The sequence below is a fragment of the Phaseolus vulgaris genome, chromosome 10 (assembly GCF_051622355.1).
Source record: "Phaseolus vulgaris cultivar YP4 chromosome 10, ASM5162235v1, whole genome shotgun sequence".
Lineage (NCBI taxonomy): Eukaryota > Viridiplantae > Streptophyta > Magnoliopsida > Fabales > Fabaceae > Phaseolus > Phaseolus vulgaris.
In genome coordinates, this window is record NC_143507.1 from 39372704 (window position 1) to 39429042 (window position 56339).

At 30.3% G+C, this 56339-nt stretch overlaps 5 protein-coding genes and 1 pseudogene across 14 annotated transcripts; 5 read left to right on the forward strand and 1 right to left on the reverse strand.

Annotated features, from left to right (window-relative positions):
• Window positions 1-14460: 14460 nt before the first annotated feature.
• LOC137819108 (common plant regulatory factor 1) lies at window positions 14461-19205 on the forward strand. 4 transcript variants are annotated; one of them, XM_068622852.1, is made up of 13 exons: window positions 14461-14811; window positions 15701-15818; window positions 15912-15968; window positions 16265-16357; window positions 16481-16561; window positions 16820-16861; window positions 16967-17127; window positions 17272-17320; window positions 17424-17472; window positions 17778-18013; window positions 18167-18244; window positions 18401-18526; window positions 18608-19205. In XM_068622852.1, the coding sequence occupies exons 2-13, from the start codon at window positions 15756-15758 to the stop codon at window positions 18845-18847; spliced, it is 1275 nt and encodes a 424-aa protein (XP_068478953.1). In that variant the 5' UTR covers window positions 14461-14811; window positions 15701-15755; the 3' UTR covers window positions 18848-19205. The 4 variants fall into 4 exon arrangements, with proteins under 4 accessions (XP_068478953.1, XP_068478951.1, XP_068478952.1 ...); XM_068622850.1 differs by having other exon boundaries at window positions 14462-14811; window positions 15906-15968; XM_068622851.1 differs by having other exon boundaries at window positions 14543-14811; window positions 15686-15818; window positions 15906-15968.
• Window positions 19206-21630: 2425 nt separating this feature from the next.
• LOC137819109 (4-hydroxy-tetrahydrodipicolinate reductase 2, chloroplastic) lies at window positions 21631-26043 on the reverse strand. Of its 2 annotated transcripts, none has more exons than XR_016516412.1 (8): window positions 25702-26006; window positions 25052-25289; window positions 24257-24390; window positions 24085-24159; window positions 23318-23426; window positions 22886-22995; window positions 22692-22779; window positions 21631-21933 (listed from the first exon to the last, which is right to left on the reverse strand). XR_016516412.1 is itself a non-coding variant. In XM_068622854.1 (8 exons), the coding sequence occupies exons 1-8, from the start codon at window positions 25918-25920 to the stop codon at window positions 21865-21867; spliced, it is 1035 nt and encodes a 344-aa protein (XP_068478955.1). In that variant the 5' UTR covers window positions 25921-26043; the 3' UTR covers window positions 21631-21864. The 2 variants fall into 2 exon arrangements, 1 of the variants encoding a protein (XP_068478955.1); XM_068622854.1 differs by having other exon boundaries at window positions 23318-23419; window positions 25702-26043.
• A 638-nt stretch (window positions 26044-26681) lies between these two features.
• LOC137817423 (uncharacterized) lies at window positions 26682-29923 on the forward strand (annotated as a pseudogene). The gene is made up of 4 exons (XR_016516413.1): window positions 26682-26822; window positions 27218-28868; window positions 28963-29359; window positions 29445-29923. The product of XR_016516413.1 is annotated as an uncharacterized LOC137817423 (transcript).
• Window positions 26683-34648, forward strand: LOC137819110 (uncharacterized). Of its 5 annotated transcripts, XM_068622860.2 has the most exons (5): window positions 26683-26822; window positions 31684-31897; window positions 33353-33420; window positions 33558-33654; window positions 34097-34648. In XM_068622860.2, exons 3-5 carry the CDS (start codon window positions 33412-33414, stop codon window positions 34219-34221), a joined length of 231 nt encoding a protein of 76 aa, XP_068478961.1. In that variant the 5' UTR covers window positions 26683-26822; window positions 31684-31897; window positions 33353-33411; the 3' UTR covers window positions 34222-34648. The 5 variants fall into 5 exon arrangements, with proteins under 5 accessions (XP_068478961.1, XP_090152859.1, XP_090152861.1 ...); XM_090296733.1 differs by lacking the exon at window positions 33353-33420; XM_090296735.1 differs by lacking the exon at window positions 33353-33420 and having other exon boundaries at window positions 31684-31847.
• Window positions 34649-41613: 6965 nt separating this feature from the next.
• On the forward strand, window positions 41614-43939 carry LOC137817429 (large ribosomal subunit protein uL18). The gene is made up of 9 exons (XM_068620718.2): window positions 41614-41730; window positions 42043-42112; window positions 42199-42290; window positions 42451-42577; window positions 42666-42745; window positions 42819-42935; window positions 43016-43150; window positions 43247-43416; window positions 43694-43939. Exons 1-9 carry the CDS (start codon window positions 41728-41730, stop codon window positions 43803-43805), a joined length of 906 nt encoding a protein of 301 aa, XP_068476819.1. The 5' UTR covers window positions 41614-41727; the 3' UTR covers window positions 43806-43939.
• A 1193-nt stretch (window positions 43940-45132) lies between these two features.
• Window positions 45133-48199, forward strand: LOC137817430 (cytochrome B5-like protein). Its single transcript, XM_068620719.1, has 6 exons — window positions 45133-45624; window positions 45744-45860; window positions 45949-45989; window positions 46703-46780; window positions 47027-47118; window positions 47931-48199. The coding sequence occupies exons 2-6, from the start codon at window positions 45779-45781 to the stop codon at window positions 47995-47997; spliced, it is 360 nt and encodes a 119-aa protein (XP_068476820.1). The 5' UTR covers window positions 45133-45624; window positions 45744-45778; the 3' UTR covers window positions 47998-48199.
• Window positions 48200-56339: the final 8140 nt, after the last annotated feature.

The window sequence follows — 56339 nt, forward strand, 5'->3', positions numbered from 1 at the left end:
TTGGAGGTTACTTTTGGACTTCTAGTGGTGAGTTGAGTAAAATTGTTCAATCAAATTTTTTATCATAGTAAGTTTAATTCTTCTCATTTTTCTTTTGAGTCAGTTTTTAGTTTTCGTGTTTACCTAGATTGATGCTCTTTACATATGGTACTTGAGATTTCAGAATTAGTCTCTATTAGTTCAGAGTTCTAATGGTATGTTTTTATCATTGATAAGGACTTTATGGTTCATGTTAGAATATTTTTGTTATCTTTAATCAAGTAAGGGAAGTTAGTTTTTAACTTCAATAGAATCCTATATTAGAATATCTAGATGTGAAGATGATGTAGTCACAAGTTTCAAAATGCTCTTGCAAGGTTTGTTGTTGAGTGAATTATAATGGTTTGATTGAGATTGATTGTGAAAGTATAGAGATAGTAGATTTTGAGAATTTGGTAATTTGTATGATGACCATGACGTTGAAGAAATTATTGAATGTGATTGAATTGTGTTATGAATTATTTGAAGTTCAAACAATAATAAATGTTGGTTGTTTGAAATGGAATTTGAATGAATCTTCTTTAGAAATCTTGAATATATATATATATATATATATATATATATATATATATATTTGAGTAAGGTAATCTACATGTTTTATAAAAATACAAATTTGCTTTTTGAGTTTGGGTGAAATTTAGTTAACAAGAAAAATTTACCTTACTTTTGGATCCATTTTTGTTCAAGTGAAAATGGAGTAAAATTTTTTGACCTATTCTCAAATCTATTTTTGCTAGACGAAAATATTTTTGTCCAAAAAATTAGTAATAGATGGACGATGAATAAGAATTATTCAAAATAAATGTATCCAATATTTTTCAAAATATCATAATATTATAAAATTGAGCATTTTATTATTACCCGTGCAAATATATACTATTTGTATTCACATATGGTGATGGATCAAATACATGATTATTTTAGTTATAACATCTATAAAATATAAAGATTAACTAATAAAAATCATATTAGAAATTTAAAACTTAGATGTGTTAAAATAGATATCAAAATTATTTTGTCATTATTTATAATTACACAACCAATAACAAGTTACAAATAAGTCTATCAATAGCACAATCAACTCCAATAATGACCCCTAGGAAGTTAACCTAACAACTTCATGACGACACATAATAAGCCCTTACAGGATAGTTTACAATTAGTAAGGTAGTTTCATGCATGTACATAATTAATATTCATGTAAGAACTAAATTACCAACTTCATCAAATTAATTTAAAAGTTAGTGAAACTTGGATATTCCTTTCATAAATGGTTTCAATACTCAATACACACTACTTCAATTGAGTTCATATATTTAGTTATATTTTAGAAATCTATTAAGCAAAATTTAATAAATTGGTACACATTTTTTCCATATCTTATTTGTTGAGCAATTTTTCATAATTACTTTTCTTGTGTTACTGAAATGATTTCAGTGAGTGAAACCTCGATATTCCTACGTGTTTTTCTCTTCTCTTTGTTGGTTGTCGCAAGGAATGACGTTGTAGCTCCGACAGAAGTAATAACAATCAAAGTCGTAGGTGAGTATTCAAATAAAGGGGAGCACCTCGCTATCATGAAAATGACATTTGTGGTCATAGTAGTTGCATGAATCAAAGCGGACATCGTTAAACGAACTATACAAAAAATATTATACCTATGTAAAACTCTAAAATCACTTGACACCTCAACTTTGCACACCTAACTGCTTTGACAAGTCACAAATCATATATACACTAATTTCAATAACTAGATTTCATGCAAAAACATATATAACTCAAAGTCACTATCTCAAATCTCATTAATAATATCAATTTCATATAATTTTTCAACGTTCGACTTAATCAAATTTAAAAACATATATAACTCAAATTGAGTATCTCAAACCTCATTAATAATATAAATTTCATATAAGTTTTTATCGTTCAACTTAATCAAAATTATTTTTAAAACATTTTAATTTCAATATGTTAAGTGTTTAGGATTTAGGGTTTAAGGTTGCATACATAAGTTTTCAATTCAACATCAACCATACAAATTAAATATATATTTCATGCATAATCGATTAAGCACTGTAACAAATCTTGAAAATATCTAACTTGAGCGTGAATGAGTATATTTATTGATGTATTTATGATATTAACCTAGTAGTCAATGCATTCAACACACACTTGGTCAGTGAGATTTTCTGAAAAATAAGGAATCTCTCCATGCATGAATAAAGAAGGTTAGTAGCTATGCATGGCAATGACATTAGCATTTACTAGGAGTGAGTGATCAATTCACTAAAAAAAATGCATATATTAAAAGGGCCCCTAAGTAAAATCACATATCCTATGTGTTTTTCTCTTCTCTTCGTTGGTTGCCGCAAGGAATGATATTGAAGCTCTTGCAAAAGTAATAACACTCAAAGGCGTAGGTGGGTATTTAAATAAAGGGGAGCACCTTGCTATCATGAAAATGGCAGTTGTGGCCATAGTAGTTGCATGAATCAAAGCGAACATTGTTAAATGAACTATACAAAAAATAAATATACATACGTAAAACTCTAAAATCACTCAACACCTCAACTTTGCACACCTAACTATTTTGACATGTCACAAATCATATATACATTAATTTCAATTTTGACTATCTCAAATGTCATTAATAACATCAATTTCATATAAATTTTCAACGCTAACTTAATCAAATTCAAAAGCATATATAACTCAAATTGAGTATCTCAAACCTCATTAATAATATTAATTTCATATAAGTTTTCATCGTTCAACTTAATCAAAATTATTTTTAAAACATTTTAATTTGAATATGTTAAGTGTTCTTAAATTTCATGCATACATAAGTTTTCAATTCAACATCAACCATACAAATTAAATATCTATTTTATGCATAACCGATTAGCGATTAGGTACGGTGACAAATCTTGAAAATGTCTAACTTGAGCATGAATGAGTGTATTTATTGATGTATTTATGATATTAACTTATTAGTCAATGCATTCAACACACACTTTGGTCGATGATATTTTTTGAAAAATAATGAATCTCTCCATGAATGAATAAAGAAGGTTTTTAGCTATGAAAAAAAATATATATCCTTAAACATGAGCTAACACAAATAGGAAGGTGCACCCTCACATCCATCTGCGTGAAAAGTACACCCCTATATCCAAACACATTGTTAAACAAACCATTTGCCTTTAATAAAAATCTAAATCTCACCTTCATACTTATCATATTTAAAATGATTGCAAATCAAAATTTCACCTTTCTAATTTCTACTTCACCTAATTCAAAACAATTATAAATATAATTTTTCAAAAACTCAAAATGCTCAAAACCAATTTATAAAGCATATAACATACATTCTTAAATAACAATCTAGCTTTCTCTACCCAAAACCTTTGCGTTTCTAGAAAATGACCAAAATAGCTATGCAGAGTTTTAAAAAAAAGTCTTAGTTTATTCCTCAAAAGTATGATTCAAAAGCCAAAATAATCACTGAATGCCTAAACTAATAAATCTTACATGCAGGCAGTAACAAATTCTATAAATGCAACTTCACTAAAAAAAGAAATCGAGACTTGAGATAAAAGAAAAATTGTATTAAATTTTGGTGCATTATAACTTGAAGACCATAACAAGATTTATAAAAAAAATTACGGAATAATTAAAGTTCTAATTTATATATTAAATATACTTTAAAATTTTAATTTTAATTATTTTTAAAATCACTCTCTAAAATAAATAAAAACTGGATGTTACTGGTTTCATTAAAAAAAATTAAAATCTTCTACAGCTAAGAAAATTATCTATATCTTGTTATCGTCATATTAAAGTGTTGTAAAAAGCTTTAATATAATCCAGTTATCATTATTTATTCTGAACTAAAAAAACATGTTTATATTTTCATTTTCACCTTCTTCACCACAAACATATGAATACCAAAACTACTCTGTATTTTTTTATTACCGTAGATAAGTTTAAAATTTCATATAGGTTATTCAGTATTTATTAGAAAATAAATTTTAATTTAATTTAATCTTATAAAAATAGTTTATAAAATAATATTTACACTTATTATATATTATAAAATGTTTTAATCATGTAAAAAAAATTGTTATTTTTTATTTTGATATATTCAATATAATTTCACATTATTTATTTAAAAGTGATCAGTACACTCCCTGATGCAAATAAATGCTTAGAAATTAACATATAAAGATTTGAGAAAAAGGGTTAAAATGATTTTGACATATTGATATAGGTGGGGTAGAAGCAGATTTGGTGTGAAAAGAAGGTTTATGAAGAAAAAACGCGTTGAGTTGGGTACGCAACAAACACCCTCTATCGTATCAATCATTCATTCACACCGCACTTAGACACACGTCACCACTCTCTTTTCCACTGGACCACATTCACCGACATCACCTATGAGGGACCCACCTATATATTCATTATTTAACAATTTTACTTTTTATTTTTAAATTTCCTCAAATTAGTTTTTCTAAATTTAATTTTAAATCCTTTTCTGTCTTATTCCAATACGTGTTTAACTCTGCTACTCCTTTACCAAATCAAAGCTTCATCATTATTCCATCTCTTTGACCATTTTCAATATAAGGTAGTAATAGTGTTTATGAAAAAATTCCGAAATTATATTGATTAAATATACACATAGTTTTAAACCGTTGAGGTGTATTTTGTTTGCGTATATCATATGCTAAATAGAAATTTATGAGATATTATTACATCCGTAATGAATGAAAAAAATTGCAACAAAGGATGAGAAAATGTCTCCCACTCTTCCTATCAAAAAATAAACATCAAAGTCTCATAAAAGAAATTTAGTGATTATGTTTAAAAAAAAATTATAAGTACGATTGTTGTTTATATAATTGTAACATTCCTTTCTTATATTTATATCATCTAACATTCATTCATAATATTTATTATACTCAAATTTATATATATTTATATTTATCTTCAAAATAAATTCATTCATAATACTTATCTCCAAAATAATTTTTTTCTCTTTATTAGGAAATCAAAATACATATATACATAAATAATATTCGAAGACCAATAAACAAAGTAAGTTAGAATTTTAAAACAAAAAATCATATACACACATTTCAATTACATATCATCCATACACTCTAATGATATAATTTTAATTCAAACATTAACATTTATCCCAACCAAGTATTTAAATCGTGGTCAAAGTAGCTACATCAGAACAATCTCAACTTTAACCAAATTTATCACATATACAATATTCTAACATAAAACGATACATGGACTCAACATTTTAAAACATTCAAAGGAAGATAGAGTTTCATTTCAATCACAATTCAATCAAGACACAAATTAATTCTTGCATAATTTTCAAAACAATGTGATCAAGTTCCCTTCACATTCAGATCGTCTACCTTAAGGTACTATTAAAAAATAAACTAGATTCCTTACTTGTTTAGCTTGATCAACACAAAACCAAGTTCCAACTCTACAAAACTCATATGTAGGGATAAATTTGTACACAAAAAGTTATGATCAATTATATGAATATACTCATATAATCCTAGACTAACATAGACTTCATGGCCATATGAACACCACATGCAAAGGATCCCCCAAGCATAGAAAACTTCTCAAAACTTATTCAAGAAAAAAGGGATGAAGAGAAACTTACTCTGAGGAAGATTATGATTGGATAAACTTGTTCTATTATTCATCAGGATTCCTAAGACAGACTCCAATCTTCAAAAAGATGAACAAATGTTTCAAAAATTTATAGAAAAGTTAAAGAAAGTAAAGAGAAAAGAGTTTTTTTTAAAAAAATTATGATTTTTCTGAAATGAAGTTTGAATAATTAACTTTTTCCTATTTATAAGTTTTATACTAAAATAATGAAATATTTATTCATCTTAATAATACCACTTCTATTTTAAACAATTTTATAGATCTTACATCAATAATAATTCATTCACGAGAAATCAAAATTGTTGTTATGAATGTGAGTCTATGATATTAATGTTTTATTTAAACATATTGAAGAAATACCCATTTCAAAGTTTGGATGAAAGAATAATGAAAGAAGAAAGTGTAATTAACAAAGCTAGAATAAATATAACATAACTGGAATATTGTTTTCTAAGCTTAAAAGTACTATACATTAACAGGATGTTTATTCTAAGAGTTCATGTTAAAAACTCAAATGTATACAAGCATTGGGTGAACATATTTTACACATTAGCATTTAGCTTTTAAATAATTAATTTTTCCATAAATAAATATTTTTTAGAAAAAAAAATCTGTTAATTGATTTGTAAATTTTCTTTAAACATTCATTTTTAACTTATGTATAAGCTAATTTGATAAGAACTTGGTGTTTTAATATAAATACTTGAAGTAATTTAAATAATGACAATTAAATTTAATTTATATCTAAACTATGATTTATTTAAATTATGAAATTAAAATATGTATTTGATGTTATGTCTAAGATAGGTTGGAGAGTGGAAATTTGAGTATTTATGATAATAGCTTTTTTGAATTGCTATGTTGGATTGAAAATTAGTCAGAAAATTCAAAAGCAAAGAAATATGAGTGATCTTAGTATTTTACGGAGGTGTAAATAGAAATTCTCGTCATTATTTTTTTTTCCACAAAGGGAATTAATCAACTCATTCTTCTCTTCCTCCCTTTTGTTCTTCTTCAATATTTTATTCTCTTTGTTTTTAAGTTATTTTCTCTTTTAAAATTCAATTTCCAAACTAGTTAAAGTCTATGTAAAATCTTTTATAAAACCTTGTTTTGATGTAGGATCATCATTGAAGTCATAAACAAATTTTCGGATGTTCCTTAACCCCTCATCCTCTTTAATTTATATTTTCTTAAGCTACAAGAAAAACCAAAGTAAGAGAAAATATTTTAAATTTTAATGTAGGTATAAGTGGAGTTAGGATTTATACATTGAGAAACTAGTTTATAAATTTAGAAACTACTTTCTAATAATTTTTTAGTCTCTAAAATAGTGTCTAATTTTGTCAATATATTGACTAATTAGTTTTTGTCTCTAAAATTAGTTTCTATTTAATGATTTTCCTGTAGTGTTATTTTTGGGGTTGTTCACTAAAAGATATCTTGTGAGGTGTTGATAGATCAAATTTTGGAAGTTATATAATTGAATGGATGTTGTGGTTATATGAGAGGTGATTATTAAGAGATTAACCTAACCTTTAGTATTATATAAGTATTGAGTTAGAAATGGTTGGTAATGAGATATTCAAACTTTACTAATAATCTGACTCATATAGGTGAAGATATCAATGGTGAGAAGTTGATGAATGTTATTGATATCTATTCAGAGGTAAAGATCCACTAGGGCTCAATGAATGTAAGGAGATAAGTCCGACATTTGTAGATGCGTAATAGATTAAATCATGGAACAATTTGATAAACTGGTTATTTTGTGAAATTATGATAAGTGTTTAGTCTCAAATGTTTGATCTCAATATAGTATTTCGAAAGTTATATACTTATAACTATTTCAATTTCAATGCTTTTGTATGCCTTTTGCAGGAATTGAAGGTGTTTGATGTGTTAATAAAAATAATTTTTATGAATTATCCTTTTTTCAATCTCACCCTTGTATGTATGATTATTTTTTAATTATGATGATAATGTTTAAGAGAGGAGAAAATAACAAGATAGATTAAATAAATCCCATGACGAGCAATAGTAGAAAGAGAGTCCATATTTTAACTTTAAAACTTTTATTTTCACCATATATAACTGTACGTATTTATTGTTTTATTATGCATAATAAAAATGTCTATTGGGGAGTTTATTTATTTTGGACAAATGTTAGAAAGTTTACATATTATTTACAACAACTTCATTATCATGACTAAAATAAAAGAAAATAATTTAAATGCAGATAAATTAAATATTTACTTTGAATTCATACATATACATATAGATAACTACATACTTTAATATCTATACGTATGCATTTTTACAAAAACGTGTCAATGTTTCAAGTATACGTATATAATATGGAATATAGAATTTTTCAAAATATAAACAAAATTTGAAACATATATCATCATGTGGTTTAGTATTTTAATTCATTTAATAGGTTTATCACACACGTACTTGTGTGCCAAAGATATCAAAAAAATAAATAAAACACTTGATAGTATAGTTGGACTTGGAAAAGTTGTACTGAATTTGAACCAACACCTATAATATAATTTTATAATTAAACATTGAATTGATTTTCAACTGACTTACACTGGAATTTCATGCACACTTATCTAATTTCTCTTCACCCAAAATAGGTGACGAAAAATTTCATAAGTTTTTCACCACTTGATAGCATCTTTTATGTGATTTAGATCATCGATAAAATTTTCAACATATTTAATCCATACAATTCATAACTCAATAGACATTATACTCATGCAAGGATAGATTACCTCCTTTACAATCCACCTTTCACTCAAAGTATATCATTGATTTCATTAATAAAATTAATCAACAATTGGTATTATATGTTTGAAATATTATTTATATAAATATTAATCATTCAATTTAAACTTAAGTAATGCAACTTTTGAACATTCTAATTCTTTCTTAATAGCTTTTTGCATTTAATGAAATTTATTCTGCTGAGTGAATCTTACATTGTAATTCAATATGGTTAATTAAATGCTATAATAGTATCCAAAAATCATATTCAAATGAAATCATATAGAAAACCAAGGTAAACCAAAATCAATTATGAAGTATCATTATTTATCTATTATACCATTTAGTTAACAACATTTGTATCTCAAAAAAAATATACCATGTACAAAAAAATTTAGGCATTTGTATATAACTTCATATACCATTACTATTTTTTTAATTTCAATTGTTCAATGACCCATAAATTAGTAACCAAATAACACAAGCTTGCACGCTTTCTACAACCTAAATTTACTCATTTAATTATAATCTAACTTAAAATTTAGTAAAAACATTTTCTAGAACATTTAAGGAGATGATGAAACAAAACGCTATGAGAATTCTTTGATTACCTCAGTAATCAAAATCTAATCAACAATAAACTCAAAATATAAACCTATATTAACAAAAAAAATGCATCTTAAAAACCTCAAACCATGTGCAAGTATATATCTTAGAAGAGGGAGAATTTAAAGCTAAAATAGGAAAAATGATGCTTGCTTAAGAAAAAGGATTTTAATCTCTCTTTTAAGATAAGAATGGAGGAAAGAAAGGACAAGAATGAAGTGAGGAGAAAAGAAAAAAAAAATAGAAGAAATGAAACATTACCACCTTATCTTCATATTATTAAGTCTAGTAATCCTAATAAGTTAAATTTAAATTGGTTTTCAATACACTCATTTTTTTTAAAAAAAATCTCACCTCACTAATTACACATAAATCACAGTAAAATGTTTCAAATCCTCAAACATAAATTATAAGTACAATAAAAATCATATTTACCTCACAAGATCATTAAAATTTGGTCATTAACTCAACATTCCATTAAAAGAAATATCATAAACAATTCAACATGTAATATTCCATTATATTAATTCAATTTATAATTACTTTAACTAAAATATTTACTCTAACACTTTACAACATCAAACAAAACCAACTCGCATCAAGAACGACACTTAATCAAAAGTGACTACTCCAAACCCTCAAACTCTAAATAACTTTTCACTTTCTCATCTCATTCTAAAACATTAAATATCAACTCAAGATCCAAATTCATATAAACTCTAACAAAATCTAAAATAAAATAAAATTATCAATCCCCAAACTTTAATTAATATGTTTTTAAAGGATTTGTTTCAAGAACTTAAAAAATCTTGAAAAGTCTTAACTTGTTATACAGACTAAACATATTATGACTAACTTATTTTAACATATATTCCTATATTAATCTCTATTCATATATTCAATTCTATTCGAGATTACAAAACTTCCACCCTCAACCGAGAAAGAAAGAAAACTTAGATGCGAACAATGAAAAAAACTTACTTTTTATTAAAATTTTGATTAATTAGAATTGATAATCACATTACTATCCTGATTAGAATTTTTATTGACAGTATATTGCTATCCTATTATTGACATTACATGATCAAGAAAATGAAGAGAATTGGCTTCAAGAAATTAAAGAAAAATAAAGATAAAAGTTAGAAAAAAAATAATTTAGAAAGATGGTAAAATCGAGGAATATATCATTAAATAATCAAAATTTTAATTTACATACTTAACGTAACAATAAAATTTTAACCTTTAATCCCTTTTAAAAGAAACATCCTAAATAAAAATAGGATTTATAAAATTCATATCCACTTTTATATTTTAAATTATACTCTTTATTTTGTTATTCTTTTACTAGCTTGGATATTGAACATCATGTTTTCTAGTGCATCTTCCTTCCACCTTTATTAAAAAAATATGTTGACATTCTAAGAGTTTTATATAATTGTTGATGATATGGTTTTAATAAAAAATATATATAATAAAGTAAATTTATAATTAAATTTATATAAAAATTAATAAAATAATATTATTATTGATTGTTAAGTGAATTTAAAAAAAAAAGTTAATTTCATAAGTATTAAAATCCTTACTTTTTTTTTTTTTTTTTTGCAAAATGGACAACTCAACTATAAAGCTTAATTTTTTACCTCAACAATACCTATTCAACCAAATAGCTTACTGTTTATAATAAAAATATGTTGCATTAGAAATTATGAAAACCAGTCAATTCAAAATAAAAAAATGGCCAAAAGAAATATTTAAAAAATGACACTATCAAATTAACATTTAAATTATTTACTTTAAATCTAAAATGTATAATAAAAATATTTAAAATATAGACTAAAAATGATTGAAGTAGGAGGGAGAGAGATGTGAGATGGGAAATGGAAGGTGAAAGATGAAATGAAAGCTGCAGCTGCATGCATCAGACATTCAGTGCTCTCCACATCCCAAAGCAAAATGTGCCTGCCACTCCACTTTCTCTTATTACCTTCTTTGCTTCTTTACAGCAGATAAAATACTAGTAACACTTGTTTTTTAATTGAGTCATCATATATTAACACCTTATCATAGTAAAATATATTTAACGTCACGGAAACTATTTTATACTGGTTACTAAAAATCAGTAATATATATTTTTTTATATATATTTTTTATATACCGGTTAAGTCATCTAATCGATTCATATTCAGAGTTTTGTCTTCGATCTCACGGTAGGCCTTACACCAACGCTTCTAATAGTCGAATCATCAGATGGCAAAGTTCTGAGAGTTGTGTGGATCTGTTTCAATGCCGAGCAGTTTCGCGCCATCGTCCACGACAACGACCGCATGCGGTCCTTACGGTTAACGGCGGAGTTGTTTCCGGTGCGCCGTCACGTCGAGCGCGACAATGACGATCTCGACGAGGCGCTGGAGGTTCTTAACGGCATCGAGGTCGAGAGCGACGACGTTACAGACGTCAAGTGATTTGACGACGCAGTCGAGGAGCTCCGAAAGGAGCTTGTCGAGTGGCAGCTTGGCAATATGGAAGGGGTTGCGACCCATGAGAACGACACCTTTCAACTTGACCTCGTAATAGAGGAACTCGTCGAGGAGGCGACGAAGCCAGGATATGAGAGGAGCGTCACCGGAGTCCTCGATGGTGGTGGACAAGAGTTCAAAGAAGTAGTCTCTGACGTATTTATGAAAACATTATTGTTACAAAACTGTCCTCGCCACTGTTGGAGATCTCACATTGACTAGAGATTAGAGCCTTTCATTGTATATAAGTGGGTGCAAACCTCAACCCTATGAACCGGTTTTATGGGGCTGAGTTAGGCTTAAAGTCCACTCTGTAATATGGTATCAAAGCCATTTCGAGCCTATCCTAGCGAGTGTTTGTGTTGGACCTATCGTGCCACCCGCTATCGGGCCGCTATCGGACCACCCATAATATATAGTCCACTCTTTCTTAATATGGTATCAGAGCCCTTTCGAGCCTATCCTAGCGAGTATTTGTTGGGCTTATCCGGCCACCCGCTATCGGGCCGCTATTGGACCACCCAAAATATATAGTCCCACGCACGAGTTGGCAGTCTCGGCGTGAGGGGGGCTTAAAATCCACTTTGTAATAGCTACGTCATCATTTTTTGCCACGTTGACAGCGTCAAATGTTTCATGATGCAGAGGGTGTTAACAATTTTTTTTTTTAATTAACCTTTTTACTCATTCCAAATAATTACTTTTAATATTTAACTTTTTCCAAATAACATTTAATTTTAGATTAAATTGTTTATATAGTGATGTGATAAGGATGTATTTTAAATTATTATTTACATTGATTATTGGAGTTACTAATATATATTTTAAAAATAACGTGGTAACCACACAACCTAATAAATATTTAGGGTTGAACTTAGCTGACTAATTTAAAATTTGTAAAATGGTAAAAATTTAGACTACTTAAATGTTTTGTTTGAATAAATTGATTCCAAAACTTTACTTTTCAAACTATTCAGATAGAATACTTTAATTTTCTATATGACAAAAAAAAAAGGAAGATAAAACTACAGCAAACACAATCTCAATGAACAAATGAGTCATATTATGTCATTTGAGTCAGTTATTCACATTAAATAAAAAATTAGTTAGAATTTTTGGGAGAGTAAAAGATTAACAGAAGGATTCATTAAATTTTGTTTAATTATATTTTGCATTTCATATACTTTATTTTAGACGAATTAGTTTCATTTAAAAAAAAAATCAAATCAAATATAAAAACTAATTATTCAATTTAGTTTTATTTTAATTTAATATAAAATTTAATTTAATTAAATAATAATTTATAATTCAATTTGGATTTGATTTTTTAATTTTATAATTATTAAATTATTAACTTTTTTAAATTGTAAAATAAAAACAGAGTAAGTTTTTTTTTTATAATTACTTCATATTTTTTCAATTTGATAAATAAATTACTAATCTTAACATTAAAAACTATATACATATTTACATTTTTGTTAACATGTTCTCAAAATTATAGATATAATACAATTAATATAAAAAAAATATTAATAAATATATTTTTTGGTTGTTAACTAACTTTAAATATATAATATTATAATTTAATGTATAAATAATTTAATTTGGTCTGCTTAAAAAAATTAATATAAAACTTCAACTAAGAAACGAATGAAATAACAAATTCATCAAAAATTCAATTTTAATTGATTCTTGAGTATTTAAGATAGTTTTAAAATATTTATTTTTTGAATTCTTTTAATTTTGAATACTTTACTCTTTTTTTTTGCAGTTTTCAATCATAATTAAATATTTATCTTAAAAGCCTAATATAGTTTTTAAATGTCAGAGTTATTATACATATTATAAAAAATAAAATCTTTACTGAAAAAAAATACTACAAATATAAAAGGTATAAATATTTGCAAGTATTTTTTCCACTCCAAAACCATTTTATGTAACATTGTTTTTGGATTTGAACTTAAAATATCTATAATTATTTTTTATAATGATTTTTTTTACCAAAAGGCTTAATTAGATACTGATGTTAAAAATTCTCTTTCCACCTATATATTTATTTATTAAAAAACTTGAAACCTAAATAAACGCTAAATATTGTTTCACTTAAATCTATGCAAATTTTGTTAGGTTTTAGAATCTTATTCTTTAATATATTTTTTTATATTGATTAAAATTTGTAAAAATACAAACTAACTAAATATTGAAAACAAATAACATGTAACGATATCATGGTAAAAAATATTCAATCAATATAAAAGCTATAGATTTAAAAGGTGTGTTTAATGGTAAAATATTTTCTAATAATTTTTTTTTTAATTCACATTCTTGTATGTCTTAATATGTATTCAAGATTTTAAACTGCAAAACAATAGTTAAATAAGAAGAAAGAGTTATAAAAATATATTTTGGCAAATGGTAAAACATATGTTCAAAAGAATGAATTAAGAAACACTTCAAATATATAAAAAAAAAATGTATAGGATATAGATTTTAAGTGCAAACATTATCTTATTTATTAACAGTAGAATTACATCAGCATTCATTTTAATAATATTTATTCAGAGAAAGATAATTGCAACCACTTATTAAATTTATTATTTTTAGCGGTACTAAATATCTTCTGATTAATTAATTAATGAAAAAAGTGTTTATATCCAAAAGACCACGTAAGCCCCACATGACGGATAAACTGGTGTGGACCCCACAAGCGGTGACCACGTGTACGATGGCGATGACGCTGGAATAAATTAATGGCCACCTCAACAACCACCACACTCGCCCAACCCACCGTATATACGGCGTAGGCATACGCATGCTTCTGTGTACGACACGTGTATGGTGACGTGGAAATTGCCCCTTCTCTCTCCTCTCCTTCTTTTTCACCACCCCTTCCTTCTCTCTCTGAAACCCAAGCAAGCTCTTTCCCTCGTTTTTTAAGAGAGAGAAAGTAGAGAGAGAACCACCGGAATTGTTTCTCCAAACCTTAATTTCAGGATTCTTCCAACCCACCAGAACCAATTGTTGTTCCTTTTTCGCTTTTTCATTGTGGGATTTTCGTTTCCGAATTTTCTCCTTTGAAACGACGAGTTCGGTGTCTTAATCTTTCAGCTACGTGGAGTTTCGGTGCTGTGATTCTAGCTCAGAAAGAATTGATTTTGTTTTTTGGGTTCATGTAAGTTTGAAGTTTTATGATTAGGGAAAAACGGTGGTACAAATTTATAGAAACAACCGAAACTGAAGCATAGCGTGATTTTTGTTGATATATTTTGTAAATATATGTTTTAGTTAATGGAGCAAAGGGATTAGAGTTTTGAGTGCCCTGGATCTTGTGTTGTTTGAGTTAAAATATCTGAATTTGGTGCTTTATATGTTTTGATTCTTGTTTTGAAATTTTTTTCTGTGAATTTAGTTTTCCTCTATTAAGTAGCTGGAAGAAATAATAAGGGAAGAAGAGAAGGTGGTATTTTGGATCAGGGGTTAAGCCTGTAAATTGTAAAGTATGGAGGTTCTAGTGGCAAATTCCAGAGTCTCAATAATGCTCTCTCGCCATGAGAGTGGAAAAGGATTTTTGATTTGGAGGGCTTTTTTGTCATTTCGTTCTCTGATTGTCCTTTTGGGTTTGATTTGTTATGTAATGCATTGGTAGTTTGTGTTCATCGCTTTCTATCCATTGTGGGGTAGCAAAAAGACATAGTTGACCCTCTACCATTCTGTCATTGACTGAGTATTCATTTTGTCTGTGGTATTTTTTTGTAAGAAAAGTGCAATATTTGTTTGATGCTATCTGCATAATGTTTCCACCGGCATAATGTCAAACAGCAGTGGTTAATTCTGTAGTATATGTTGTCTGAATGTTAACTAAGTCATTAACTTTGTAAACCAAAATTTTCACTGTTATTGTACTGTTGCTAGATAGAACCTTTTCACACCTTTGCTGTAATGCTGTGATTCATTCCCTGAGGCTTAAGAGTAAAAGATTATGTTATAATCCTGGTTTATTATATTTTAGTCCTTCTTGCAACATTTTCTTATTGACAGCAACATAGCTTCTTTGAATGCAGCTGAATAACTTGTTGGGACATATTTGTTTGGTGCTTTTCTTTTGGTGATTGCCTCATGGGAAACAGTGAGGAAGGGAAATCTGTTAAAACTGGAAGTCCTTCTTCACCAGCTACAACTGTAAGTCGAGAACAGTTTATGTACCATGTGTTAGGACACATTTTATAAAGCTTCTTCCTAAATACTTATTTCTAACCTTGTTGACAGGAACAGACCAATCAGACAAACCAGCCTAACTTTCATGTCTATCCTGATTGGGCTGCCATGCAGGTTACCTACCTCTTGCCATCATTTCCTTTGCACCTTAATTGCATAACTCTTCGTGTCAAAGTTATTGTTTTAGCTAAATCACTTTAATTTAAATAAAATAACTGTTCTAAAAAATTTAGTAGTTTAAGAATTATCCCAATAAAAGATTGTAATATTGTAAACAGTATTCTCACTTGATCAATCAACACTTTTAGTCCATGTATTTCTATTTTTAGTTATTCTTAAACTAATGATCTGATGAAACCTATTATTTTGTTCCCACTTGTGAATTGCTGACCATTTTTGCCGTGTATTAGTATTATGGGCCGAGAGTCAACATTCCTCCATACTTCAACTCGGCTGTGGCTTCTGGTCATGCTCCACACCCATACATGTGGGGTCCACCACAGGTAGTGCCCCAAGAAACATTTATTTTGCTTTACCATTACCATTTCTGTGCTTTTTTTGGATGTTCCTGTTTTATGTTCTAGATGGAAGGGATGAATAATTTGCTAACTTATTGTTTCTTCCAGCCTATGATGCCACCTTATGGGCCACCATATGCAGCATTTTATTCTCCTGGAGGGGTTTATACTCACCCTGCAGTTGCTATTGTAAGTGTACTCTGTATGTGTGTAGTTGTAACAATTTATATTTATTAATTTTCAGTCCATGGATTAGTTGATTATAAGTGTACTTTTATTTATAAATCTGGACTTTAAGGGTTAGGAATATCGTTTTGTATTTTCATGTTATTCATATGTGGGTGCACTTTACCTGTTAACCTCTATATTCTTTGATCTTCCTAACGTAATAAACCTTCGTGGTTGGAAAATTTGTATGCACTCATGAATTATATTGGTAAAATGTAGGGGCCACATTCACACGGTCAAGGAGTTCCATCCCCACCTGCTGTAAGTTTTGATTTTTCTCTTAACTGTCTTCTTAGTTCCTGTTCTTATGCTTGATTCCCTGAATACTATCAATTATGATGAGTTTAACATGGTAAAATGATGCAGGCTGGGACTCCTTCAAGTGTAGATTCACCAACAAAATTATCTGGAAATACTGATCAAGGGTTAATGAAAAAATTGAAAGGGTTTGATGGGCTTGCAATGTCAATAGGCAATTGCAATGCTGAGAGTGCGGAGCTTGGAGCTGAAAACAGGCTGTCGCAGAGGTTTGTGTATCCAAATTCTTTCTATATGATTATTAGCAGAATGAACTCTATTTCCCTATTCTCCCGCATAAAAAATTTTTGGTCCAGGAGTTATACTAGTAAGTTGATATGAGTAACTGAATACTTTTATGATGATATGAACAGTGTGGATACTGAGGGTTCTAGCGATGGAAGTGATGGCAACACTGCAGGGGTGAGAACTTTCTCACTATTAATATGTTTTTGTTGTCCTTGTGCACTAACAGTGTTTCATTTAAAATGATACGACAAATTGAAAAATTCTGTTTTATGCTCAGGCTAATCAAACAAAAATGAAAAGAAGCCGAGAGGAAACATCAACCACTGGTATGACTCTAATAGTCGTATTCACTGTTGCATCTTGATGAAGGATAGAGTTGTCTTGGATCACAATTATACTTTTGATATCAACTAGATCATTGAGTATGGTACTAGGGTGTTGATAAGTTGATACTTGGAGGGCATTTACCTGGTTTTGAGTCTAATTTCAGTCTAGCTTTTGGTGTCCTTTGTAAGAAATTGTCAAGAAAATGGCTTACTTGCATCCAGAGTGTGATTTTTTTTACCATCTAAAGCTATTAATTTGAGGAGTTAAGTTGTGATGGTTATATTTTATCGCACTGTCCAAGCAGATGGAGAAGGGAAAACTGAGACACAAGATGGGCCAGTTTCCAAAGAGACTACATCTTCGAAAATGGTTATGTCTGCTACACCAGCTAGTGTTGCAGGAAAGTTAGTTGGTCCTGTAATTTCTTCAGGTATGACCACAGCACTGGAGCTTAGGAAACCTTTGACTGTTCATTCTAAGGAAAATCCCACGAGTGCCCCACAACCTTGTGCAGCTGTGCCTCCTGAAGCTTGGTTACAGGTATGGTCAGATAATGGTTCCTAATGTTTCAGATGATGTTTAGTACACAGAAATGCTTGTGAAACACATTAGAATAATTATGCTGCACCCGCAATCTTTTACTGATGGTAAATGATCTCCTGTGTGTATGTTTTGAATTCTTGAATTACTTAGAATGAGCGTGAGCTGAAACGGGAGAGGAGGAAACAATCTAACCGTGAATCTGCTAGAAGGTCCAGGCTGAGGAAGCAGGTATAAGACATAAATTGTTTGGTTTCTTTACTATCACATGCTTATTCACTTCTGTGCATGTAGCCCTCAAAAATTAAAATTGAAAAACTAAATAGGAAAAGGGTTGATCTGACAAGAGAAAAGTTAATGACTAATGCTCCTATTTCCTATTTTTAGGCCGAGACTGAAGAATTGGCACGAAAAGTTGAGATGTTAACTGCTGAAAATGTGTCACTGAAGTCAGAAATAACTCAATTGACTGAAGGTTCTGAGCAGATGAGGATGGAAAATTCTGCATTGAGGGTATTGCAATATTCCTTTTATACTGTTGTGACATTTCATAGGTATTCTGTAATATTGAGTACTTCATTAATTTTGACTCAGGAAAAACTGAGAAATACTCAACTGGGACAAAGGGAAGAGATAATTTTGGACAGCATTGACAGCAAGAGGTCTACACCTGTAAGTACTGAAAATTTGCTATCAAGAGTTAATAATTCCAGTTCTAATGATAGAAGTGCAGAGAATGAGAGTGATTTCTGTGAGAACAAACCAAATTCTGGTGCAAAGCTGCATCAACTACTGGATACAAATCCTAGAGCTGATGCTGTTGCTGCTGGGTGAAACCAGTAATTGCACTGGCTTATTATGTAACTTTGGCATATTACAAGTCCAAAATTACAGCTTGGTGCTAACAGTTTTCAGAGGATGGATCAGCTGAGTTTTACAACCTAAATCCATCTATAGACCAGGACTAATTCTTTGCTTGTCAGTTTCTTAGGACATAAACTCTGTATTTTATTAGAATTGACAGAAATGGATGACAACTTTAAAGAAGTTTGTAAATGTAAGAGTATTAGGGATCTAGTTTAGATTTTAAGATAGGGTTGTCAACCTCTGTATAATTGGTTGTGCATTAACTGTACTGGTGTGAACTTTCTAATGGTATCTGAGTTGAGGAGGTATTCTCACCTTTTCTTGATTTTGGTTTGTATACTTTTTTAGCAATTCCTCGTGTTGTGGCTATTGTTAACTTTTAACATGTCTTTGTAACTACCCGGTGTTCATTTGGATTGAATTAATTTTAGAGATTATAATCTGAATGATAAAAAAACATTGATGTTACAATATAAATAACAAAAGTATACTTTAACACCTTTAAAACAATCCACTTTATAAATCACTTTAATAATATAATAATACATATTAGTACTTAAGTTAAAATAAAAGATATTATTAAAATATTAATATATTAGTTGTCAAATTATTGGTGATGTTAAAATATAACTTTTTATAAATAAATGTATATAGTAATATATCTTTTTTAAGATTGAAATAAAACTTTCCTGGGAGACTTAGTTTATTTTTATAATTTGAATAATAATGGATGATTATAATCTTCACAAAGGAATTTTTTTTCTTAAACAAAATAATATTTTTACTTTCTTTTTTTTTCTTACAAAATTAATTTCTTATCTTTCATATTTTTCATATATTATAATGATGATTCAAAATTATTGACATTATAATTCAATATTATTCAACATTCAATTATATTATTTAATTTCTATCTTTCATATATATTATAATGATGATTTAAAATTATTGACATTATAATTCAATATTGTTCAACATTCAATTATATTATTTAATTTTTATGATTTAAAATAAGAAAATTATATTATTTAATTTTTATTATGATTTAAAATAAGAAAATTATATTATTTAATTTTTATTGTTTGTTTCTTGAAATGTTTTATCAATTAACATGTTTTGTCAATTAGATTGTCTTTTTTCTTATTTATTAATTAACATGTTTTATCAATTAGATTGTCTTTTTATTTATTGTTACTTAATTTTCTTATTTATTGTTACTTATTATAATTTTTTTTTAAAATTTTATATAATAATTATTAAATTAAAATAGTATTTTAATTTATTGATTATATAATATAATGAGCTTTAAAGGAAAAATACAACATACATATATGATTATATGTTATATACTTTTTATTATATTATATTTTTTTTTGTTTTTTTACTTTACTTTTATAATAATTTAAATCTTACTTGAATTATTATTATTTCATCTTTTTATTTATTATAAATGTACTTCCAGATTTTTTATTTATTATTGTATCTAAATTTTAATTTTAATTTTAATTTATTATAAAAAAACTTGCAGATGTTGGATTGCATAATTTATTTAATTTATTAATAAAAAATGTAATATTATAATTTTTTATTATTTTCATTTTATCTTGATTGGATTTCAGTTTTATTTTAGAAAAGAATTATCGTAAAATAAGACGTGTTTGGATAAATAAATAAAAAAAATCAAATGAATTAATGTATAAGAATAAAATAAAAATTTGGAAAAATATGAGATAGATTTTACCAATTAATTTTAGAGAGAAACTCGTCTGTTAGTCTCTAAACTCGAAAATATGTAATGTATGATTATTATTATTCAACATTTCTTTCCCAGTTTCGTATTCCCTTTTTTCTTTAGTAAAATATGATTTATTTACATTCAAATATCCAAATTTATTAAAAGATAATTTGATTAAATTACAATCAATTAAGGAAATAACTTACTATCTGAAGAAATTCATTCTATCATTAATTTAAATAAAAAGTTGTTATAAATTTCCACTTTTTAATTGTATTATGAAAATAGGTATTTTACAAAATTCAAACGAAATAGGTTATTTTAATTTACATATTTAAACAGAGAATTTATTTGATACAATTAACTTTTACTAAAACTTATGTATTTGGGTGAGATTTTTCTTTAGTCACTTTTTTTCTGTCTACAAATATCAAACTTAAGATTATGCTTAAAAGATATGTATACCAATTTAATCTTAGTTTAGTTGATTATGTTATATTATATTACGGGATCACACATCACCTACTGTTTGTAAATGTCGTTGAATGATTGAGGAAAGCCTTAAATTTATAATATTTTCTTCTTTGATGGCCTTATTATTAGGACTGTGTTTATTTTCTTTTAAATTTTTTTAAAAAATAAGAAATAATATTTTTGACACTAAAGATAGAAAAATGACATGTCTACAATCCATTTGTATCACATAACCAAGTAACAATTTCCATGTTCTTTTTTCATTAAAAGAAAATTGTGAAACAAAGCTAAATTTGTAATTTTTCTCGAACAACCCGTTTCAACTGTCCCAAGCTGCTTTAATTTTTATTTTTTTTTCTAAAATGTAATTTTTTAGTTTTAATTTGATTTTGGCAAAAAGAAATCCCTAATTCTATGCTTCTCTTCCATTCGTTCTTCCTTACTGCTGCTTAAGTTGTATTGTTGTGATATGTTTTTACCATGTTGGCATGATTGAAGCTGGAAAAAAAATTATGAAGAAATAACCATTGCAAGCGACAAGTTTAAGAAAAGAAATTATAAAAGGAAACAAAAATGATGAAATTGATCCCATAAGACAGTGCTTACATAGCTCTAATCGATTCATAAATAATACATACACTAACCTTTCTTAAGCTTAACCAAAACGAACCCAGCAAAAGATGAAAATTGCTTGGTCCCAAAAAACAGAATGCCAAATCTCGTTTATTGTAAGTTCTACAGTTGTTGACATCCTGGTGCAGATTCCAGTGAAAATTTATCGCAAATTACCCTCTCCCAAAACATCAATCATATTATACAATCTCTTCTCATCCTTTGCTTCAATCTGCATACATGAAGTAACAATAAAGGATTGTGTATACAGTGAATGGTTAAAGCAACGTCCAAAACAAATGCAGCATATGTTAATTATATAAGTTACTTGCTTTTAATTTTTTTCTTAAATCTTATTTTTACTTGTACAACTACTTTTAACACATTAAGAAGAAAATTTCATTTTTCCTTTTTATTTTCTCACCCAGAAATTCTTATGGAGAAGTTTTCCAAACTAGTCCATAGTCTTGTGGTATGACATTCTTTGGTAGGCAAGGTGCAGTCGTACTACTATATCTCAGGAATGTTGAAGAAGGAGAACAATCGCTAGTGGTTACAATTGTTTTAACCAATTGTTTTAACTAATGAAGGGCATCCGCAATCATAGGTTGAGATGGATGCAAGGGACTCAATTGCAAAGGCAAAGCAATAGATAGAAGAGAGGGAATAAGTGATGTGACCACGTGAAGAGGGCATGATTTAAGCAAAGTGGAGGTGGGGAGAAAAAGGGAATGGAATGTGCACTCTTCTACAACTCAGATTTTCTCTCTCTCTCTCTCTCTCGGTCCTTCTTGTCTTGTTCTAAAATTCTGTTTGCAGTTGCTGTAGGTCGTGGCTCAGAGTCGTGACCCCTTTTCCTTCATTGTAATTATTTCCAGTGAATGAAATAATACTCTGCAGCAACTTTATCATTTTGTTCTTCTGTTATATTTTTGCTCCTTTCAATGGATAGTCACAAAAGATGGTTAAATCATAAGGAAGTATAAGCACCTTCTTAGCAAGAAACAATACAGCATCAACAGTGCCTTCTGCATATATTGATCTACCACAAACATTATGTTGAAATTCAAAAGAAACCCTGCAACAATTTTTTAAAGGAACATAATATAAGAAGGATAAGTAGTTAGGGACAAGTACAAATGTATCAAAACATGATAAAAGAAAATGAAAATATCAATCCTTACGTGTCATCCGGTGATGTCAAATGATACATATGAAATGCATGACCAGACAAATGCTCTTCTGGGACTCCAACCATTTCAAGTTGTTGCGTGCGATCCCTGATCAATTTTATCTAGAGAAATTCACGAAAGGAAAGAAAAAAAAATTCAATAAGAATTTATAGTTCTTTTAATATGAAGACCACAATTGGCAACTTGTTGGCAATATGAAGTTATGCATGTTACTCTAACCTTAACTGCGAGTTCACAGAAAAAGACAATCTGACAACTAGAAAAAATTCACAGTGAACTATACCGGTAAAATACCAAGATAAATGTTCATCTAATAAATTCAAAACCACACAGATGCACACGCAGTTCAGCAAGAAAGGATACGGTAAAGAGTATACAAGACTATACAGGGACGAACCAACCATGCAATTCCATCTAACACACCTGATCCATATCAAAAGACACTCCCAGTTTGTTGAAGCAAGAAATTACAGCCTTCGCAGTTCCAGATGCATCAACTTTGCTTGCTTGATGGGACTCCAGCACCTACAATCTTTGACGATTGCATCAGATTTTAATATTACATCAAATAGAAAGATTAATTAAAAGAGAAGCATCATTAGAATTAAAAGGTTTACGAAACTCAATGACATTTTTACTTAAGAATCACTAATCCAAACATTTTTTATTAAACATAAAACAAGATGCCTTAAGAAATCCCTGTCAAAAACAAGTAGCACCTAGAATGTGAAATACTATCTTTTGTTCAGAGATAAATATGTTCTAATACTTTTGTATTGGCAATACATATGATAGCAACTTCAGCATCACCGTAACTCACTTTCCAATTGCCGACAGCAGCACAGTACTCTCTAGAACAAGCATTACCAGTCCTACCAAGTAGCAGTTTAAGCACCTAATTTAGTTGCAGCAGTCATTTCAAGTTTCAAACATTTTAAAACTATTGTCGATTTATTTGTACAATATGACTATTTGAACCTCTTTTAGTGAGCTTTAATTTTACTCAAAACAGAATAGAAAGAGACACGTGGAGGAAAAGGATAAGTGCCCCCTCCCCCCACAAAACACAAAATAATATTTTGTATTTCCACGTTAGGCTGAAAAGAGACAATTCAAACATGGTGTACTATGATAACTAAGTGTTCCGCATCAAACCTTTCCCAAGCCCCAAATGTCAATGCAAGAGTTACCTGTAACGAATACCCCGAGAAAGCTCCAGGAAATTGCTCTGCCATAATTTCCATAGCTGCAAGAAAAGCAACAACCTAAAGAGAAAAAATATAGCAACATAAGGGTAACAAAATACAAGGCTGTTAAAGACATGGAAGTTTGATCAAATTTCTCTCCTTATCATATATATACCTGCTTTCCCATTTGCGGGGATATCACAGCATAATTCTTTGAGTCTTCAACAGTCTTATGCAACAAGTCCCTATCTCCACCAGTGGTTCCCATCACGAAGGGCACCCCAACCTTACAGTATAGCTCAGCATTGCCTGCATATGAGAATGAATTCAAAAATAGCTCCAATACTATTAAAATCTTCATAAAACACTCCAACTCACAGATCATAGAATCAGGCCACGTGTCTGGAATTTAGATACATAAAGTACAATGGTCAATGAGAAGCCAGTGTACATATATTTTGTACTGTCAATTGTAGATTTGTGCACCCAAAAAAGTTTCATTTTAAGATAAATCAGAAGAAAAACATGAAAGATATAAGAATTTGAAACATCAGGTTTTCTTTCATGATAGTAAGATTTCATAATTTACGTCATAAAACAACAGCAATGCCTTGTTTCACCCAAAGAAGTCAGTTACATGAATCACAAGACATGATTCAGCTCACTAAAGACGGTATCTTACAGATAGTTTACATTATAAATAAATTTAAAACAAAAAAACAATGATTTGATTATTAGTAGGAGCGAGAGAAAAAAGGTAGATGAAAAATAAAGTGGAAGTTAAAGGTGTAGAGAAGAGAGATAAAGAGACAAATGAAAATAAGAGAGAAATCATAGAAGGGTATACCACACCATTTTATAAATTCTTTCCATTCTTTTTCTCTCCCATAAACAATCCACATCAATTTTATACTCACTCCTCCCTCCATTTCAGTCCAATTATAAATATGCTTCGAGATACATTACATACCATTAACCGCATTTGGTACTGTGTAGTCCACAACAATCAAATTTGGATATTTTTCAAGGGCAGATGAAAGAACACTCTCCCTGTTAGAAGGACCATGCACAAGAAAATCCTTTCCACCTATCTCAAAAGTCTTTCCAGACTCCTCTTCACGGCCAAATGACTCAGGAACAACAAGCAGCCCAGCAGCTTCCGCAGCATTAATCACGGCCTTTCCCATTTTTCCAGTACACGCATTAACCTAAACAAAATTTAGTTAAATGCAAGTAAGCTAATTGCACTGTGTTTTGCAACTAACCCCTCTTCGGATAAACTTATCTCCGCAGTCAATTACAAAAGATAAAAAAGTTAAAGTAAAATGAGCTTCTCCCATAGTAGATGAGATTGATAGTACCAAAATTAAGGGTATTTTAGCTGGGAGAGTCTCAATTCATTTTTTTAAGTGCATATATAAGTTAAGAGATGGCATTTCTAAACAAGGAAAGTAAAACAAATAAGCATGTCAGGAATACTAAATACTAATAGTTATGACTCAGATTCGTAAGAACTTGCATGCAACAATAATTATTCAGTGCCCGTTTGTTTTAAACTGGAGAATCAGTAATTTAATAAAGCAATGCAAATTGCAAAATGAACTCCTCTTAGTGAATTACCATTATTGGAATACCCGTGTTTTGGGACGAAGGTGCAGACTTTACGAGAGAAGTTTGAACGGGCGTGGCTGACATCGACACTACAGGGAACGAACGCGATCTCCTCTTCTGCGAAACGGGGACACTGGTTCTTGTACTTGTGCTATTGGCGAAGAATGCGAGATAATTTTGGTGTTTGTGGAACAAGTTGGGTGTGGTTTTCAGAAAACATGTTGCCATTGAAGACGAAGAGTGAGGACCTGAGCTCAATTTGGGGTTTAGGGTTTTAGCATTTTGCTGCCTTTTCTGAGAATCGTTCCAAATTATACATATTTTGTGTTATTTGTATGAAAAGAATATAACAATTAACCTAAAAGTAAGTAAACTTAAAATATAACTATCAAAGTTCAAAGTAAACTAAAACAAAATTATTATTACCAAGTATTTACTCATGAAATAAATTTAAATTTAGTACTAAATGTGTTTTATTGGGAATATATTTGGTTTTCGAAAAAATGTGCAAATTTTAAATCTAAGAGATTCTTTTAAATGCTCTTATTATTCTAAAACTGACCCTATAAGAAATTAATTAAATATAAATTAATTTAAAGATTAATTATTATGTTAATTAAATTAGAAATTATTTATATCTAAAATAGTTTTCATTAGTAATAAAAAATTATAATATAATTAAATATTATATTTTTAATAACTAATAATAATAATAAAATATTTATTTATTTAGAGATAATTTTCTTAACTTTTTTAAAAATATAACTAGAAAAGAAACTATTTCTTTAATTACTTTTAATCTATTTTAAAGACTAGTTTTTATTAATAAAATGATAAAATTATAAAATAATTTCTTTATTACTAGTTATCAATCATACTATTAAATACTTTAAAAAAATTATCATTGGATATTTTATTAATTTTTTGCAAACAAATACGATAAACATAAAAGATAATTTATACTAAGCAAAATGTGCTTTGGATTCGTCACTTCACTATGCCCCTGTTTTGCATAACTGACTAAAACAGTGCATCATAGCAAACCCTAAACGTGATTCTTCTCACCGGCAACCTTCACGGCGGCTTCTCCCGCAGTCGCTGTCCATTAGCGCTGCTCCTTTTCTAATCAGGTCCTAATTCTTTCCATTTCTTCTACATCGTGTTCTTAGGACTAAGACGAAACGTGTTTTTGTGTATTACTAAATTGGTATCTCATTGTATTTTTTGTGTGTATTATTAATCTTATTACCACATAGATTACGTGTTTGAGAGTTCAGATTGAGGAAATGTTTCCATCTGATTTGACACGTGTTGTTGTGGCCTTTACTGTTACTGAGTTAGAAGGTTAGATAGAGTTTTGGAGCTTTGTTAGACCAATTTGTTTGTCCTTGTGATAAGTTGTTTTTCATTCTTAACTTCTTTGATTGTTCCTTCCATCTTGGATGGTCTGTTTCCGTGGTTTGTTTGTCGCTGTAAATTTTGGTTATGTATGGATGGGGGAATTGTTATGAGTAAGTTGTTGCAGGGCTATGCTTGAGGCTTGTTCCATGTCAACTTTCAACTTTTGCAATAAAAGCATATAGGTTAGGTTTGAATGTTGATCTTCTGCAAGCTGTCTAAATCCGTTGGTGCCGGTCAAATTCTAGTGGCTCCCTGTTCTTACATATTACAATGTCAGATTATTAGTTTGTCAGATTTTCGCTCTGATCATCATTTAACTGCCTAATCAATGTTGTGAAAATCGTGAGTGGTACTCGTGCACGATCCTACTATATTTTAGAAGAAAACATGTTGATTCGCATGGAAGATAGCTGGTTGAGCGATCCTGTGAGTAGGTAGCTGGATCGGAGCTCTTCTGGTCCTGCTGTAGTTCCTCTCTCTGTTATTTTCATTTTTCTAGCGCTGCGGGAGGAAGAGAGCTCTTTTGTCTTTTTATATTTGGAGTTCAGCTGGGCTGCCGAACTGTTCCTCTACTTTGTTTTAGGTTTTTATTGTTCTGGCTGATAATTATAATGGCAAGTGGAAGGACTGATACTGTTACTTCACTGCAGCAAAACTAGATGAATAGTATGGGTGATTCAGACAATACTAGAAAAAGATCAAGTCAAGAAGAGACTAGGTACTCATCAAATATTTTCAAGAGGAGGGGCACTCAAACTACTATTAATTCCATTTTAAAGAAGAGTGAGAGGGAGGAGGCATGTCAAGCAATTGCTCTCTTCTTCTACAATAATGCTATTCCATTTGATGTAGCAAACAGTGAAGAATTTAAGAGGATGATTGACTTAGTTTCTAAACAGGGTGTCGGATTTAAGCCACCGTCATATCATGAAATAAGAGTGAAATATTTGAAGCAAGAGGTTGAGAAGACTAATTTGATTCTGGAAGAACATAAACTCTTTTGGAAAAAAACTGGATGTACAATAATGATAGATGGATGGACGGATAGAAAGAGGAGGACTATACTTAATTTTCTAGTAAATAGTCCAAGGGGGACTGTCTTTTTGAAGTCTATTGACGCTTCTAACATATGCAAGACAACTGAAAAAAATTTCAAGATAATGGATGAACTTGTTGAGGAGGTTGGGGAAGAGAATGTCATCCAAATTGTAATCGATAATGCAGCAAATTATAAGGCAGCTGGGGAATTGTTAATGCAAAAGAGGAAAAATTTGTATTGGACACCTTGTGCAACCCATTGCATTGTTCTAATGTTGAAAGATTTTGAGAAAAAAATACCACTCCATCATGAGACAATAGCCAATGGTAAGAAAATCAAAACATTCATTTACTCAAGAAGTGATCTTATCTCCTTGTTGCACAAATATACTACAGGAACAGATTTGATAAAACCAACCAATACTCGTTTTGTCACATCTTATTTGACTTTGGGATGCTTGAATGAAAATAAGGGATCACTCATTAGGATGTTCACATCCAAGGAGTGGCAATCCAGTCCATTTGTAAAAACTAAAGATGGACAATTTGTGGAAAATTTGATATTGGACAAAGGATTTTGGAAAAATATTTCGAATTGCTTGAGAGGTGCTCTTCCCCTAATTAAGGTGTTGGGCATGGTGGATTCATATGAGAAAGAAGCCATGGGATTTATTTATGAAGAGATGAATATTGCGAAAAAAAAAAATACAAAGTCTTTTCAATGGAGTTACTGAAAGGTAATACTTTCACTTATATTTTATTTGTAATTTTTTTTTTTAGAAATATATACTTGTTTTGGAGATTAAATTGTTTATTTTTTATCTTATTTAGCTACACTCCCTTTTGGGAAATCATTGATCAAATATGGGATAATCAATTGCATAGGCCATTGCATGCTGCGGGCTATTATTTTAATCCCATGTTACACTATCATCCTGAGTTTGAAGCTGGTTATAAGGTGAAACGGGGAATGTATGACTGTTTGGAGAGGTTAGTGGGAGACATTGATGAGATGAGTAAGATTGATTTTCAAATGGAGAGTTTCAAGAGCAAGTATGGATTGTTTGGTAGTCAGATAGCTCAACATGCACTCAAGACCAAAACTCCATCACAATGGTGGGAATCATATGGTGATGAATATCCGGAACTACAAAGATTTGCAATTACAGTATTGAGTTTAACTTGCAGTTCGTCTGGTTGTGAGGGTAATTGTAGTGCTTTTGAAAGGGTAAGAATTTAAATTTATGAAATTGATTTTATAATTATTTTTTAAATGATAATATGATGTGTTAATTAATTTTATAATTATTTAGGTCCACACTAAGAAAAGAAATCGTTTCCAAAGAACCATGAATGATGTGGTGTTTGTTATGACTAATTCAAGATTGATGAAGAAGAAAGATGTTAGGAAAACAAAAGACTATAATATTGATGATTTTTCTTCTGATGATGAATGGAATGGGGAGGAAAATGAAACAAATTCAAGTTTAGATGATTTAGATGAAGACATCATTGATGGTTTAGATGAAGACATCTTATTTGAAGTTGAAGAAGATGATGCTAGTAGAGGTGGTGTTGCTACATCCATGAATGATTTGGAGGTTCCTCCAAACGCTAATAATGATGAAGGACATGGTAGAGATGATATTAATGAAAATGAAGATCATTTGGAGGATGATGATTATCCTATGATTAATATAAATGATCTTTTTAGATAGTTTCTTTGTATTAAACATTTATGAATTTATATCTATATATATATATGTTCACACATATTTGTGTGTTTGGTTTAGCTCATCTAACAGTTTGTATTTATCTAACAGCTTTTGGTATTTAACATGCTGGACTCTCACAGCAAAATAAACTCAGAACCCCTCACCATAGGGAAATTTTCCTGTTAGGAAGACCCAGAGGACTTTCAACTAGCACAAATTGCTGTGCATATATAACATCTCTTTTTACGTTCCTTTTATTTTATTCACTCCCTCTCTCTTCCTTTCTTCTGCTCTGTTATCTGTGACTGCATTACTAGAAGCTGCAATGGCGAGTAGATGACTAACCAAGAGAATATCATTACTGCAACCAATATGCAGGAGAAGAAACTTTGTTACTCTTTTTTATTTTAAGTCTCTTATCAAGAAGTAGTAGAACTGTTAAATTTAAAGGTTCTTAAAATGAATTATAGTTCCATTAGCTCTTGGAGTTTTAAACCCAATCTGAAAGTATTTTCACTGTCCATCCATGGAAAAGAGGTAGTTTAAGTGCTTAGCACTTATTTATGTTTTATGGTTAAGACTTGTGATTTTTGAGGTTAGGGGAGCTAACCCTAATCTCTCCAAGCACTTGGCATAGCTTTTATAGTCAATTAATTTGTTGTATGTCTATTCTGTTGTAATTGTTAATGAGAAAAGTATGTTCCTTGTATGCGTGGGTCTGTCAATTAATACTTTGATATGTCCTGTGGCGTCACTTGGCTTACTTTTTATGGATGTTGGAAAAGAACCATCATTATGTTGTCACTATTTACATTTTCTTTTTGGAGACTGCTCCCATCCCCTTTCTGTTAATTTTTAGATTTCTGTTATGCAAACAGGGTCCAACTGGCTGGTTGGATCAGAAAATCAGTGAAACTGATTCAAATAATCCATAAAACCTCATCATATTGATTTGTTCATAAAATTGATTTAGTAATTTTTGCCTGCAGAAATTTATTTAGAGCATTGAGTCCCTGACTTAACTTCTCAACTTCGAAATGTTCTCTTGAAGAGGACAGACTGAATATGTTCTTCCCCCCTTTGGTCTTATTTAAATTTTAAGAGGTGCAGGGATGCATAACAAAGCTAATGAATGCTTTATTATATAGAGATACTTATATACCATCACCCTAGAAATTAGGTGTAAAATGTTTATATGAATTGAATTTTCTCATCTTTGGGGTGGCGCCCTTTAAATTGGTGTTTGGTCTGAGGCATTAGTTCCGCTTCCTTCACCGTTTGCACTTTGCCTCTCACATATTCCCAAACAGTGAAACTTGTTGCTGCAAATACATAATAAATAGAAAGAAAGATACCCTTTTGAGAGTTTTCCTTTGTTGCATTCTTCTATTGTCTTATTTGGTCAAGTGTTGAAAGAGAGATATCATATATATACATACCAGTTTAGTTGATTTGCATCATATCTCCAGTGTCAAAGGCCAATTCATTTTTTCTAGACATTAAAAGATTTATACAATTTTCTTCTTTGGTGGAAGATTTTGTACTGCACCACTTGATGGTGGTTTCCAAGAGAGAAATCAAGGTAGATATTTTCTTCTGTTGCCCGATATATAAGATCTCTCTCATCACACTCTTTCTGATTTCTATTTTCTCTGTATTTTTCTTCTGTATAAGATCAAAGTTGATATTTTTTCTTCTGTATATATGTATTTATATTACCATTGATGGAACTGAAAAGTTGTTACTGAAGGGGAAGGATTGTTTAGTAAAACAACTATTTCTTTTTCCTTTTTTCTTTTTCCTTAATATTTATTTGTATAAATACTGATGCTAACAGGGAAATTTACTCGTAAATTTGAAGAATTAACACAAAAAGGCATCTGTTTCAAGGAATTCCTCTATCAAATGAGTTGGATGTCTGGTGTGACTGGAACTTGGAATTGGAGGATGTATGATCTTAGAATATAATCTATACATGGCTCATCTTCTTCCTCAAAATAGGTGAATATAAAGTGAAGAGCTTGATGAACTTATGTTTTTAAATGATTAAGGTAATTTTGTTACACTATTTTATTTATATTTTTAAATTTTAATCTCTCTAGATAGTTTTTATTTTATGTTTTTCGGCAGGTAGATAATAATTGTCTGTTTGAAGCTAAAATAGAAGGTTTAGACATTTCTTTAAGCATATAAGTTTGCAAAATCTTGTTGCCAAATAGTTTATTCTTATGTCTTTTTATAACCTGGAAAACAGTTTGCAGTTTCAGTTACAAACAGGAAATCCTGATCATATAAGTCATACATTTTTACTTAAACCATAATTGATAATACTTGTATAATCTGCAAACACTATTTCACATTCCTTATTCTTCTTTATCTTTCTTTTTGTTACCTTTTATCACCACGGTATGATCTTATCTACACTTTCCTTATTTTACTTTCCCTGGTATTTTGAAATTTGTTTATATTAATAATTAATTTCCCCACAATTATATAATTGAAGACCATCTCTGATGGCAGGGCTTATAAGCGTAGATTGTCTACCTTTAATAGACTCAATTATGAATGTAATTATTATTTTTTAATTCTGGCATGTTAAAATTGTATGTCAAATGTTTCATTACATCAATTTAAATAATGCAATTCAAATTTTCTATATCTGTTCAAGAACTTATCCTAGACCAGTTTGTATTTATTTTATTTTCTTAAAATTCAAGAATAAGAATATTAAGGAAATCAATGGTATTTGCAATTGCACCACTGTTTGCAGCAATTGGTAGCTAAATGATATTTGACCAAGCTTTCAGTGCTTCCAAAATATCCACATGCATTTTTATTCTTATATAATGCTTTTTATTGAACATCTAAAATTAATAAAATAGTTATAATTATAATCAATTAGTTTAAAAAAATAATTGTAAAATGTTGTTGGCTTAAATTTATTTTTTTACTCCTATTATGTAATTTATTATGTAATAAATTGTTTATCTCTTTTTTTCAGTCGTATAAAAAAAGCTTCATTTTTTTTTGGCCCCCGTTCATTCCTTCCTTGCCCAACCCTCACCATTTCTGCATCTCCTCCCTCCCCACGGTTCTAATGTTACGTTTCCTTCTCTAGAAAATAAGAAAAGAAAAAGACTGTTAGTTAGTTTTCCCCCTCTCTCTTTGTATTATCTTTCGGTTTTTTGGTAACCTAAGAAAATAAATAAGAGAGAACTGAACTAAAGCCTCTGCACTTTGATGTTTTTGTCGGAAAATCTCGAAATACATGGGAATATATGTGCACTGCGTTCTCTCTTATTTTAAACCGTTTTGACAGCTAGTGATTACTTTCTTTCAGGTCGAGCTTTAGTTAAATTCAATGACAATCTGATAATCAGCATTAAGCATTGTAGAATTTAGGTTTTTAATCATGCGTTTGGATCTTGGCTGACTCTCTATTCGCTTGTCTTTTGGTGAAAAATCTTTTTTTGATATCAATTCCAGTGTTTAAATGTATTTTTCAGAATCACATGTGTCCTCTGCTTCCTTCAATTTACTCCTTATCTGGCTGTAGTTATTTCAAATGCTTCTAGTAAGTTTGTACTTAAACAGTTAGCTATAAGTTTAACTATGTCCAGCTCTGTTAGATCAGAAGTGGTGTTGATTTGCAATTAACCATTTGTTTATTCAGATTTTAACTCCAATAATCATTGTTTCCATTTCGTTCAGTTGAAAATGAAGTTTCTTGATTGGTACTTGAAGATTGGGGTTGTATCTGCTTTGGTTGGGGCTTCTATGGAGGTGTTCATGATCAAAACTGGCTTCTGTGTGAGAACTTTCCTTTCTTATTCTCTAACCCCTCTTGCCCTGCATTACCATTTTCTTGATTTTCCATTTTATGCTCTTGTGGAAGCCGGTTTCTAAATTTATTATAATTTTGCATTCTCGTTAATATGATATGGATCTTTTGAGATTACCTATTGAGGAAGGTTGGTTTGGTGGTAAAAATGGAAGGGGAGAGTGGGATAGGTTGTGGATTTGAATACTCCTCTAACAAACATATTAACAACTAACACTTTGCGGATTAAAAGAAAAAAAAAAGGATGTGGCTTTTAGGTTTGCTAGATATTTGTTTTGGCTTATCAAGAGAATTTATAATTGTTATCTTAGGCATTGCGATAACCCTCATGATTGTTTTTCATCAAAGGATTTTGACTATATAAAATTTTGATTTTGTTTCAATTTTTGCTTTCCTTGTATTTGTACAGATGATAAAGTAACTGTTTTGGAGTCGGAAAAGCGTGCCTGGGAGAATTCCCCGGATGCTCAGGCAATTAGACAAGCTCTCAACCCCTGGAGACAAATTGACTCAGAAGAAAGAAAAAGGTCCTGACTCAAGTATGAAGCATTTTCTTAAAATCCCCCAGTCATTTTTTGAGAACTCAAGATTTATATGGCAATATACTGGAATAATATGATATCAATTGGATTAGCTATTATGTTATGAATCTGGATCTGGTATTGTCCATCCAACAACATTGATTGCTACATCTTGTCAGCTAGACCCAAATCATGCAACTTTGAGATGGCTCACAGACCTTCAATTTTGATATCTGGCTTTGAATTTTTTATATATTTTACTTGACTCTTGAAGAAGTGTTCGCTGTTTTCTTGCTAATATGATACACATACAAACACCAAGACGAGTGCAAGTTTGTAACATTATTTTCAACCAAAAGAAACTTAATTTGCTTCGTTCCAAGACATTTACCTCTTGTATACAAGTCTTTTGATATAATCCTACTCTTTTACAATTTCAATTGACCTTTGCTTTTAGCCAATCTATACTTCATCTCCTGCAGGCAAAGGAGAAACACATTTCGGGGCTGCTTCTTATGGCACTATCACAGCTTCCACAATGTTTCCATTGACTGTCATAATCATGGCCATTCACTAATTTCTTTTCATCTTCATGACTGTCACCTTCTTTGTCTATTCGTTTTGAAGAACATATTATCTTTATTTTCATTATGAATCTATGATAGCAATAACAAGTAGGAAAAGTAGGAACTATGGTTGGGTCGACAGTAGAGATGAAAGAGGCTGTTTGAATAAACTTCTCAAATATCACTTACCGAAGAAGAAAAAAAAATGAATCAAGTTCCTATAGTAGTTAAAACTTAAAATTAACTTATAATTTGCACTTCAACCTTTTTATAAATTCTCTTATCTTACTTCTTTATAAGATAGCCCCTGGACGCGCACCCAAAAACCCTATTAGACGGTTCCTTATTCTACCTAAACTGAGACCATCTACTACAAAAAAACAGTATCATAATGGTAAAAATAGTTCAAAATAGAACAGATCAGGCACAAACAAATGAAATCTAAACAGCAAACTAAAGCAATAAAGAAAACAACACATTAATAGCATAAAGAGGATGATTAAGCTCTTTAAGCACTTCCTCCAGAATCACAAGTTTCATAAGGGCTAGTTCAAGTATACAACATTTGTGAGAAATCTGCACATAGGTTCAACGGCAGCAAATAAAATGTTAGTAAACAAAAGAACACAAGACAAATTCTAAAAACAAAATGGCACATGTATACTAGCAACCGGAAAAGAAATAAACAAAACAAAACTATGTCTAAGAAAAAATTCAAAACAGAAAATGTAAACATAAAGAAAACTAAACTATTAAAAAGAAAAGAAAAACTACTAAAATGAAAACTTTGGCATCCAAAGTCAATATGCCCATATGTCAAAATTGATCTTTTTTTTTTAATTTTATGTAATACATTCCAGATTTCCCTAATCATGGAATGATCTTACATTGGATGTTTTATGGCATCGGATATATTGAACTGAACTAAATCATCTCCAAATTCCAATGAGATAAAGTGTCTCTGTATACATTAATTTTCGTCTTCGCAGTCATTAAGAACGGTCTTCCCTAAATTAATGTGTGAAGTTTTCTTCTTGAATGTTCAAAATGTAAAAATCAGCTAGAAAAATCAATTGGTTGACCTTCACCAATACATCTTAAAGCACACCCAGAGGTTGGGCAGTGCTTCTGTTTGCAAGTTGTACTATCACATTGAAGGGTTTTAAGTCTTTGAGTACTTTATAAATGGTTGATGACATTACATTGATAAATGCTTTAATAAAGCATTTGCTATTGTCAATTCTCCAATAGTGCACAGTATAGTGAAATTACCTGGATCTTCACATTTCTAGGGTATTTTGTTTTGACATAAAGTTGAGACCGTTTGCACCTTTGTATTTTTCAAGTTCCTGTAAGTACAAATTTCTTTAAAAAATTTAGCATATTTGGGAACCTATTTTATAGCCTCAGCAATGGAGTGTTGATTTCTACTTTTTGAAACATCTCCATCAACTCTTTGTCACCTTCTAGCTTCTTTTGTGCTACTGTAGCTCTTGTTTGAAAGGGTAATGGCATTTTCTACATTGTCTGCTCCAGCGGGGCTGTTTGATCAGTGGAGATTTTCTCTTTTTCTGCACTGAATTCTTTCTCGCTTTTCAATGTTATAGAACTTACATTGCTTCTCAGATTCATCAGGGGTTGAGAAGGTATTGCTCCAAAATTTTGTTGCTTAAGTTCACTTACAGTGCCCCAATTGGATCTTCAAGTCATTCATTGTGGCAGATAGGTGTTGATAGGATTGTTGGATTTGTTGCATATGCAGGGCATTTTGTTTTACAAGTTCTTCCAAAGAGTTATTCTATACATGTTGTTGGTGTTGTTGAAACTGTTGAGGTTGTCCTTGCCTGAGGCATTAAAAATCTTGGTTGAATAGTTAGTACTGCATTAGAGGAAAGTTCATTTGTTGCTGAGTTTACTGATTCTTACAGGGTTTGGAGGTAGACGGTCCATACTTCATATTGGAATATTCTCCCTACCATGGATTATATATGTTTGAAAAGGGATTGAACTGCTGCTCCATTTGATTGTAGTCTCTGCACCTTAGGGAATGGGAATGAGTTCAAATTTGTGGACAACTCGTTCACCGATCTTAAGGCGTCCCTCTTATTGAATTGTTGTGATTTCTCAACATGTTGGAGATCAAGTAGCGAGCTGCTGCTGGCATCTTGTCCATCAGTGCTTCTCCACTTGATGCATCAATAACATCTTTCTCTATTGGTAAAAGACCTTCATAAAAGTATTGAATTAATAGTTGTTCATTGATCTGATGATTTGGGCACACAGCACATAGCTTGTTGAACCTTTCCTAATATTCATACAAGTTTTCCCCATTCAATTTTAGTATAGCACTTATTTCTTTTCTGATAGACGTTGTCCTTGAAGCTAGAAAGAAATTTTCTAACAAATTCTTTTCATTGTAGTCCAAGTAGTTATTGGGGTTGACTACAAATAAATCCAATCTTTCGTTGTCTAATTCAGCGAAAATGGAAATGCCTTCATCTTCACCAGGTCCTCAATTATATAAGTTGGTTTCATGGTTGAGCATACTACATGAAATTCCTTAAGATGTTTGTGAATATCTTTTCCAACTAGGCCATGAAATTTTGGAAGCAAATGTATTAATGGCATCTGAATCTTTTCCAACATGAACTTGAGTTCGTGTTTAAGTGTCCCCTCATGCATGATTGGCATCTGAATGCATAATGGTTGATAGCCAATAATTGGGTTACCAATCTCTTTCAAGGTTCTTTCACTGTTCGCCGCCATTGATTCTTATTCAAGGTGTTCCAGTTCTGAGCTTGAAGAAGTATAAAAAATCATATGGTTACCCTCTATTACATTATTCAATCTCTTGAGGTCCTTTCAATCTTAGGGTCTAAAGGGTATAGTATATCTCGTTTATTTCTAGTCATATACCTCTTTCAAACCGTCTAATTAGTATTTTGTGAAAGAAAGAATTGTTAGCAAAACAAATATCAATTAAAGTGGAAGGTGAAATTTTTTTCATGAAAACAAAAATAAATAAATTAAAACAAAAGACACAAAGAACTTCAATTGACACGTTATCTCTGACAACGACACCATCTGATAAAGCCTGTTTAGTCGCATCCAGATACCAAAATAAAACTAAGTTCTCCTAATGTAATATAGGCTTAATTTAGGTCGAATTCTCAAATAAATACATGTAGCAAATGAAATTAGTTGTGTGAAATCTTTTGTATATAAATTAAAAGGGAAAAATTGGAATTGAAACAAGAAATGTAAAAACAAACGTAAAAATGCAATGAAATGAAGTTTAGACAAAAAAGTATAAATATGCAAAATGCAACTAGAATAAATGATCTAACATGCGATCGCGAATCCGACCAACAAATGCGGTTTATGCATAATTTATGTAGAAAAGTAATAAATAATCACGTTGGACAATCTAGAATGCAATCGCGAGCTAGAGTGTCTAACATAACCTATACAATATGACCTTCACTTAATTATCAAATAATCTTAGAACAATTGTTTACAGACAGAAAAATGAAGTTGAACATAAATTGGAGAAAACGTAAATGACAAGAAAGATAAATTGCTAGAAAATTAAATTGTTAGAAATGTAAATTGTTGAAAATTAAAATGTTAGAAAATTAAAGTGCAAAAAAACTTATAACCAACTAAGTAATAAACTGATATTTGGTTTTGGATTACAAAAAAAATGAAAACGTAAATCATGGTTAATGTTCTTACCTTCAATTTGTAAGAACCTATATCTAGAGTTCTTGTTAACTAATAGAATAACGTACAAACTTTCAAAAAAACTAATCATTTTGCATATTCTTTAGAGAAATACTTTAGTTGAAAATAAAATTCTATAAAATTAAAGAAAGAAACATGAAACAGACAATCGCCAAACATGATTCAGTTTCGCAAATAACCTAAATACCAAAACTTGAATAAATTTCAAACGAGAAACACTAAAAAGAATAAGATAAACGAAAGAGAAATGACGAACGAATATATTAAAAAAAAATTAAGAACTTCTATTGGAATTAGAAAAATGAAAATAGAGAAACTGAAGTACAAAAAACTGAAAATTTCTTTAACTCATTTTTGTGACTTTTTCTGAATATCCTATATTCTAATTTATCTAACTCTCTATCTCTATTGTACTATGTAATTAATTCTATTTATAGAGTTTTTACATTGTAATGAGTTTCAACTTCAATAATTAGTGACCCCAATTGTTAATATCCTAATTAATTTTTGCAACTTTCTCTTTTATTGTTGACATATTAGAGCCCGTTTATGCATTTTTTCATCATTTGAGCTCTCTATTTCCAAGTTTTCCTTATTCAATAACTTCTTCCATTATTCTTAGGTCAATTACAACTCCAAATCATCTCTTCAAAAGATTAAAATATTACATTAGATGATTTATGCAAAATAAAAATTATAAAATGAAATTTTTATGCGTTCTACTTTTTTTTGGAGAAAATATAAATCTAAACTAAAAACAAAAAATGAAAAAATAAACCTTAAGGAAATACAATTAGTATTAAAAAATACTAAAAAATTGAAAGTTATCATACAGTTATTACTAGCTTTGGCGTTCAGCTGATATTTGTACATTTGTTTTTTATCCCAAAATTTACGAAGTAGTTTATCAAGGGAATCAAGTTGGAAAGGAGTATCTTCCTTTATAACATCTAGAGATACCAAGAAAGCAATCATCTTCACTTTTTCACAATTTATTCTTCACACCCTTAAATAAGGGTTAATTAATAGCGGAATACCAAGAAAACAATCATCTTCACTTTTCACAATTTATACTTCACACCCTTAAAATAAGGGACCGTTAATAGCTTGTCCTTCAAATTTCGTTGAGTTCACCAAGGATATTTCCTCAAGTTTGGTGAAGAACTAATCTTGAGGTTAACCTTGATGCCAATTGTAGGAACAACCGACTCTAGAAGGGGGTTGAATAGAGTCTAAACTAAAATTTCAAAGATAATTACATTACACAAGAAAGGCGTCTAAGAGCAAAGAGAAAAGCACAACACTGATTTTGTACAAGTTCATCGCAAACCATGGATTATGTCCAGTTCTCCCTTAGCTGCTTAAGAGGAATCGCAAAGGATTACAATAAATACTCAAACCTCTACAGGTTACACGAGTACACAAATCTCTCCAAAACCAGTTTTAGTCTTGTCGACCTCTCAAGATATGAGAAAATCACTCTCAAAGAGAAACAATATAAGCTTATTAGGTATACTTTACTGAATGAAGTATTTACAATTATTTAAGAACACAACTTGAATGATTAATAGACTTTGTAAATGTATTTTTTTTTTGCTGACATTAAATCCTTTATATATCTTTAGAAATGATGATTGTTAAGCTTGTAAACCGCAAGTCTTTAAGATTGCACAAATCTCTATTTGCTCTCCATCATTTTGGCATTAGACGTTCCAAAAAAAAACTTTTAGACCGAAGATTTTTACACTTCAAATATGATTGAAATATACATTAATCGAAATAGATAATTATTATTAAATAGAATCAAATATATTAATTTAAAATTCCATACTTCTATATTTTTCAAACATTGAAATATATCAATGATTAAATAGGATTATTTTATTAATACAAAATCATGATTACAAAATAACTTTTCTTTGTGAAAGACGTTACATTTAACACAATTATTCATTTAGATCTAATGGCAATGAACAATGTTATCCATGTAAATGTTTTTCATATACCACCATATCCATATAAAAAAAAATATTCCTCTTGCTTGTGAAAGCACTGCTGTGATTGTATCTTCATACACATTGAATTGTTCAACAATATTGATTGCAGTAAAGATGCATTCATTTTTGCCATGCTTACTTAATCATAGTTAATTTTACCAAGCCTAAAACAATTTCTTAAATTCATCCATATTTTTATTTAAAAAATAAGAGTAATTTTGAAAATTTGAAAAGAGATAGAGTATGTCCCAATTCATAAGCAACAGGAAGAATCTAGCCTAAAACAATTACTTAAATTTGCCTTGCATAACTCATTTTTTAAAATTTATAAAAAATGGAACAATTCAAGTTTTAATTTATAGAAACGGACATTTTTTTTTTTTTAAATTATTCATATTAACTTTTCTTCTATTGTTATTATTAATAAAAACTAAAAGATGTATTTAAAATTTAGATGAATAAATTAATAAACAAAATTCTACAGACATATTTAATATTTTTTTAAATTAACGGTCCAAATATATTTTACACGTCCAAAAACTTATTCACCGTGTATGTTAATACATTTTTTTTTCTGTAACATTAAGAGAGTAATATATTTTTTTTTTCTAATCCTTCATGTACAACAATTAATTAGCTAAATTATTAAAGCACATAAATTCATCGAAACAATAATATTAAAATCTTTCCTAATATACTTTTGCAAGCCCTGTACAAAATACAAATTTATATTTTGAATTACACGATCCAAAATATAAAATCACAATCCACAAATATATTTATATTTTAAATTACATAATCAATAATATAATTTTGTATTGTAGATTGTAAAATAAAAAATACATAAAATTTAAATTTTTATATTCTAAATTTCGTAATCTAGAGGCTTTGGATTCCACTAAGAGGAATTGAAAAAAATTTAAAAAAGGTGTTTGGGTATAGACTGTTTCGCAGGAAGAAACAGCCTTGGGTTTATAGAATAAAGGGGTGCACGTACAACTTATGGGGTGCAGGAAGAAATACTAAAAAATCGAAGGGACTGGTCCAGCTTAACCAAAAAATCTAATATATTTGGGCCTACAAAACCCTAAAGGGACTACTAACAAACCCACCCAAAACACAGCGTTTTATAAGCAAGGTCATTTTGCTAACCCTAAATCTCTCTCCTTTCCATCACAGTCACATTCGGGGAAGAGATCAAGCTCAGCGGCAATGGTGCGTATTTTCTTTCATCATCGTAGCATCTTTCGTTGCGGAATCTGATTTCCACTTATCCATGATTAAGTTTCGTCACATTACCATGTTTTGGTTTTATAGTTTGTGACTGTTAATAGTTCAAGGCGAAAGTTTCAGTATGGTGGAGTTTTGCTTCCTGCGACCCATTGTGCTTTTTGTATTTTGTTATGAGTTTTAAAGCATTTTGTATCTTGTAATGGGTGTATTTTGAATTAAACTCTGCTTGGTGTGTGGCTATCTATGCCTCTTTTCTGACAATCTGTTTCAACAATTTTTTGGTTCATATTAAAGGTTTTTGTTAAGGCTCAGAAATCAAGGGCCTACTTCAAGAGATATCAAGTGAAGTTCAAGAGAAGAAGAGGTGATTTGTTTGTTTTGCTTTTTTTGTTTAATGTCTATGATGTTTCTTGCAAACATTTTCATGATTGTGATTTTTAATCATTGCAGAGGGGAAAACCGATTACCGAGCCAGGATTCGGTTGATTAACCAGGATAAGAACAAGTACAACACCCCAAAATATCGCTTTGTGGTTCGATTTGTATCCTACTTTAATGTTATGAAGAAGAGATGGTTTTAGTTTCCTAAATTTATTAATGGTCTTATTTTTATAGCAAGAAATACTTGGGCTTATCATATTGTTACCTGAAGTTATTTTACTGGCATATATTTTTGTATGAAAACCTTGACCATGTTATTAGACCAACAAGGACATCATCGCCCAAATAACATCTGCTAGCATTGCTGGCGATATTGTCCTTGCTGCAGCATATGCAAATGAGCTGCCACGCTATGGTCTCGAAGTAGGCCTTACAAACTATGCTGCAGGTATTTTCTTAGAAAGTCTGTCTCCCCAACCCTCTTATCATTCGAGTTTTTTTGTGACTGTTTCTCACGCTTTTGTGTCTGTGTCCAGCTTATTGCACTGGGCTTTTGTTGGCACGACGTGTGCTTAAAAAGCTTGAAATGGACGAGGAGTATGAAGGAAATGTCGAGGTACAGGAGTTTGCTATGCTCTGTGTTTATATTTGTTGTCACATCTTATGTAGTTAATTTGTTTCCTTTTTAGGCCACTGGAGAGGATTATTCAGTTGAACCTGCTGATACCAGGAGGCCATTCCGTGCTCTCCTTGATGTTGGTCTTATCAAGACTACAACAGGAAACCGTGTCTTTGGTGCTCTTAAGGTAATCTATTATATGCAATACTATTTGGTGTGCTTTTTGTTTTATTAGTTGACAGATTGAATAATTGTAATGGTTGACAGGGCGCTTTGGATGGGGGTTTGGATATTCCTCACAGTGACAAAAGGTTTGCTGGATTTGATAAGGATAAGAAGGAGCTTGATGTTGATATTCACCGCAAATATGTTTTTGGTGGACATGTTGCTTCTTATATGAAGGTATGGTGGAGATTTTATTTGGCATCATGCTGGGTGGAATGTTTTAGCTCAATTTCAAAAAATAATATTGCCAAACTGTTGTATATTTTTTTGCAGACGTTGATCGAAGATGAGCCAGAAAAATACCAGACACACTTCAGCGAATATATCAAGCGCGGGATAGAGGCTGATTGTCTGGAGGATCTCTACAAGAAGGTTCATGCTGCCATCCGAGCAGATCCTACTTTCAAGAAATCTGAGAAAGAGACACCAAAGGAGCACAAGAGGTAAATATCACTACGATATTTTTGAGAAAGCTTATCGATTCTTTTGATGAATGTGCACCTATATATACATCTATCTATATACATTTTGATTTCGGGCAAGTTTTTTTGTTCCAATTTCAGGATTGGTAGTATATTTAAGTTATTCATGTTTTTTTTATCTAGTGTGTGCTTATTGTTTGCTTTGGCATTTAGAACATCTGGTCTGGACTTCCGGTAATTTAGACTTACTATTTGCTGATTCTAGAATGTTTCTAAAAGCATTTACATTGTTTCATAGGTACAACCTGAAGAAGCTTACCTATGAAGAGAGGAAGGCCAAGTTGGTTGCTCGCTTGCAGGCTCTCAACTCCGCTGCTGGTGACGACGATGAAGATGAAGATGATGAGTGAAAGTTCATTATTGATAGAGTCTAAGTGCTGCATTAGTAGGAGCTATCTTAAGTTTGCATTTAGAGAAACCTTACAAAATTGATTTATTTACTTCTACTGTTTATTTTCTTAATCACAAATTTTGGTTCGATACTTTTTTGGAGTGGAGTTGTCCCTGCTTAATTTATATTTCAACCTTGATTATTACTAGAAGTTATTTTATTTTTAATTTAAGAATCTGAAATTGTAAATCATCTTAGCTTAACCACCGCATGCGGTATCCATAAAGAAATGTTAAACAACCACCATTCCTTAACTGAAAATCTTATTCAAAGCCATGCGATATAATTAACACAACACATATCTAGTGATTAGCACATACAGAGAGAAACTATGTGCATTATTTGTTTTTGTTCTGTTTTATTTAGATTTATTCTTTGATTAGGATTGTTTTGTCAAGCTCTTTTATTCACGGTGATGTCCGTAATTCTACCATTGTTCAAAGCTATTTCTTTTGCAGAATCAAAGTTTTCTTTCAATATGTGTCAATTGAATCATTCTGAAAAGTTTTCGAAATTCAAATATTAACAGATTTTTAAGATAATATCTTACTTATCTTGATTCTGTCTTGATGAAATATGTCTTTAATGAAATATATCTCACTTAAAACATAGTTATGTTTCAACGATTAAAATATATACAAAGATGGAAGGTTTTCCAAAACGCAAAATGCTAGCAGAAGCTTTTCGAAATCTGAATGATATATAGTTTGAAAAATATGAGTATGAAAAGTTTTCGAAAATAAACGTTAACAGAAGGTCACTTGTGCAAAATCTATTGGAATTGCTTATTCTGAATTAATATCTTCGATTCTATTCGATGATAATTGATTTTTCAGTGTTTGAATTGCTTATTCAGAATTAATATCAAAATCTATTGGAATTGCTTATTCTGAATTAATATCTTTTATTCTATTCGATGATAATTGATTTTTCAGTGTTTGAATTGCTTATTTATAATTAATATCAGTGATTCTATTAGATTATAATTGATTTATTCTGATTAATGTATATTTCAATCATTTTTGAATTATAACTGCAACAATTACAATTGAAAAGCTAAAACATTCATATAAGATCAGATTTATCATTTAATCGTATTCATGATTAAGAGTGGTTTCTGTGTGAGAACTTTCCTTTCTTATTCTCTAACCTCTCTTGCCCTGCATTACTATTCTAATGTAGCGAGTATTGATTGATTTTTATGAATCATGTTCTTCTAATGAAATGAAATTTGGAAAATAACGAGTACTCTGTAATACATATCTTTCACACTATTAGTTTTGGCCAAGTTTTCGCATATCAAGAGAAATTATAATTGTTTTGGCTTTATTTTCAAACTATGATAGCAATAACAAGTAGGAACTATGGTTGGGTAGAGAGTAGAGAAGAAAGAGGGTGTCTGAATAAACTTCTCAAATATCACTTAAAGGAGAAGAAAAAAAAAATGAATAAAGTTGCTATCGTGGTTAAAATTTAAAATTAAATTATAATTTGCACTTCAACCTTTTTATAAATTCTATTATAATCGAGAGGTAAAAGGCACCACCAGCGAAATTGAAAACCAAAAATTTGCCAAAAACGAGTTTGGAGAAATTGGGGCAGGAATCCAAGTGCGCATACATTCAGGAGTGGACGATTCACGACGACTGCAGATCGCAAATTGCACACCAAATCTAAGACAGAGAAACACGGAAATAAACACTAACAAAAGATCCAAAATCAGAACCTCCGAAAATAAACCAAGATTTTGATAATATTCTGCTTTCAACTTCTCATTGGTGAGTGCAGATTGTGCTACTTTTTTTTCCTCTCGCTCCTCTGAAATTGCTTGTAACTATTTATGAACACGAAGTGTGCTAAATATACGCATGCCCTTTTCTTGATTTCTCCATTGCAGATTGGATTAAGAGCAAAAGTTTCCGACTTTGAATTATGGTATTGCTGACTGCACTTGCATTGCTTCTGGGCCTCTTCCTCGCTGTTCTTCTTTTCAACCCACGACACCGCAAATCTGGTTCTCTTCATTATTATGCTGCGATACGCAATGTGCTTTTGAAATTTGTGTATGCATGTGCTTACTGGGTGTAGTTACCTTTTCTCAGGGCATAAGGGAAAAGCTCAAGCCAGCTTAAACAATGATAAGGTATTTTACTTACTGTAGCTCGTGCTTTTTCTAGCGTTTTGTTGTGGATTCTGCTGTGAATTCTGCACCTATTTCTATAGATGATAGAATAGGATAATTAATGAGCTTTGTTCAAATCACATTTCGGATCTAGTTGAAATTAAGATAAATAAGTGTTGTAATGTGTTGGTTTCGTTACTCAGGCACTTGGTGAAGTGGGTTTCTTAAGATTTGGTGTCTTTTGGCCATTTTGCTCAAATGCTCAAACCATACTCTAAAAGAAAGAAGATTTGTGTTGATGTTGACGAAAAATGCTCGCAAAATATTCGTTAAATTATAAGTTTATGTTTTCGACTGATAGAAATGTGATATGGCTTGTTGTGGGTCCTCAAAGGATTTCACCCTATAATAAGAGTGTGGAAAAGAGTTTCAATGAGAATGGTGTTACATTCCTCCTTAATGATATGACTTTAGACGTTTTCCTTATTTGAGTTGTGTATAGTGTTAATGAGTTGAGTTTTCCTAGTTTTTGCTTCGTGTTGAAATTTTGAAATTCAGAGAGGCTAAAGGGAATTAACATTAGGGATGCTATTCTTCACAACCTTTCTTATTGAGTCTCCATCTATTCAGCTTAGACTTTCCCTAAAGAAAGATTAAAATGTGTGCTCTTTAGTTGCGTGATAGTTTTTTTATCTAATTGGTATCGTGCATTGTATTCTGTATTCTGCTTGTAGGCATCAAAATCCTACAGTAAAACGGAAGTTTCATTGCATAACAAGAGAACAGATTGTTGGATAATCATCAAGAAAAAGGTATGAGCTTTTTATTTCCATATCAAATATTATGTTCTCAATTCAATCCTATCTATTCTACATTATTTGTTTTTGGTACAGTAGTGTTAATGAGGTTTGAAGTTTGAAACCTCATCAAAGTATCCAAATCCATCATCACTAGCTCAATCCTAATGCTTTAACTAAATTAGCTGGTAATGTTATGATTTGCCATTTTTATCACTGAGATTCATAGTTTACATTTCTTGGGTTTTCTTTACACTGTAGGTATATGATGTTACCTCTTATGTGGAAGAACATCCAGGTGGTGATGCCATTCTAGCACATGCTGGAGATGATTCAACTGAAGGATTTTTTGGGTATGCATTAATTACTTTTTATGCATTACTTATCTGTAATGAAGATATTTATCTATATTTATTATTTGTTTTCTTACTTCACATTTCTTTTTTCTCAAATTTGCCTATAAAACATTTCTTCCTTCCCTCTTGGTATGAACATGCTGAGTTAGATTCATATTAACTCATTATGTATGGCATGAACTGACTGTCATAAAAGCTTAAGCTAATACTTAGGTGAAAGCGCATGGATTGTTTAAGATCTAATAATGTGTACTTCAATATTGAATACAATATAGCATTTCGTGCTTAATTCATCACCTTGTCCTGTTATACCAATAATCTTCGTAGACTCTGTTGAAGGTTATCTGGTCAATACAAGAGATACTGTTAATAAATTAATAAACTGTTACGTGAACATGATTACAGCTACAAACATAACATCATAGTTCCTTCTTCATATTATGTATCAAATTCAACATCAACCCATTCCTCATCGTCGAAATAAGTACTTCACATGATTTTATCTTTGACATGCTCTACCAGCTGTTGATCATAAAAGGCTTCTGACATTTTGTGATCAGTTTGCTGATACCAGTTGTATTCCCTATCAAACAATTTAGTTTATTTTACTTAATACAGATGCAATGTGACTTGATCATATTTCAGTTTTTGAACTAGGCTATAGTGAGAATTGAGAATCTGCGTTTGTAACAAATCTCAATCCTCTGCTTGATCATGTCTGTATTTGTAATTGCTTTTCCAAATTTGTTTTAGTGATGAAGTACAAAAATCTCTCTTCATCTGTCACTTTTCTTACATTTGCTTTGCAGACCACAACATGCAACTCGAGTCTTTGACATGATTGAAGACTTCTACATTGGAGATTTGGAGCAATAGCTTAGTCAGTAGTTCCAGAATTTTAATGTTCAAGAGATGTATGATTTGGGAATTTCAACATTTTAGTCCTTGTTATCTCCCCAAATTTTCATTCCTTGTCTGATCATTTTATCTTCATTAGACAGTAATTCAGGTGTTGCGGTCGGAATGCATGATTTTGATATAATTGAGCATGAAATGAGGCCTCCCCTTCCTCTTGCAATTTCCTTTTCTCTGATTTACTTTATCCATAGTTTATTGATATAGACAAATTTCATATTATACAAAAATATTAAACTAAATTAAAAATTTGTTACTTTTATTATCCATGATTATGGTTTTCTTATTTTATTATTTGCAATTTTATTTTTCAGATTTTAGAAAATCTGCATTTATGGTTTAGTCTTTAATTTCAGGAGCCAAAATATTATTTGATATACAAAATGTGATAGTGCTGAAAATAAAATCAATACATACTTGAATTTTAAGAATGTCTAACCAATGATTTGGATCTGCCCAACTATTAAAACAAAGGAAAAGTTATGTACTGTGTGTGATGGGGAAATGGAATTAAAGATTTGATGTGAATGTCAAATTCTATCTGTTTAGCAATTCTCAGTTGTTCATAAATTGTCTTATATGGGATTGAATATGTTGTAAAAGGTACTTTTTTATGGAACAAGCGTTTTGCCTAAAAAAAATATGGTTCTATCAAATATGAATCACTACAATAATATTAATTGATTTACCAACACACATGCTTCAAAAGTACAAGCCATTGTGCCTCAAAATTTGGTGCAGAGACACATGACAAAATAGAGAGAAACTTTGTATGCTGAATGAAACCATTTTTTGATTACTCATATGCAATCGGAATAAACATTTGGACAAAAAAGTGAGGAATGAGCCTTTTGTAGGGAACTCTTTCTTTCCATACAAATGTTTTCCTCTCAAGTATGTGAAAACTGGTGCCACTTTCTGGTAATCTATCTATGTGAAGAATATGCAATAAAAAAAAAATTTGGTTGACAAAAAGGAATGCATGGTTCCAACTTCCCTTTCCTAATTGCTCCATTAAAATATTAACACTACACTATTATGAACACATTTTACTATCATTTCAAATTTATTGAAATTCACAAGTTTCACTTCTCATTTAATTAGTTTCATTTATGAGTTAATAGTTTTTAATAAAATTTAACGAATAATATGTTAGAGAGTATGTTATAAATGATTTTCTCCTTACTATTTGCATATTATAGAGTATAGTAATAATTATAACTTTTTGTGTCAACTAGTAAAGTCAAAGTAGATATAAAACTTTGCGCAATTTACCTTGTTAATTTTTTCATCTTTCAAATAATATATAATGTTAGACCAATTTATAGATTGGGTAAAATGAGAATGAATTGCATGTACATGGTATAAAGAGTTATGTACCAGCATGACAATGAATACATGCAAATGCAAAGATAAATATGTTAATCAATCTTACCTTCTCAACTATTATTCACATTTCTTTACATCATATTAATTTAATATTTACTTATTATAGTTCATTTTACAATAAATTAATGCATCCCTTTATTTTACAATGCCATGTGAAAATAAGTAAGATGTTTAGGATAATATCATTAATACATCAACGAGTAAAGCAAGTTTGGTGAAACATTTTTTTTTTTGTCTGAGAACTTGAAGAAGTATTTAGTTTACACCAATTATAAGAAGCTAGAGAAAGGGGGGGTGCCTTTGGGGATAATATGTTGCAAAATAGAACTTCCATTTTTCTCAAGTTTCAATTGAGAAAAATATAATAAGAGTGCATGTGACTAGGAGCCACACCATTGTTAACATGAGAAAAGACAAATTTTAAAGCTTAAGTTCATCTGAAAAAATAGTTACTTTCATTTTTCTTTCATCAACATTGTCCCCTCTTCATGAATCATGACATGAGGACATATAATATGTTGTTGTGTTGTTAGAACATAATGCAAGTGGTTATAAACTATGTACATGCTATTTTTGCACTATAACATAATGAGACAAATCGCAAAAGTATCCCATCACTTTAAATCTATGAAAAAGTATCCATCTTCTTGTTTCAGTACCGTTGAATAATTATTTTAAAAAAACACAAGTCCTTTATATCATTCTTGAAACCTAATTGTTTTTCAAAAAATAAAAAATTTGCGATCATGTGATGAGTGAGATTGAAATATTAATTTTTAATTAAAAAAGTTAAAATTACAAATTTATTTTTATATTTTAGAAAATTAATTAATTAATATATTTATTTTTATAATTATTATTATTTATTATTCTATAATTTTTTTTATATAAATAATTATATTTATTTTTATTATATTGTAATTTTTTTATTATCACATAGTATTATTAAATATTTGATACAAATAAAATAAATTTTTTAATTATTAATAACACTATTATTTATTAAAATTTAGTTCATTTACATTTATTATCATTATTTTAAAAATTTATTGTAATTAATATTATTATTTATTATTTTATAACTTAATTTTAAATATTATTATTATTTTAATATTGATATTTTTTATATTTTTTATTATTTCAAATATATTATATAAATATATTTATATTATTATTATATTATATTATTATAATTAATTGTATCATAAAATTTATATATATGTTAACATAATGATTATATATGTTATATATATATATATTAACATAATCGATTATATTATAGAATTTATATACATTGATTATATAATTAATTATTTTTATTAATATATATATATGTATATAATATTTTATTTTATTTTATTATAAATATATAATATTTTTATGTTATTATAAATATATAATATTTTTATTTTATTATAAATATATAATATTTTTATTTTATTATAAATATATAATATTTTTATTTTATTATAAATAGATAATATTTTTTTATTATAAATATATAATATTTTTATTTTATTATAAATATATAATATTTTTATTTTTATTATAAATATATTAAATATTTTGGTAGTTTGATATAAAATTAAAAAATATATTTTGTACTTGTGTGGACTAAGGGGACTCAGATAGTACCGGTTGTTGATTGTACAATTGCTGACATGTTGGTTTGCTTGCTTCTTCTCTCTCCTCTGATCTTCGGTTGGTCGGGGTTACCTGCAAAAGGTACTCCGATGCTCAAGTAAGTAATAGTTCTCAATGATGGGAAAAACGCACACGGAAGCAACACACATAATCACGAATTGGTCTTGACTTCATACCCAACAATCTTCCACTTGAAGTCACGGAACAATGTTCACCTGCGCCTTCAACTATGTACATGTACTTCTGTAACTCAATGTTCCGCCTCTTGTTGCCACCAGCCTTTTTAATCATTTTGAAGACTTCGTTAAAACTCCCCTGAGTTTCAACACGTCAGTCACTGACCCGTTCTCTGTTCATACCGGCTCCCACTTATAGGAACTGCCGGATCCCGGAACAACCTGAGAACAAACACTCTCCATATTCAACAAGAATTTTTTTGGAGAAGTTTCAACCGCTGGAATACTGATTCTCCTGACACACTGTCGTCTAGGAACCTCAGCTGAAGCACAACCCGTGCTCCCACTGCCACAAGTACCTCTGACTGGTCTACCTGAACCTTTCCATGCTCGTTCATCATGAATCTGATCTGTGGCTCTGAGTTTCTCTCTTGTAAAGAGAACCCTCTTCTACCCACGAGATTCTGTGAACCGGACTTTGTTTATCTTTTGAACTGGGATGGTCACTCCCTCAGACGGTAATCCGACCATATACGGCGAACTTTTCTTTCTTCCGCGGGCCATGACAAGATTTCCCTTGACGACCTTCCATTGCTGATTTCTGAACTTCACTTCATGTCCCTGTTCATCCAACTGCCTAATAGAAATCAAACTTTTCGTCAAGCTTGGAACAACTCTGACATCCTTCAAAGTCCAGAAACCAACTGGTGTCTTCAACACTATGTCACCCATGCCCGTAACATCAAGAGTTCAATTGTCTATTAGTCTTACCTTTCCAAAGTCTCCAATAACTAGATTCTGCAATGCTTCAGAATCCATGACCCAGGAATCCACACTGCTATCCGCGCAACAGACTAAAAGGTCCTTTTCTGCAAAGTCTTCTGCAATGTTGACTTATTTATAATTTGGGCATTGATTCCTGAAATGCCCCACCTCCTTGCAGTTCCAACATGTTACACGTGAGCAATCCCGAGTCTTTGACTGACTCCTTCTTTTGTTCTTGCTCCCACTATCTCTGATATTTCTCTTACCTCTGATGACATATAGCGATTCACTAGATAATTTCCCAGAACTCCTTCTTCGGACATCCTCGCCAAGAATGAGATCACGAATCTTCTCAAGAGTGAATCCATCGGATCCTGCTGAACTGGTAACCGTTTTGAACCAACTATCAGGCAAAGATAATAGCAATAGTAAAGCTTGAACTTCATCATCAAACTTAATGTCCACTGACGTAAGTATGGCTAAGATCGAATATTGATGTGCTCAGTAACTGAACTGTCATAACTTCGTGTCGCAGCGAAAAACAGCCACACCCCGCACTTAACACCGCACTGTCACTGCTGCACCAGTAGAAAAAAGCACGTGCCACCCTGCGTCTTCCGTCACTGCCATCGCACTGCACCTCCGTGCTGTCTCGCTCACTGCAAGCACCTGCACCTATTTTCCGTGAAACGCGATCCGCCGCCTTACTGACGCACTCCGTCGCACTGCCTGGACACGATCCTACTCCGAGCAAGCCACCTGCACAACGTCGCGAGTCGTCACCACTCATGTCGCGACCCACACCACTGCACGTCGCACCGCCTACTGCACACGTCTGCCGTGAGTCGCAAGTCTGGGCTGTCGCGAATCCTGGGTTGCCGTGAAACCCTAGCTTTGGGAAGCCGCTGCAGCCCATGCAAAACCCTAGCTTTGGAACGCTGCTGCCGCCTCTGTGAAACCCTAACTTTGGGACGCTGTTGCAGCCCCTACGAAACCCTATCTTTGGGACGTTGTTGCCGCCTTTGCGAAACCCTAGCTTTGGGATGCCGCTGCCACAATTTTCACGTCTCGTCGATTAATTTCTACTGATCGGATCTCTAGTGTGTAAACGAACCAAGCTCTGATGTCACTTGATGGGAAAAACGCACACGGAAGCAACACACATAATCACGAATCAACTACAGAAAATAAAGAAAACAGGATTTAACGTGGTTCGGTCGCCAACTACAGCCTACATCCACACATGCAACTATTAGGTTTTCATTCTGTTTTGTTGCACACCAATTACAAGTACAATGATATCTTTAAATAGAAATTATAAAGGGGACACAATGATTAAGCCCACCCACTAAAGATGGTGTCTAGTCAGCCCAACCCAATTGGTCCTGGCTTCATACCCAACACTCAAATGTGTTTTTGTCAATTGAATCAAAACGTACTCACTTCTCTTTTGAGAGTGCTATTTATAGTTGGTTTGTGGGCCTTGACTCGTGTGGGCTGGACATCAGTTGCCAACTGTCATGTGTAGTGACTCCTTATTTCCAGGCACGAGTATGTTTCAATTTAATCAGTTTTATTTGTTGAGTAGGAGATATTTTTCGTATTATTCGGAGTGTGCGCTGACTCATTCAACGCTACTCACCCGTGTTGTTACTTACTGTCATTATCATCTTTATTCATTATTTTACTCGAGCGGTCGCTGAAGGCGGAACCGAGTCGTCCACCGATTGGTACATATTTTAAATTTCTTTTTGATAATTTTAATTATTTTTTATTATATATAATTGTTAATTAAATATTATAAAATATAAGACACGCCGACACGAATCTATACATTATATAATTATGAATTATATAAATTGATAATAAAGATTTATGTACACAAGTATGTTTCAGTTGTTTTTTTGAGGAAAAAGATAACTCGAGTCATTTATTTCTATAAAGATGAATGTAATCTCGTAAAAGGTATATTTTCCTACAATATTTATTGTTTTAAATTCTAAATAATAATTTGAGTGTTTGAAAAATCTTTTACTAATCATCTTCATCAAGATCCTATAGAAGTAATCAATAACAGTCTAACAAAGATAAAGAACGTACATTTTCAATTCATATAAGAATAATTCTATTACTTTTTAGTGGGACTTTATTTTTCTCATTACTTTATATAAACGCGTAATATTTTTTTTTAAAATAACCACTCCGCAATAATAAATAAGCACGCACCACGAAAAAAAAAACATTTTAATGATATATACTTTTATATTATTTCTTAAAATAAATATTTCTCTGTAATAACTAATAGTATACTTAATAATTACTTTTACAATTATATAAATGGTGATTTCATCAATGGACTGATAATGTACAAAAAAATTACAACGACAGTGCATAGTTATTTTTAATTATTAAATGACCTTCTGTTATTGTCCGTCTATTATATTATAGTTGCAAATTCTTTTCTAGTTTATATTATTAAAAGAAACTTTACTTGATTTTTGCAATTATAAAATTTAAAAGACCATTGAAGTTGAATTTTATCTGTAAATCATTTAAATGTTAAAATATTTTTTTTTATTAATTGATGAATCATGGTTAAAAAGTAGGGACACCCTCTTCAATTTGTCTTGAACATCATAAATTCGTATGTATATGTATATATCTTACTCTCAATATTCCCGAAAAAAAAAAGCTATTAAATAAGTTGACTTTTAAGAATGCTACTTAAAAAATACTGAAAAAAATTAGGGTAAAATATATTTGGACAGTAAATATTTCAAAATATCAAATATGATTTAAAAAAAAACATATTATTTTTACTCCTTTAAATTCTAAATATATCTTTTAATTATCGTCAGTCAAATTAAAATAACGCAAATAATGTAATGATATATTTTTTAACATATAATTATGATGAAGAGACTTTAAGTCAAATTTAATAATGAATCAAAACAATCCATCTTTAGAACTTATTTCCAAGTAATAAATTGTGTTTATTCAGTAAAAAAATTTAGTAGACATTGTAAGATTTATGGAATGTTTTTCTTTTACCCTTTTTACCTTTAGAATTATGTGTCCAGTAGATTGATTAGAAAAATACGAATTAATCATATATTATCTACCTCAAGTTCATTGAGATAACATTGTTAAGATTAATCACTATATGAGATATTGGTCGCTTTTGATTTTAGTGTTCATCATAATTTTATACTTAAAATACATATAAAAATACATATAGACGGATTGAAGAATTATTTTTAATTATTTTTTATTTTGACTCTAAATAATATGGAACTATTAGGACGAATACAAGTAATAAAGAAGTCTACCACATTGGAAGATAAAATACTTTTATGTTATAGAGTGAGACTTTATTTTTTCTAATTACTTCTTATAAACGCGTAATAATATTTTTTAAAATTAACCACTCCGCAAGAATAACTAAGCACGAGACTTTGGAATAATAATAAAAAGCATTGCAATGACATATTTTTATATTATTGGTAAAGATAAATATTTATCAGTGATAACTAATAGTAAATAATTAAAAGAGTAAACAGGTTTTTAGGTAAATTCCAGCGAGGGTACATACTTTAAAGGGTGTCATTATTTTCTCGGAATAAACTAATAAGTTATAATTATATGCATACGTGATATTCAACATATGGTCAAAGAGAATATAGTTTATGCATAATAATAAGAAATAATTGTACAGTAGTATTTTTCTACTATAAATGATTACATGTATACTCTTACAATCATATAAACTATGATTTCATCAATGGGCTGATAATGTACAATAAATTATAACAACAATGCATAGTTACTTTTTAATTATTAAATAATATGTAAGTATCGAAATAAATAAAAAAATTCGCATTAAAAGGACGAACACGACTTGGTAGAAGCATCTTAGATGTGCACACGGCAAGGCAATGTCCTCAACTCAATTCCTTTAAGGTTTTAAAAAAAAACTATTAAAATTTTATTTTAATCCAAATTCAAAGCAGAAACAAATCACAGCATGATGTTTCATTTATTTATTAAATTATTATTTTTTGATAAAAAATACCTACAAATTCTTTTATGTTTTATAATATTAAAAAAAACTTCGATGGATTTTCGTAAAGATAAAATTTAAAATACCATTGAAATTGAATTTTATCTGTTATCACATTTAAATGTAAAAGTAATATGTTTTTTTTATTAATTGTTGAATAATGGTTAACAGGTTGAGACAACCTCTTCAATTTTGTCAAATTAAGAACATCATAAATTCGTATGAATCTGTCGTAATGCTCCCGGACAAAAGTGTTACTATACACGATA

Coding starts and splice junctions, on each gene's coding strand:
- LOC137819108 (XM_068622850.1), top strand. CDS start 15,756: ATGGGAAACAGTGAGGAAGGGAAATCTGTTAAAACTGGAAGTCCTTCT. Junction 16,562..16,819: donor CTCACCCTGCAGTTGCTATT/GTAAGTGTACTC, acceptor GGTAAAATGTAG/GGGCCACATTCACACGGTCA. Junction 18,014..18,166: donor CTCCTGAAGCTTGGTTACAG/GTATGGTCAGAT, acceptor TGAATTACTTAG/AATGAGCGTGAGCTGAAACG.
- LOC137819109 (XM_068622854.1), bottom strand. CDS start 25,920: ATGGCAACATGTTTTCTGAAAACCACACCCAACTTGTTCCACAAACAC. Junction 25,290..25,701: donor ACACGGGTATTCCAATAATG/GTAATTCACTAA, acceptor AATTTTGTTTAG/GTTAATGCGTGTACTGGAAA. Junction 23,420..24,084: donor TCTCGGGGTATTCGTTACAG/GTAACTCTTGCA, acceptor CAAAGATTGTAG/GTGCTGGAGTCCCATCAAGC.
- LOC137819110 (XM_068622860.2), top strand. Junction 33,655..34,096: donor CATGATCAAAACTGGCTTCT/GTGTGAGAACTT, acceptor GTATTTGTACAG/ATGATAAAGTAACTGTTTTG.
- LOC137817429 (XM_068620718.2), top strand. Junction 42,578..42,665: donor CCTTACAAACTATGCTGCAG/GTATTTTCTTAG, acceptor GTCTGTGTCCAG/CTTATTGCACTGGGCTTTTG. Junction 43,151..43,246: donor ATGTTGCTTCTTATATGAAG/GTATGGTGGAGA, acceptor ATTTTTTTGCAG/ACGTTGATCGAAGATGAGCC.
- LOC137817430 (XM_068620719.1), top strand. CDS start 45,779: ATGGTATTGCTGACTGCACTTGCATTGCTTCTGGGCCTCTTCCTCGCT. Junction 45,990..46,702: donor CCAGCTTAAACAATGATAAG/GTATTTTACTTA, acceptor TTCTGCTTGTAG/GCATCAAAATCCTACAGTAA. Junction 47,119..47,930: donor TCAACTGAAGGATTTTTTGG/GTATGCATTAAT, acceptor TTTGCTTTGCAG/ACCACAACATGCAACTCGAG.